This window comes from Balaenoptera ricei, chromosome 7, assembly GCF_028023285.1.
Source record: "Balaenoptera ricei isolate mBalRic1 chromosome 7, mBalRic1.hap2, whole genome shotgun sequence".
NCBI classification, from domain to species: Eukaryota; Metazoa; Chordata; class Mammalia; order Artiodactyla; family Balaenopteridae; genus Balaenoptera; species Balaenoptera ricei.
The window spans coordinates 80676314-80748402 of record NC_082645.1 but is presented as its reverse complement, the minus strand read 5'-3'; positions in this window follow the sequence as shown (position 1 = coordinate 80748402).

The window sequence follows — 72089 nt, the reverse complement described above, 5'->3', positions numbered from 1 at the left end:
GATCATGGTGTATGATCCTTTTAATGTGCTGTTGGATTCTGTTTGCTAGTATTTTGTTGAGGATTTTTGCATCTATGTTCATCAGTGATATTGGCCTGTAGTTTTCTTTCTTTGTGACATCTTTGTCTGGTTTTGGTATCAGGGTGATGGTGGCCTTGTAGAATGAGTTTGGGAGTGTTCCTCCCTCTGCAATATTTTGGAAGAGTTTGAGAAGGATAGGTGTTGGCTCTTCTCTAAATGTTTGATAGAATTCACCTGTGAAGCCATCTGGTCCTGGGCTTTTGTTTGTTGGAAGGTTTTTAATCACAGTTTCAATTTCAGTGCTGTGATTGGTCTGTTCATATTTTCTGTTTCTTCCTGGTTCAGTCTCGGCAGGTTGTGCATTTCTAAGAATCTGTCCATTTCTTCCAGGTTGTCCATTTTATTGGCATAGAGTTGCTTGTAGTAATCTCTCATGATCCTTTGTTTTTCTGCAGTGTCAGTGGTTACTTCTCCTTTTTCATTTCTAATTCTATTGATTTGAGTCTTCTCCCTTTTTCTCTTGATGAGTCTGGCTAATGGTTTATCAATTTTGTTTATCTTCTCAAAGAACCAGCTTTTAGTTTTATTGATCTTTGCTATTGTCTCCTTCTTTTCTTTTTCATTTATTTCTGATCTGACCTTTATGATTTCTTTCCTTCTGCTAGCTTTGGGGTTTTTTTCTTCTTCTTTCTCTAATTGCTTCAGGTGCAAGGTTAGGTTGTTTATTCGAGATGTTTCCTGTTTCTTGAGGTAGGCTTGTATTGCTATAAACTTCCCTCTTAGCACTGCTTTTGCTGCGTCCCATAGGTTTTGGGTCGTCATGTCGCCATTGTTATTTGTTTCTAGGTATTTTTTGATTTCCCCTTTGATTTCTTCAGTGATCACTTCGTTATTAAGTAGTGTATTGTGTAGCCTCCATGTGTTTGTATTTTTTACAGATCTTTTCCTGTAATTGATATCTAGTCTCATAGCGTTGTGGTCAGAAAAGATACTTGATACGATTTCAATTTTCTTAAATTTACCAAGGCTTGATTTGTGACCCAAGATATGATCTATCCTGGAGAATGTTCCATGAGCACTTGAGAAAAATGTGTATTCTGTTGTTTTTGGATAGAATGTTCTATAAATATCAATTAAGTCCATCTTGTTTAATGTATCATTTAAAGCTTGTGTTTCCTTATTTATTTTCATTTTGGATGATCTGTCCATTGGTGAAAGTGGGGTGTTAGTCTCCTACTATGATTGTGTTGCTGTCAATTTCCCCTTTTATGGCTGTTAGTATTTGCCTTATGTATTGAGGTTGAAGCCCTATATTTTCCAAATCGATATCTTAATCTATTAAACTTCTCAATGATTTTATTTTTACTTAACTTCTTTTATTATTTAAACTTTTGGTAGTTAAATTTTGTCTTCTGTACTAAATGGTTAGGCATTTGAGGTCAGTAATCATACCATACAGCACGTAACAAATAGTTGACATAGAGTATCTACTCACTGAGTACAATTATATTATTAAATAAATTAAAATATTTAATTTAAATATTAAATAATTTTTACATGTTCCAAGTGTTGATTTTCCTACTAGCTTTTATAAAAATTTAAAAAACATTTAGAATAGATACATGTATATGTATAACTGAATCACTTTGCTGTACACCTGAAACTAACACAACATTGTTAATCAAATGTACTCCAATATAAAATAAAAATTAAAAAAAAATAAAGTGCTGCAACACATAAATAAATAAATAAATAACATTTATGACAGATTAAGAAATAAAATACGTTATGTATACTGAACTTAATTCTATATTTCTGTGGCATTTCTCATCATCAGGTTAAACTTAAATCTCATGTAAGGCAGAAACTGGGGACATGGAATATATTTCTTCTCATCTACATGTACAATTAAGCATGGGTGAGGGGAGGGGTGGACGTCACCAAATTCTAACTCATTAGGTCAAACAGAGTTTGACATAATCAGAACTGGCACTCTGGCTTTTGCCATGAAGTTTTCTTGAAGAGAGTAGTTTTGTGACAGAGAGTTGAAGAAAAGTTTATCCTTCCTCCCATGAATGATTTCCAGTTGAAAGATTAGGGGTGAGTATGTAAGAAAACACTTCAGGGAAATTTAGGAATTGCTTATGAATCGAGAGAACTGATACCCACCTATCACTGGGGGTTTTCTGAGTGATAGACCCCACAAGCATGCTTGTTGCTGTTGGGTCCTGGAAGAAGAATGGAGAAATGGCTAAGTAGGATAGCTAGGGGAGGCTAGGAAATGTTTAGCAAACAGCTCTGGTGGTAAGGGAAGAGGACTTTTACATGTAGCAGTTGCTAAAATTTCCTTAGCATGAAAGTCTCACCATTGCTGATTTCAAGCTACTGATATGAAGCCAGTAAACAGGGAGATGGGAAGAGTTGCACATAATTGGCCCTTGGAAGCTGGTGTGAGCAGCTCCTGCACCCACTGGCTGGATGAGGGGTGAAAGTTTCACTTCAGATTTCCCCCGGAGATGATTTTCATGTGAGCCCAATTTCTGAGCTTCCTGTGTGCTGATAAATGCACCATGTGTTTAAACCTTCCTAAAATCTACATGACCATATGCCAATTCACCCTTCCTATACTTCTTGATATCATAGGAATACCAACACATATAAAACCTGGTGAAAATAGAAATGTAACTAATATACCAGGAAGACAAAAAATGTTTGAATAAAGAAGAAAGATTGAATGTATTCTGGCATTGCCTGAGATAATTATACATGAATATAATTAAATATTGAACTAAAGGATATATTATTTTAGAATTAACTAAGGTATATGAAAGTTTATCTCTGTAGCAGAATGAAAATGGAACATATAATATAAATTGATTATTATAGAAATAGTGTTAGTGTATATTATCTGATCTGTGACTAGGTATTACATATTATACAAGATATGTAGAACTAAAAATTCCATCCCAAATCATTTCAATCTGTCACAATTTTCATTCCTCTCGTGTTTCTCTCTCTCCCTTTTCTTTCTCTTCCAAGGTCCAATCAGTCTTTAAATCTGGTAACATCTTTCTTCCTTTCTCTCTCCTTAATCCCATTAATCCAATGTCTGTTCCCACTATTTGTTTATCGATGTCTAATTTTAACTGTTTCATTTGCAATTTCCATATTAAATTCTCACCTCATGCTGTCTATGCTATAGTCTATTTCCACATTAATTTACATAAAATACTTTTGTAAATATTAGCATTTTCTTATAGGATTCACATTCAACTGCAATTTGTACTGCAGCTTTATTGCCTGTCCCATCTCCAAGGTGCTCAACACTGAGCCAAACGGAAGCACTCACTACTCCCCCAACTACAGCACAGACTTTAACATCTTCTTACCTTAACTGAGCTATTCCCTCTTCCTTAAATACTCTCCCTTCAACTTATCTCCTTTGGAGCACATCTTCAATGTTATCAATATTTCATTATGGTTGGCTCAGTCAGTAGGGTTTAATTAAATATATCCTACTTATTCTGTGTACATTTTGTGATGCTAATCCAGAATTCCCTCTTTTTATTTTAGATGCTCTTTCATAGGTATCTGTCTGTTGGATGATGTGTCCTTATGGCAAGGAGGGGATATATTCATATTTGTATTTCTAATATTTATTACAGGACTGGAAAATGTAGCCAACAGAGAAATGTAAATGAAACTGATGTGAAGGGACGTGTATAGATGCTGAAAACTTTGCTGACTCATGTTTTTCATAGTAACTCCAAGGTAAGCCAGAATGGGGCTACTTTTTTAAAATGTTTAAGGAGTTATTCTAAGAAATTCTGAAAGATAAATGAAGTAGAGCTCACAATATAGAAGAGTTATTTCCCATAAATGATGGCTGATGGCTGTGAGTGTGCATAAAAGGCAATGGTTTACATGCTATCCTGACAATGCATATTGCAATAATACAGTTGATATTTTCAAGAATATATTAATTGCTTACTTGTTAAATATCTTCTGTGTTTAAGGGGACTTTCTGGGAATTTTAAAAGGTGTATGTCTATAAAAATGAATTTAATTTATTTAACATATTCGGGAACTATCACAAAAGCAAAACCTTGGAATTAGTGTACACAGTATTTGTTACATATCAATTAATATGTACTTAATATAAATAATACAATACAATTGCATATGTATTATGTGCAAGATACCGCTTCAAATGTTTTACATGGATTATGTTATTTTACAAAATGTTATTCCTGTTTTGTAAATGAGAAAGTGAAGGCATAGAGAGTTCAGGTGACTTGACTGTATATGTTTGTTGTGAAAATTATTATAAAATCCATGTACTTTTTACTTCGAAGAATATGCAGTCACTTAGATGTACTACCTCTTTAGGGAGTAGTGATTAAGAATTTTTTCCTTTGAATTCAGAAAACAGAAATCTTGATATCACATACATGATAAGATATGATTTTATAAGGTTCCAATAGTTACTTGTGTACTCTGGGAGAAAAACATTTTGCACAATGACTGTATATGCAAAGGATTCCATATATGGATGTCCAGTCAGAATTCACCAAACATGGGAAGGATTGAGGGAATTAGCTATTTTGTGGATTGTTCTAGTTGGCCAACACACCAAAATCTTTATTCAATCCATTTCCACTCATGGGGGATTAACACTCTCAAAGATTCAACTAGAATTTTTAATATGTTGACAGCAGTACAGTTTGAGCAGTAAGAGACAAGGAGGAAGCATGTTACGTTTCAGATGAATGTCAAAAGTGTCATTAGGAATTTTGTGTTCTCTGTTTTCCATCCAATGGCAGGAAGATTGTTCAGAACTTTGCAAGTGCTGCAAAGATTTTCTGGAAGAGGAGAACATGCAAAACCTCTAAGCAAAGACGTCCCCCTGTCAATTGTGCCTTTATTTGATTATTGTTTCTGTCCCACTGGACTAAGCTTCAGTAGGGTAGGGACAAAGCAGATTTGGTTCACCTTTATATTTGTCATTCCAAACACAGTGCCTGGAACATGGTAGTCATATGGTAAATCTTGACTGAAGCCAGTTAATTTATTAGCTTACTAATTAACTATTTTACTAATTAGTAACTAATTAACTACTCATACTGGTGAGGGAAGTAGAAGCTGCCTGGAAAATTCAGATGAGAAGTGAGTATGGTTCCCTCTTTGTTTGTATGAGGTTCATTCTAGATCCCTCTAAAGAAATAAGGCCCCAAATCTTAAACTCAGAAATTTGCAGTTCTAGAGTGAAGATTAGGAAATATCTACCTCTACCATATGAGTTATTTATGTGGGGTAGCTTGTGCTAGGATTTCCTAGAATTCACACTGTAAAGGAAGTACTCCCTCCTGAAGGATGCATTCAGAAGCGCTCAGAAAGAATGACCTGTCTTGGAGAGAAATAAATGTTAGGCATCTTGACAACAGCCAAGGCAATTATATCAGTGAACGGGGGCAATATTGCACTTTCTGAATTATTTTGAAGATATTTGGCATTTTCAGTCCCTTATGTTTGGACTGTTTGGAGGAGGAGAATGTCCTAGGGATGAGAAAAGGATGAAATGGAGTTCAAATAATCTAACTGGTAGGGGCACATCATAAAATTCACATTTGTGACCTCTTTCTTTCCCAAATATAATATAATATCCAGGGAAACTTTTTATCATGTTATACTGTAGAACAGTTCCATATGCAGTTTTCATGTTTATTAGGGCTTCTTTCAACAGTTCAGATGAAAAGAAGAAGAGGAAACAGGTCTTTTAAAAAAGGATTTTATTCGCCTAAGAACTATGATAAAAATTTACATATTGTTTTCATTAATTTAGAGATATCTCTTATTCACTGGTGTTTATGGAGTTGGAGAAATGCATAATGAGTTAGACCAGAAAGCATACTGGAGTTTTTATATTTAACTTTTATTTCAGTACTTGAAATCTAAACTCTAAATGAACATTATGCATACTATTAGAACTTAGTTTTAAATTTTTAGGGAGCTGATAATGTTTTTTCTAATCAGCAGACATGCAAAACATGTTGCATTTAGGTTTCTTGATTAAATACATTATTCAGGTAGTTAAGTCTTCACAAATATGTCACATGCATACTAAATATTAGGTACTAGGCTTTCAGATTGGAGTCACTTTCAAGTGACAGAATTTTAGCAAAGCTGGCGTTTTGTGAAATTAGATATTTGTAATTAATTGCCTTTGAAAATAATTTTGTTCAAAGTTTCATTTATTATTTTTATTATTATGAAAAGTGAAATATTTTATTTTTGATTTACCTCTTAAAACAAAATTACATATAAGCAAAGCAATTCCTCTATAACCAAGCCATGTAATTGTTGGGACTCAAATACTCCAGGCTCTAAAACATTTTATTAAAAAAGTACCATCAGAAAAATATTAAATTTTACAATTCATATCTAGATTATCCTCATAAACTAAAATATATAATGTAAAGTTTTAATTTAGTTTCAAAAGTGTGCATATGTGTTTTCATTATATCCCCAGGGAAGAAAAGAACAGTGCTTAGTATGTATATGTGTATACACATACACACACGTACACAAAAGATGCTGAAAAATCATTGTTGAATAAATAAATGAAGTATCAGCATTATCATGGAAAGTTTCAAGTAGAGTAATAGTGGTAAACTTTCAGATTTAGAAACCTAGCTGCACTACTTTCTAGAAATACCTTCATCAAGGTAACTAAATGCTGAATCTTGATTTCTGCATCAGAAAATAGAGATAATAAACACAGTGTTGTAATGAGGTCTAAATGAGATAATCTACATAGTAAGTATGCAATAAATATAAAGTATAGTTGTTAGTTCTTAAATTCAATTACTAGAATTAATGAGAATGTGACAGTGATTTGTGATGTTAATGAAGGTTATAGATCATAATAATTTAGCAATTTATTCAATTAGTTAAGTCTTTTAAGAGGCCCAGTCCTATGCCATTTGAAAAATCCAAAAGGAGCCAATTTTACCAACACCGTAGAAACATGCAAAAGCTGCTTAGTAGTTCCATTTGTAAATTATGGAAGATCTTAAAATCATAAACACGTTTTTAAAAGTTTTAATTAGTGAAGAATATTGGTGCTCATCACAGTCTTCTTGTTTTTATCATCTTTGAGCTTTTTCATGACATGTTCAATTTTGAACAAGAGATTACTTCCCTTTTAACCTTAACCTGTTCTCTGAGGTATGGTTACCAAATGTATGAGAAGACCTGAAAATCAATGAAGCTTTTTTTTTTTAACTGAATTAATTGTTTTTTGCCTACTAGAATTAAATTAGAAAATTTCTCATTACAAGTCTTTTAAAGAAAAAAAAATACAAGGACTTGTTTCAAATGCAAAAGTTCAATGTGCTTTCAGGAATTCTGTAGTATCTAATAGTCTTTACAAATGCTGTCCACAGCTGTGCAATATTGTAGCCACTAGTCATATGTGGCTTTTGAGAATTCAAAATATGTAATGAAGGAATTGAATTTTTAATTTAATTAATCTTAATGGATTTAATTTAAATTTAAATAGTAACATGTGGCTGGTGGCATTTGTAAGAAAACTTACATATTGTAAGTTCCACATGGTATACTGGAAATGCAGCTTTAAGTAAAGTACTACTATAACTAAGAAATAAAACAATTTACTTTTTTAATCTTATATTTTAAAAAAATGTATTAGAACAATTATCCTCCCCAGAGACTCTCTCTCTCATTTTCTTTCTTTCTGTATATCTATTGTTCTATCTGTCTATATACCGTACAACATTTTTCTCCTAGTGGTATACATATATAGTCCTACTTCAATGAGAGAAGAAAGTCAAGAAGATCAGCTAAATTTTAATTCACATACAAATTTTTTGTCTCCTTGCTTCTCCCACTGTCAGAGATAAGTAACAATTTACTTTCTTATTGAATGATAAATATAATCTGTATTGATCTAGTTTCAATTTGAACCCTCCATTTCATAAGATGTGGAACTTTGAAAATTTTTTATTTTCTATCTCAAAATTCACTGCAACATAATCTAATGATTCAAACATTTTAATCTATTGAGATTTAATCTATGCTTCACTAAGTAAATAGCAATGAATGTATTGATATTTGTAAGATTTCTTAGTTTTAATTTTTTGTTTGTTCCTTTGTTTATTATTTTAGCCACTGTAAATGAAATGTGTGTTGTTGTTGTTTTTTGTCCTAAGGTCTATTGATGTGATTTTCTCCCAAAAATATACATTCTGAAAAATACCCATGTTTAGAGTTTATATATTTTTGCCTTGTATAAATCATCTAAACCTACAGAAAAGAATGTCTTGATTAATAAAATGTCTCCCTAAGTATGATATAACATTTGAAACAATAATTTGACTTACACTTTTCTGACAGGTATTTTGGAAGGATTAAACCAATGGGAAGTACTAGCTTTATGGATAGTCTTGTGCTGGTGCAAAAGAAGTAGAAAAAAGGGAGGGGACTCTAAGAAAGGTTCGCATTTTAGTCATGACCAAGACCACTAAACTTTTCAAAACCTGCATTTTGTTAGGATGTTTCCTGGAGGTTAATCTCACTTTGCCTTCCTGTCCCTAAGACCTCACCCTCAAGAGCAGACTTTGAGAGAACTGCAGAACTTGGTCTTGTTCCGGGAGGGACCACAGCAGTGCATCTTTGGAAAGGAGAGGGGGGCCAAAACCATCTTTAGAGCCCAGATGCGTGACTGGAAAGTATCACACCATATGACCAGAGGCTGGAGAGTGGTGACATTAAGAATGCAACACAATGTATTTTCTTCATAACATCTAAATCATTAGGTCACTTCTCTTTCTTAATTAGCTTGCACTAAAAGTTTTTAGTTATTTTAACATATACAGATGGACATGATAGTCTGCAATTTAGACTACTGCAGAAACCATTCCACACACTCCTTTCGAAAATACAAAATTGCGAGTGTGAGTGTGTGTGCATATTCATGTGTATGTCTAATACAAAGTGATAAAATTACTAAGTTAGATGATCTGTGACAGACAGTGCTGTGGGGAAAGGGAATGGCAGTCTAAGTGAGGATCACTAAAAGGTTTGTGAAGGTTAGAAATTATATAAAATGTTAAGAAAAATGTTCTGAGAGGTTTGAGGTTATAGCCCACTAGTGAAGGGTATAGATCAGAGAGAGCTTTGAATCTCATAAGGAAATGGAATTTATTCTAATGGCAATTTATTCTATTTATTCTAAGGGTATAGATCAGAGAGATCTTTGAATCTCATAAGGAAATGAAATTTATTCTAATGGAATTTATTCTAATGGAATTTATTCTAATTTATTCTAATTATTCTAATTCTAAGAGGAAGAATTTATTGGCTTTTTATATTTGAGAGTGGTGTGATGGGATGTAGCTATGTTTGGAAAAGCAACCATGATAGCACTGTGCAAGATCACGTATGGCGAAAAGAGACTGAAAATAAGGTGAAAAGTTAGGAAAATATCTAATTACTGGATTAGGGAAGACGAGGTCCGAACTACAAAAATATAGGGAAAAAATCTAGTTCATTTCACAGGAAACATAGACTAGAGAAAAATATGAAAGGTACACTGAAAGTTAAACATATTTTTTAAATTTCTTACCCCTATGACTGAAAAGATGGAAGGAAACTTAAATATAGGATAGAAATAGAGAAGGAATTTTGATAAGAAAGGTAATCATTTGTGTTTTAGATTACTTGTGCCATCCCTTATAAGTCCAGAAAAGAGATGTCGTGATTGAGGAGAAAGGATAAGAACAGAAAGGTGTGTTTTAGAATTATTCATATGGAGATTATAATTAAGTATTTTAAGGTAGATCATGTTCCCTTGGAAGAAAACTTAACAAGCAAGGATGAATTTAAAATCTTGGAGGTTAAAGTAGCTCTGAACAATGGCCAGATTCAATTGTGCCCATTGATTAGGGGTGTTGAGATTGAGCAATGGGCTATAAAACTACTCATTTGGAGATGTTGTAAAGGCCATCAACAGGGGCAAGGGAGTAACTAGAGAATAAGAATGGGGAGGAAAATTGTGATCGAGGAGCCAAAGTCCTGTCTTAGAGATCAGTTGATGGCTGTGATAGTAAAGGTTCTAGCTAAACACGGCAGTGGGAGAAATGGAGAAAAATCTCTCCTTGTTGTCCTTGAATAATAAATGAACAGGTAAAGTTTCAGTAATCATTTGAGAAGGAATTTCTTAAAGTTGTGTCCTTAATAGATAACAGCAACTGACATTATAGGTTTATCCCCTAGTTATGGATATGTGAAAGAGAAGGTATTTTGTGAGAATTTTTTTCATTATACTGTATTAGAAAATTAGACACAGTTACAAGATGCCATGGTGTCAATATAAAGAAATCATGATTAAGCAAAAGAATGAGAGCCATAAATTTAAAGAATTATTGAAAGAAAATGCAAAAATTATATTTGTTGTTTAAGATTTCATTTTGTGTGTAACAGAGTTTTCTGAAGGAACCAGAGAAACTGGAATGTGGGTCTTCTCAATGCCCACATACAGGGAGAGATGGTTGATGGATGAAAAAGGCTCTCACCCAATTCTTTGGCAGTATATCAGTGTCCTAGTAGTTTAAAGACATACTCAGGAAAATGTGAAGACTTTACACTTTGCATTGACTGAAATTAAGTCTCTGCCATCCCACTGAAAGGGGGGCTTGGAATAAACATAAAAAAAGAAATGTTGAAAATTAAAGGATATTCTATTTCTTTTATTTCTTTCTTTGTGGGTTGAGATTTATGCCTTCTATATTAAACATAAGTGTTTTTGAGAGACTTCATATGAAACATATTCCTGAGTATCTCTCAGTAATTATAAAAAATGGTGAATATGACTACTAAGAACATGGTTCTGGTTTCCATTGCTTTCCTCTATTTGATTAATATCTGCTTCCTCTTCTCTACTTTTTTATGGTTTTGAGCGCAGAGATGAATTCATGATGTGGAAGTAAATTATTATAAGGGTCAGATTGTGTATTTCAACCTTAATTAAAATGATGTGGAATTCAGGGGCAATAAGTTTCAACTAGTAGTAAATGAGAAAATCTTGAGAAAAAAAGTTAAATAAAGCCGTTGAGAAGGAATTTTGTACTGCAAGGGCATGATATCCCTTTGTCTTTGGAGAAAAATAAGAATCAAGATTGGTGAATAGTTAGATGTCTGTTTCCAGACAATTTAAGTTAGAGCTATAGTTGCTCTGAACTTGGTCATCATAATGTCAAATTTTGTTCTAAGGCTGTTTAATAAAAAAGACAGTCCTCTTTTTGTAATATTCAATCCTCTTTTTATAAATCCATTTCTTAAAATGTTTATTATTTGAAATTACATTTGAAAAGATGTTTTTGATATAGTATTTGTGTTCAGTTAAAATTGAAGCTATATTTGTCAGAGGAAATTGTATTTGAAAACACTCATCAATCTCAGGATATTTAACTCACTAATTTTCACTTGACTCATCTTATTATCATTAAAACAACCAAGTAAAAACCCTGCCCATATATCCTTGAAGTTTAAGGGGAGGAATTATTTTCCTACATACATAAGTTGTGTGGATAAAATTAGATATTAGAAACATTATCAATCAAAACATAATGTAGAAAGTCCATTTTTCTTTAACAATTTTCTGAAAAATAAATACCTAAATTACTCAAAGATGCTTTAAAATAGCAAGGGTGTATAACTTGTCATATTCTATGCTGTCATATTTAATTATTAAAACTAAATGCTTTTGCAATAGACAGCTATTAAAAAGTTATTTTCTGGTAAAGATTTATGAAAAAACTACTGATGAGTAGTCATCTCCCATTTCTCATGGTAAAAATCAAATCTGCCATTTTTTTTCAAAATATCTTAATTCTGAATATTTCTCAATCCCCCTCCAAATGCTACTCTATTATAAACTACTACCATCGCTCTCCTGCTTTATTTTTTATACATCAACCTTTTAACTTGTTTTCTTCCTTTTACTTATTCTTCTTCCTCATTTATTTTCCACACAAGAAGGCAATTGGTCTTTTAAAAATCCAGCTCAAAATGCTGCAATAGCTTCACTTAGAGTGGAAACCAAAAATTTCTCATGACCTGAAGACTTTATATAATCCACTCCCCTCATCCCCCCACACCTCCACACCCCCCCAACCACACACACACACACACACACACACACACACACAAACAGATGCACTGGCTTTTCTTTTCTAATTTCAAGTCCTCAAGGATATTCCTGATCTGGAGCCTCCATGCTTGCTGTCCTATCTACCTAGAATGATCTTCCCCCGGATACTCACATACCCCTCTCCCTCACTTCATTCTTCTGTCTACTCTATTATCGCCAGTTCAAAAATATACCAACTATTGCATTTTTTTCTAATTGCTTCCACTACTTTTATTTTTATAATATTTCTCATTATATATATAAAATTAAATATAATATCACATTTTTTGGTTTATAGTTGGCTTCTTCCAGTAGAATATAAGGTTCATGGTAACAGAGATTTTGCTTGCCTTGCCTATGAATCACCACTGCCTAAAACAGTGCCTGGCACAAAATAGTTAACACATACTCTGTGCTGAATGAATGGGTAAATGAATGATGTCTGTACATTCAAACACTTACACCTATCAACCACAATTGTTGCTAATTATTTTTAAAAATATTTAAAAGTTCTTCTTGTGCTTTTTTCCCCATGAATCCTTTTTTTATGTGTCCTTTTGTTCTAAATAGAAGAAGTATTTATTTTCTGTTTATCGGTATATGTTATGAATGAGAGAAATTGAGTGATCTGATTGGCCATTAAAATTATGGACATAACCATGAGTTCAACCATCTAATTATTGAAATAGAGGCCCTCATTTTAAATAACCATGCACATACATATTTTTTAAGTATTGTATCACCTTACGTAAGTTAAGAGTGCATGTCTTTTTTTTTTTTATGCGTATGTTTGATTGATTGATTTTATTTATTTATTATTATTATTATTTTTTTTTGGCTGTGTTGGGTCTTCGTTTCTGTGCGATGGCTTTCTCTAGTTGCGGCAAGCGGGGGCCACTCTTCATCGCGGTGCGCGGGCCTCTCACTATCGCGGCCTCTCTTGTTGCAGAGCACAGGCTCCAGACGCGCAGGCTCAGTACTTGTGGCTCACGGGCCCAGTTGCTCCGTGGCATGTGGGATCTTCCCAGACCAGGGCTCGAACCCGTGTCCCCTGCATTGGCAGGCAGATTCTCAACCACTGTGCCACCAGGGAAGCCCCATGTCTTTTCATTTATATTGCCCCTTCATCTTTGGTGTGAGTTTACTAAAATTCACAGGTTGGTGGCTCATGCTCTTGAGTGAGGATAATGCTAGCCAATCAGATCACAGATTTCTCTGCCCATGAAGATTCCTCTTATTGTGAAGGATATCTGAGACAGTAGTCTTCGTTGGTGTTTTCAATTTGGGGGAGTCAACTGGTGCTTTGATTTTAATAAAAATCAGCTTTGATGGAAAAGAAAACGTCTTCTCGATGATCCTCTAGAACATCTTCTAGAACAAAAGGCATGTGAATAACACCTAATGGAAAACATATTATTGGTTATATGATATGCTATTTTCCGATATGGAAATTATTTTTGTCAGTAATTAAGGAATGGGCCATATATATATATATATATATATATGTGTGTGTGTGTGTGTGTGTGTATATGTATACATATGTATGTATTTCCATATATATGTATGTATATGGAAATATTTTAAATAGTCATTTATAGCCCTAAAAAGCTATTCAGGATTTATTTCATTTATGTAACCTTGATGTTTAGATATACCTAAATGTAGGAGTATTAAAACTGCATACAACTCTGTGTGAGATTTTTCAGTATTAAAATGTATGCTGTCTTATTCCTGGAAACTATTATTAATTGTGTGTGGAAAAGTGTGCAAGTTGTGCTTTTTGTGACACTTTTAAGTGTTCTGGTCTCACTGAGGCAATTCTATGACTAGACCTTTGAGTAGGAGATTGAAATTCAGATGACAAAAAGGAGCTAGACCCCCAATTTGTATTCAGGGGATCTGAGGCCTTAATTTTCAAAAAGAAGGCAGGATGGCTGAAATAGAAAAACCTGTGTGCTTGTTTTTAAAATAAAGATTCTCTAGCCTTACTGAGTCAGAATCTGCTTCCTAACAAGGTCCACAGGTGACTCCTGTGCACTTATATTTGAGATGCAGCACTTTAGGTGATTTTGATGCTCAGCCAAATGTAGAAAACACTGGATTCTAGAAGCTCCACAGTGCAGCATTAGGGACTGTGGGTAGAATAGCTGGAAGTGATTTTTCACAGAAGTAATTCTGAAATCCAACCATTGATTTCTGTCCCTTTTAAGTTAGAAGAGCTCCCTGCTCTGTCTCATTCCAAAGGATTTATCAAAGCAAAGCATGTAAAGCCGCTAAACCATGAACTGCTGTCCAACATAAGCATTCCTGAAGTGTATGCTCTTAGCAGACATGATCTGTTAATTTCTGCTTCTCAAAACTCTTACTATATCACTTTGTGAGTATTTAACTTATTTAATCTAATCATTATATATTCCTGTTTGCTACAGAATTTTCAATATTTCTTAAAACTGAAATTTTACAGTAGTGGAATTTTAAAAATTGAGTTATTGCAATTATTTAATGAGCAGTATCAATGTTTGACAGTCACTGCCAAATATAAAGTTGCCATTTGAAATTCCTCTTTAACCCTCCCAAAACTCCTAAAAATGCATTTCTCATTGACATAAAACCTACTTATCAGGAATATCTATGTGGAAAAACTGGGAACTCAATAAACAATATTAACCCAAAATATATTTCTTCATCTGTTGGTATAGTTTACTTTTAAGGGAAAATTCATCTGTGTACATATATATGGTGCCAAAGAGAAGATTTAGAATTTATTGAACAATACTATAAAGGTTATAGCATTAATGAAAATGTAATCTATAAACCTCAAAGGATTGGTGATTAGTACTTATATGCATATATACTAAAATTATAATTTTCTATTTCATAATTTGTCTCTTTTCAAAAGTGAAGATCTCTTACCTATGGAAATTCAAAACACTATGAAATTTTAGAGGAAACTTAGACACCCTCATATAACCAAAATTTGGGAAACAAATGCAATGGAGGGGGCACTAAAAACACAATTTTATTTTATTATTTCTCATAAATTAATTTAAAATTCAATATACACTTCATCACAGGTTCCAATAGATCTCAAAAATTAAATTGCTCAATTCATCATTAATGGTTCTGCAATATATCTAACTTTTATCCTCTGTCAAGAATCAAATGATTTGGGATTCATGAAAATAGAATTATTTAACATATTATATTAAATTATTAGTATTAAGATCTTTCTATACCCACTCACACATATTCACTCATACCACATACACAGGAACACTAAATATCTACCTTCTTGCCTTTTTTCCCCTGGAATTAGAGAGAGTTTAAGTCATGTAAAACTTGCTACAACATAGTAAATATATTTTACTGAATAATTCATTTGACAACTATGGCATTATTCTTAGAAGAATAGTGCATGATTTTTTTTTCTATCAATCCCAAGGGAAGTTGTTTATTCTTCTTGTCAGTTCCAGCTTTCTTTCAAAAATACATATTTGATTATCTCATTGCATGCAGGAAAATAAGTGCTATTTTTGTAGTTGTTAGAGAAAGAAGTGAGACACATGTGAGAAATCATGGCATCAGTATTAAGCTTTGAAGAAAGTACATGTCAAAAATTGTTCCGACTGGCCTTAGGGAGATGTAGATGGCAGCCTCCAGGGGTTTAATTGAGGAGAGTTTAATTAAGGGTCTATTTACAGAGGTGTGGGCAGAGTGAAAGAGAACAGGCAAGGGATGGCAAACTATCCAGAGGTTAGTTGCACAGGGAAGCTGGTGTCACCAGCTGAACTGAAGGGACAGAGGGAAGGGACAGTGTTATAGGAGACCAGAGAGACCGCAGAGCCTGGAATAAGCCTCCATCCTGCAGCTGTACCCACAGAACACAATGCTTTCCTGTCAATGGCAACATAGAGAAGGAATAAGCAGAAGGAATAGCTATTTCAACCTCTCTTTGCTCAGAGTTTTGGAAGTGCATGTTTACCTATGACCATCCCTGGGGTTGTTGGAGTACAATGTCATAATGTGTTCTCACTCTGTTTCTTCCTAATCTCCTGATAAGTGTAAATATTTTAATCCATAAAATCAGATAAAAATATAAATTTAGGTGAATTTCTTAAGGAATGAAAGCTAAGGAAAAAAAGAAAGAACAGCTTTGGATCAGGGAAGAAGCAAGAGAGAAAATTTATCTGTCTTGTTTCTGGGTAGTGTGACATGGTTTTCTGAGAAAATTCTTTGTATGTAAATAGGATAGATGCTCTTTGTTCTTTTATTTGGCTGGTAGTGCCTGCTCCCTCATCATCTGCTTTTCAGTCACACGCTAGTTTTTGTTGTTGTAGTTGTTAACTTTTTGTTTTGTGTGTGTGGGTTTTTTTTTTTTTTTAATATATTAGCACTCCTAGAGAAAACTCTTTTTTAAAAAATTTATTTATTTTATTTATTTATTTTTGGCTGCATTGGATCTTCGTTGCTGCGCGGCCCTTCTCTAGTTGTGGCGAGCGGGGCTAACTCTTTGTTGCGGTGCGTGGGCTTCTCATTGCGGTGGCTTCTCTTGTTGTGGAGCACGGACTCTAGGCACGCAGGCTTCAGTAGTTGTGGCGCACGGGCTCAGTTGCTCCGCAGCATGTGGGATCTTCCCAGACCAGGGCTCGAACCCGTGTCCACTGCAATGGTAGGCGGATTCTTAACCACTGTGCCACCAGGGAAGCCTGAAAACACTTTTTAAAGATAAACTCTAAAGTACAATTGGGTATTCTCTCAAACGCTCGACCAACTCTTCATTTTAGTCATCATTTTGCTGCCAATGCCCCACCACCCTTCACTCTGCATTTTGGATTTGTGTACAGACACCTCTCCCAAGGCTTAGGCATGGATTTCCGGGTCTTTGGGATTTGTGTCAAGCTGGGGTTAAAGACCTTTAAGAATTCTGGTCAATTTTTTTGTGGGTTTTATCTCCTTAAGATACAAACTCTCTGGAATTCCCTGGCAGTCCAGTGGTTAGAACTGGGTGCTTTCTGTGCCAAGGGCCTGGGTTCAATCCCTGGTCAGGGAACTAAGATCTCCCAAGCGTCACGGCCAAAAAAAAAAAGATACAAACTCTCATTCATTCACTTAGCAATTATTTAATGCTAAATAATTCTTCCTATCCAAAGAACTGAGGTGGGTACCTTGGAATACTGCAGTATTCCTGGGAATATTCAGATCTTTGGTCCTTTTATTCCTGCTTATACAGGGATGTAATTGAGTGAAGTTTATTCTTTTTTTTTTTTTTTTTTTTAATTCTTGTTTTTGTTTAGATTTACTAGTTCTTAGTACCAAAATTTAGGAAGCGCAATTATGAACACATGTCCATCAGAGCAAAAGAATGAGAATGATGGGAGTATGATTGTTGGAGGTAAGCATGTTTAGAGCCCAGAGTTAAGAAAATTTGAGTAAATACTATTAGTTTTTTTTTTTTTTTTAAGTATTTAAATAGTTTTTAGGTAAACCAATGATAAAAGTTTCTCAGGGGCAGAGGACAACCCTTGATTTTGTTTTTTTTATAAGCCACTGTTGCTTAGGGCTTGCTACTTCTCACAGATGAACTTCATGTTAGGTGATGCACAGAGTCTGAGAAGCCCCAATCCTTTTCCGATAAACTCCACTTTTGCAACAATAGAAAGCATGAGTGTCGTATGGGAGAAAAAAAAGCTGAATTGAATTTTCCCTTTTCTTTAACAAAAGAATCAATGAAGTGTTTTTTCATTTTTCTTTAAAACATAACTTTAAATATTATATTTTAATACTCTGCAAGGCAATTTTATCCTTTTCCTCTTATTCAGAAGAGTAACTTTATTTCTTTGTTGTTGTTTTTCTTTCTAAGCACATTCATTCTTCCAAGTTTTGTCCTAATATGGCTTACCTATTATTATAAGTGATTTGTATCAATCAGTTCAGTTATGCCAAACAAAAACACAATTATTGATTAAAATGAAATCATTATGTTCTGAAGTTTTTATACAAAGAATGCATGATTATTATGAAATTTATTTTGATATATAATATATAACATTTACTCTTCTTCTGGCACATAATTGAATATAAAAGTAAAACATATTCTATCTGTAATAAAACTAAATTAAAAAGGTAAGCACCTGCATTAAAACTGAATTTATAACAGTGGAAATAATCTATGTGCAGTTGCTACTTACTTTTTGCAGCAAATTTTTATAATTTTTTATAACCAAAATCTGAACTGTAGCTAAAATGAGGTGATTACTAATAAATCATAAAAATAAATCATTATATAAACATCTAAATAGTATCAGGACTGTTTATTTTTCTTTTTTATTTATTTGTCGGTTCTTTTGTTATTGTTTTGGTTTTTTGTTTTTTAAATATAACATTTTATTTATTTATTTATTTATTTATTTATTTATTTATTTATTTATTTATTTTTGGCTGTGTTGGGTCTTCGTTTCTGTGCGAGGGCTTTCTCTAGTTGTGGCAAGTGGGGGCCACTCTTCATCACGGTGCGCGGGCCTCTCATCATCGTGGCCTCTCTTGTTGCGGAGCATAGGCTCCAGACGCGCAGGCTCAGTAATTGTGGCTCACGGGCCTAGTTGCTCTGCGGCATGTGGGATCTTCCCAGACCAGGGCTTGAATCCACGTCCCCTGCATTAGCAGGCAAATTCTCAACCACTGCGCCACCAGGGAAGCCCCTATTGTTTTGTTTTTTTCAGCTTTTATAATACAATAATTCTTGTGATTTTTCTGACTCTAAAAATGTTAAACAATATAAAATAAATTTTCCAAACTAGTGTGATCAAAATAGTTCCTTTTCAACTTTATAATTTTATCTCCTTTTTCGTCTGATTTATTCTACTGCTTTCCTCAAAAAGAAAAGGAAAAGCCTGCTTTTTTTTTTTTCCTGTAGGAATTAGAATCCTAGAAATTTTTTTATTTTTTAAATTCTGGAAATGGTATAAAGCAACACAGACTAACAGTAGATAGCTTAGTTGTTAACCTGTCAGTCAAAACCTTGTTACACTAAACTGCAGTGTCAGATTTACATATAACAAACTTTCCTGTCAACCAAACACTTTTTAAAAAAGCCTTATATATTTCATCAGATTCAGTGGTGAGATGTCTGTCTGACTGACAGATGAGGCACACATAGTTCAGGGCAAAATATGTTACAGTTAAGTGTACTTCCCTTTAAGAAAATAAAATTCAGGTATGACCATGTTTTCAGTGGTTGTTAATGGATTCTTCACAGACACTTGCAGTAAATGCTATGCACAACTTTTGAAATTTCTTCACAGCTTAAAAACAAATAAATAAGTTTGATTTTTGTATATTAATCTTGTGTCTTGCAGCCTAGCTGGACTCACTTATTAGTTCTAGTGGCTTCTTTATAGATTTCTTTGCATTTTCTCTACAGACTGTTGTGTGATGTGTAAATAAAGACAGTTTTACTTCAAAAAACCCACAAATAATGTAGCCAAAGTTACCAGGATGCATGTAATAAGCAGCCCAGACAGGTTGCTTTATGATGAGTCCAATTATCAAAAAAATAACAGTAACTGTCAACCCTTGCTAACGTTCATATAACAGCTGTTGTACAATCGCATAGAAAGTACTTATGTTGGTATTTTTAATTTTTAATGCAAAGCTGAAATAATGACAAAATGCATGTGACATCGGCTAGTTATAAATTTCATGAAAATACAGTCCCTAAATGTTGAGGAATTTTTATTTCTGCCTGCATTTGCTAACATTTACTTAATGTCTTCCCATTTAAAAATCCCTTTAATTTAAAATTCTGACGGGAATTCCCTGGCAGTACAGTGGTTAGGACTGGGCGTTTTCACTGCCCGGGTTCAATCCCTGGTCTGGGAACTAAGATCCCACAAGCTGGGCGGCACGGCCAATAAATAAATATATAAAATTCTGAGGTTGTTTTGGTGAAATATCTTCATCCTTTCTTAGTTGGACCTACAAAGTAGGACCTGTCCGACTTTGAGCACCAAAAGGAAATCCTCGGTATCCTTCCCTCAACTTCTAGCCCTGAGACGTGGCCCATTTCTATTGCTTGTCATGCAATATGCATCCAAGACTGTGCACTACCATTATAAGAGATAGGATTGTCTTTATTATTTCAATACAAAAACATAGTTTATGAGTCTCCTATGAGACAAGTGGTGAGCTAAGGATAGAAAGTACAAAAATAAATTTTATGATACTCACTCTGCCAATTTCACAGTTCCTATTCTATGTATGAACTGGTTTCCTAAATTCCATAAATCTTAGGATTAGAAAAACAAAGAGTCAAGGGATTGTTTTTCATCTTTAGGTAAAAAAATAACAATAAGCTCTGACGATGCAGCAGCATCCTACAAAACTATTGGGATACTTTAAGAGAATGTATGACAAGCTTCACAGAAATCAGCTCAATGGCAAATAATAAAACAATACAGGTTTCAATGTGTAGGGTATTATTCTGATGAGTGAGACCAAAGTTATTTATAATTACTAAATGGTTACTATAGACTGAATATTTGTATCCTTTCAAAATTCATATGTTAAGTCCCAATTCCTAATGTGATTGTAATTTGGAGGCGGGGCCTTTGAGAGATGATTAGGTCATGAGGGTGACCTATTCACTATCACATTTCTTTATATTTAAGTGTGTCTCATTGCTTTCATATATTATGAGCTCATTGATATCAGAAACCATGTACTATCCATTCATATAATCTCAAAATAAAACATTTCATACATATCAAGAGTTCTAAAGCATATGTTCTCACAGAATAAATCTCATTCTACTGAATGATTTGCTAGATACTGTGACAGATGCTGAAAAGATATAATGCCTTAAATTTATTCACAAAGACTTCATAGACTACTGGGGAGATAAAATTAATATGTGAGGGAGTACTAAATACATAGTAGACAATAAAGGTACACTAAAATTATGTAATTCTAGTTATAAAGTCTATAGGGGATCATAAAGGTAAATCAATGAAGGATGGAGCATTAAGGATAATAGTAGCATAAATTTATTTAGAACTTATTATGTAACTAACAATGTGCCAAATACATTAAATGCATTATTTTGATGAAACTTTGTAATGATATTAAATTGTAAGTACTATTATTATTGCATTTTACAGATGCAGAAATTGAAGCTTGAAGTTTTTGTGAAATATAACATAGCTAGGTTGGGATGGATTTAGAACTTGAGCCAAGAATGCCTGATTTCCAAGACCCTATTCTTAACCGCAGTTTACTATTTTCCAAGAAGGCTTTGAAATAACACAGGAACTAAACCTCAAAATATGCAAGAGGAGAAAAATTTCTTAAAGAAAGGAAAAAACATTTTGGATAACAAAAAATGGTGTCATGAAAGACTGATTAGAGAAGTCAGGTTTGACTACACCAGAAAGTGCATGTAGTAGTTTTACAGTAAATGAGTTTATTTAGGTAGAAAGTAACCATATTTAAACCAGAGAATACTGACTGTCAAAAGGTTAAGTTCTTCTGTGTCTCTGTTTTGGGCTTTCCCATGCATAAAAGAAATAGCATCATGCAGTAAAATACTTTTGGCACTTTAGAAAATCTAGAGTCAAAATTATTTTGTTGTTATAAAACTCTAGATTTTGATCCTAGATCTGACACTACAGAGTCAGGATACCAATATTCCAGCCCCAGAATTTTGACCCAGAATAATAGAATCAAATATGGTATGTGGCAGAGATTATTAGTTGCAATCCTCATATTCATTCTTCCCTTTATCTTTAGTATGATAACTACAATTTTTACTCTTGCACTCTCTCCAACAACATATGCAGCTGAATGTGATGATGATATTACATTCTGACCTGTAAAATGCAAGGGAAAATGCTATGTTGGGCTTTAGGAAATTCTGGTAAAGAGAAGAGGGTATGTACTCTTCCCTTTTTTTCTTTCTGAAAATCTAACATGGTTGCTACTGCATCCAGCTTCTTATTCACCCGTGAGGTGACCTTAAGGAACAATAATATACTGAGAATAGAGCAGATGTGAGCTTGGGTCCTTCATGCCATTGGGCAGCTGCCATACTAGCCCTGGATAGCCTTCTTCTGAATTTTCTTACATGAAAAGTAATTCCCGTTTAACTTATTTAAGCTAGAGTTTGTATTTTGCTTGAAGCTAATCAAATACACCCTCATATGGAACTGAAGTAGAAGGTTCATGCAATTGAAATTTTGTTTATACAGGAAACGCTGCATAATGCAAGCTACTCCTTGGATAATTTTAGCATTACTATTATTTGCATGGTTAATGGTAAGATATTTTCATGATTATGTAGAAAATATGAAACTGAAAAATGTAGTTGCACTCAGAATGGTTCAGAGGCCTTTGAAAATTATCCTTATTTTGAAGATAATGGATAATGAAACTATGCACTGAGAGCTCTCCTTCCACTTTATGGTTATTTATATAAAAAAAAATACATCTGCTAATTGTTTGCTACCTTTGGTTTTCACTGTTGAATTTCTACATCAATTTTACTGATTATTTCTTTCCTGAAATATTTTACATTTGAAATTATTTTCTTTTGAGTCTTTTTTTATTGGCACCTGCAGCATTGAGATTTTTTCTAAACCTCAGACTCTAAATTAAGGCTAATTCACTTCATTGTTTGCAAGCAAAGCATCAGTCTTTATGAATCCAGAATTAAAATGATCTGGCTATTCTGAAAATATAGCATAAGTCCACTAAAATACTTTTATTAAAGCAGATGCCAGAATCCAAGTATATGCATATGTTGCCACATAATTTTGATTTGTTACCTTCCGTTTAAGTTGCAGATTGTGTATACATACAGCAGAATCTTTAAGCACATACAAAATCCTATTTGAATATTTTAGAAGACAGTACAAACTCATCAAAGATGATTGAGCTAGAGAAAACTGCCTAGATGTTGGTTTTCCACAGATGTACGGAGAATCATTAGTACTAGGTTATGATGAACTCAAAAACATTTCAACTTCTTTAAATATAAACATCACTAGTAATGGTATGCAAATTACAGTAATGGTGGTAAAAAGTTTTAGCGCCATCATAATATTCCATTTTAAAGTGAAAACATCTGTGAAATGCAGTAATTCATTTTCATCAACTGACTTTGCAGAGAGCATTTCTTTTCCATAGGAACATCTATTTTGTAAAGAGCAACAGCTGAAAAGCAAATAAAATTAATGATATCATATTCTATGTTCCTTGTTTCAGAGTTGTAACCATTTCGTTCTGGTTTTTTTTCAAGTCCCCGCTTTATAAGCAATAGAAAAAAATTTTCATATCACAATTACTATTGGCTTCCTGTTTGGGATGAGGCCCAGAGTAAAGGGACCAGAGCTCACTTTTCTCCTAGGCAATTATTGGTTAAAGAAAGGATAAAATTATCTGACATTATTACTCTACATAATAGTCATCAAGTTTTGATCCATGTATATTTTCATCAACGATTGCAAAGTCAGCACTCTATTTTACTTCTGACAACCAAAGAAGAAGCCTATTTTGAGCACTTTACTTTGCTGAAACATCTAAAGAAAACCACGCTGAGATGCATGTCTACCTATTCATAAGATGCAGGGACTGCATAAAGTTAATCTTATAATTATTGTGAGTGAGATGTTTTTGTATAGGCTTCATTCCTTTTTCTTCACAGACTGAGGTTTTTTTGCATATATGATTCCTTCCCCAAACCTTAGGAATCATTTTTGAAATAATATGGAATTCCATTAGCACACATTGTGACATTGTGAAAAGGTTTCTTTAGCCTGCCATGAGGAGGAGGTTAATGGGGGCAATTCGGTTTTTCCTTAATCCTGACAAAGAAAATTATTTGGAAGCTGCCACTCTAATATACTGTATCTTCATTAATAGAAGGAGCGAGTGAGAATACTAGTCACAGAAGTGACATTGTAAACAGTCATCCCTGATGACAGGACAGAGAGAGGATTCCTTCCAGGAGCACACTGTCCTGGCAGAGGTTGTAAATTTCACCTTTGTTAAGTGTTGTCTCTAATCTTCCAGGCAAGCTGACACAGGGATGCTTCCATTAGGATTGGAGAAGCAGAAAGATCCTATTTCCCTCTTTCTTGAGGGTAAAGATAACAATGGTAAAAATAAGTTCTAAGGAAACTCTTTTTGAAATCTGGTTTCCCAGAAATTTTTAGAAATCATGTTGAACTTTGAAATATACTATGGCTAACAATATAGTGTCCCAGGATTTCTTCCTTGTAAATGAGGAGACAAAAAGTTTCAGAACTGCTAGAATGTAATAGATTACATTCAGTCATAACATCTCCATGTCATTGGATAGTTTTAAATCAAAAAAATCATTATTTAAATGAAACATAGTGAAGTTTTTCAATAATTGTTGTTATTTTAATTTTAAAAAAGAGTTATCAGAGAAACAGAGAATATAGTGGTGGTTACCAGGAGCTGGGTGCAGGTTGGGGGAAATGAGATATTAGTCGAATGGTACAAACTTCCAGCTATAAAATTAACAAGTTCTGGGGATCTAATGTACAGGAGGGTGATTGTAGCTAATAATAGTATATTATATACTTGAAAGTTTATATACTTTTGAAGTATATAAGTATATATTATACTTAGTATATATTATAAAAAGTATATATTATAAAGTATATATTATATACTTGAAAGTTCTTAGGAGAGTAAATCTTAAATGTTCTCATCACAAAAAAGATGTGTTAGTTAATGCTGTGGTGGTAATCATTTTGCAATATATGTTTATCAAGTCAACGGTTGTACACCTTAAACTTACAACAACAATAAAAAAAAAAAGGAGCTAGTTTCAAGTTATATTCTTAGAGGCTGCTATGGTCTGAACGTTTGTGTCACCCCCAAAATTCATATGTTGAAATTCTAGCCCACAAGGTGATGGTAATAGGAGATGGAGCCTTTGGGAGGTGATTAGGTCATGAGGGCAGAATCTTCATGAACGAGATCTGTGTCCTTATAAAAGAGACCAGAGAAATCTCCATTGCTGTGAGGTTAAAGAAATGAAGACAGCCTTCTAGGTGGGGGTCCCTCAGGAGACACAGAATCTATATACTTAATCTTCAGGCACCATGGTCTTGATTTCCCAGCCTCAAGACTGTGAGAAATAAATGTTTGTTGTTTATAAGCCTCCGATTTTATGGTATTTTAGCAAGCTGAACAGACTAAGAGAAGGGCAAATTATCATTTAGAAAGAAAGTGGATGACTTTAAATATGCAGAGAGCATGTGGAAAAATAACAACTCCTTATCAAAACCTTGGACATATTGAAGGTCACATACACACAAGCCACAAATAAAAATCTCAATATCGGTGGATGTTACTGATTTTTAAAAATCTTCCATTTCTAAATTAATTTGTTGTATGCCATCCAGAAATAAAGATAAATATTCTAAGATGCGGGCAATTTCTAGAAATATACATATTTGCAATTCCCCTTATGTTCTTGTGTGCAAAAATAGTTTTGAGAGAATACAAGCAGGCTAACTAAAGTATTAAGAAAATTGTCTACATGGGCTCTGTTATTCATTTATTATGGTTAATTTGCTTTAAGCAAATTACAGTGAAAAGGTATTCACTAAAAATATTTACTTAATATAAATAAAAGTGATTAAATACTCTTTGGTACAATATGACACAATATTTAATTTTATCCAAATATTTTTGTAAAGTTTAGTTTTGTGTTGTCTTGCCTATTTGGCTGGTTAGATGAATTTGTAATTTAAAAAATTATTCTTTATTTCTAAATAAACTGCTTGTTAGAAATTAATGAACTGGATATAACTTCTGCTTCTACTATGAATCATTAACTACTATTGGAATTAGTGCCCCCCCATAAAGAAATAGCAAACTAGATAAAATATATGAAGTAAAGATTTGCCAAAATAGACAGAAGACACTACAGCAGTATGCAACTTGAGAAAAGAGACATGAATAAAATGGACACTACTCTTGCCCGTCTATGGCCTGAAGGTGGTTTCCAGGCCACAGCACAGGTAAGGAGAACTGAAACACAGCCCTGAGGTGTTAGCTGGGTTGACGAGAAAGAGATCAGAAATGAGGGATGCTTAGAATTTGCATGGCAAAGTAACAAAAGACAGTGCTACACAGTGAAAAAGTGCTAGAATTCTTCCAGAGGGCTTGCTGAAGATGTTGGCTGAGTATTGATGAGAACATGTGCAAGAGGAAACCCTCAAAGCTGGGCAAAGAACCATGAGAAGTAGCAGGATGAACAATTCTCAGAGATCAAAAAAGGCTAGGAATAACCTGTGTTCCTAAAGTGTAGAGATCTTGAAATGTAAGGGGCCCTGGGTAGACTCCTCAGGAATATAACTTTAGAATAAGGTTAAATTAGACTTGGAATAAAGGCTGCTCTGAAACCACTATTAAAACAAAAACAAAAACTTTAAAAGCAAGCCTCAAAAGGATCAAATACATCTGCAAGTAACTGAACTGAACTTGAATAAAACTTAATACTCTTTAAAGGGATACAACAAACTCCTGCAGCCAAAAATGTAAAATTCCAATATCTGGAATCCAATAAAAGAATTGTCAATGTGCAGAGAAGCAGGAAAATATGGCTGATGATCAGGAATAAAAATAATAGCAATTAATAGAAATAACCCAGAAATGGTGAGGATGATGAAATGAGTAGACATAATAAATCTCATAAATAGATTCAAAAACATAAAATAAAATATATACATGATTTGGAGATAAATGAGAGATATTAAGAAGACCAAGTGAAGTTCTAGAAATGTAAAATATAATCTCTGGGAAGAATACATTATATGATATTAAAAGAAGATTAAGAACTGCAGAAAAAAAGGACCAGTGAATTTAGAGAGATAGCAATAGGATTTATACAAAATGAAGGGTGACAAGAAGAAAACCAAATACAAATAAATATGGCTTCTATTATGAGTGGAATATCAATCAGTAAAGTATGCATGTAATTGGACTATTAGAAGGAGAAAAGGGAGAGGAAAAAATAGTAAATTACTTAAAGAAATAATGGTCAGAAATTTTCCAAATATGTTGAAATCTATATAACACAGACATAAGGAAGTCAACTAAATCTAAGAAGAGGAAAAATAAAGAAAATCATATCCAGGCATGTCTTAATCAAATGGCTGAAAAATACAGATAAAATATAATCTTAAAAATAGCCAGAGGTCAAAGAAATAAAAAAAGCTAAATATAATAGACATATTTTATGTTTAAATCTCTTTCAAGGATAATTGAGTGAATAATGAAATGTGTGGTTTATAACATGTGTAGAATGAAAATGCAAAATACTTGGAGGGGAAAATGTAAGTATATTCTGTATTTCTAATACTATACATGAAGTTGTGGGTAGACTAAAAAGTTACAGATATGTGTTATAAACCCTAGAGCAAACATTAAAAAAAAAAAACCTAAAAAGTCAATGGTGATGATGAAATTGATCATTAAAAAAAATCAATTAGGGACTTCCCTGGTGGCACAGTGGTTAAGAATCCACCTGCCAATACAGGGGACATGGGTTCGATCCCTGGTCCAGAAGATCCCACATGCTGCGGAGCAACTAAGCCCCTGCACCAAACTACTGAGCCTGTGCTGTAGAGCCCGCGAGCCACAACTACTGAGCCTGCACACCCTAGAGCCTGTGTGCTACAACTAGTGAGCCCATGTGCTGCAACTACTGAAGCCTGCACTCCTAGAGCCTGTACTTTGCAACAAGAGAAGCCACCAAACTGAGAAGCCTGTGCACCAAAACGAAGAGTAGCCCCCGCTCCCCACAACTAGAGGAAAACCCACGCGCAGCAACAAAGACCCAATGCAGCCACAAAAAAAAAATCAATTGATTCAAAACAGATCAAGGCAAGAGAAACAAGGAACAAAAATACGTGGAACAGGGGGGTGGAGTCAAGATGGCGTACTAGGAAGATGCGGAATTCGCGTCTCCTCACAACTAGGGCAACTACCAGGTACCAGTGGGGGACCACGGATACCTAAGGCTATGGGAGGAACCCCCAGCGACTGGGTATGGGGCGTGGGGTAGTGAAGGGGGAGGAGAAGTGGAGGCGGAACAGGACTGGTGCCCCTGAGGGGTGGCTGGGGGAGGGGAAGGGATCCAACGCCCGAAGGGGGAAATTGGGGAACCACTGGGAGAGCAGAGGATCAAAAGGGAGTGTGGCCAGGTTTCCCCTGCCCACTTGAGCCCCCAGGAACCTGCTGAGATCCTGTGCCTGATCCTCTGCCCACCGAGGCCCTCTCCAGTCAGTGGGTCCTGAGGCAGTGGGAGGGAGGGAATGGGAGCAAAAGTAAAGGCTGGACCTCTGGGACCAGCACCCCTGAGGGGTGGCTGGGGGAGGGGAAGAGTTCCTACACCCAGCAGGACCCACCCATGGTTAGGGGTCCAGCAGCAATGGGGGAGACCCTGGGGGAGACAGTGGGGGAGGGGCACAAAGGAATGGAAGGGAACAGAGTCAGTGCTTTCCATGTCCACTTAGGCACCAGGGAGCCTGTTGGGCTCCCCAGCCTAATCCTCTGCCTTCGGAGCCTCCCTCCTGCTGTGCAGAGCCCAAGCCCCACCCCTACACCCCCACCCAGGGCCCTACCTGTACGCTCGGAGAACCCTTCCAACGCGCTGGGCCTAAACCTCACCCACTCACCCTCACTCAAGGCCCTACCTCCAAACTCCAGAACTCCACATTCCGGCCCTCCTTTCAACATGCTGCCTCTCCCCTTCTGCGCAGGTCTTAAGCAGAGGACCTGCCCCATGCTTGAATGTTTCCCTGCTTAGGCCCCACCCCATGCTCAAACGTCACCCCCTCACCAACCTAGGACCCTCCCCTCCCAAAACCCCGCCCCTGCCTAAGTTCCACCCCCACCTAAACTCTGCCCCCATAGCCAAGACTTTCTTTTTTTTTTCTTTTCTTTTTTCCTCTTTTAGATTGGGGTTCTGTTTTACCTTGTTGATTCATTGTTGTTGATTATTTTATATTTTTATTTTTCCTAATAAATCTTTTATTTTTCTAATTTTATTTTACTCTTTAACTCTGTTAGTGATCTCCTTTTGTCTTGTTCCCCGCCCACCCCCTTTTTACTTTTTCTCTTTTTTCTATTGTGGTTTTGTTTTACCTTATTGCAGTTGTTTCAATTGCAGTTTTATTTTTCCTAATATATTTTTTATCTTCTAATTTTAGTTTGTTTTTTATTCTTTGATATTGTACTGCTCCTTTTTCCCTTTCTTTCTTATTGTTTTATTTTATTTTTTTTTTACCATGCCACGAATCTTGTGGGATCTTGGTTCCCAGGCTGGAGGTCAGGCTGAGCTCCTGTGGTGGGAGCTCCTAGTCCACACCAATGGACTAACAGAGAATCTCAGACCCCAGGGAATATCAATCAGAGTGAGGCCTCCCCGAGGTCCTCATATCAGCACAAAGACCCAGCTCTATCCAACTGCCTGCAAACTCCAGTGCTGGACATCTCAGGCCAAACAACCAGTAAGACAGGAATACAGCACCACCCATCACAAAAAAATAAAAAATAAAAATGAAAAGACAAAAAATTTTGTTACAGACAAAGGAGCAACGTAAAAACCTACAAGACCAAATAAATGAAGAAGAAATAGGCAACCTACCTGAAAAAGAATTCAGAGTAATGATAGTAAAGATGACCCAAAATCTTGGAAAAAGAACGGAGAAAATACAAGAAACATTTAACAAGGATCTAGAAGAACTAAAGAGCAAACAAACAGTGATGAACAACACAATTACTGAAATTAAAAATACTCTAGAAGGACTCAATGACAGAATAACTGAGGCAGAAGAATAGATAAGTGAGCTGGAAGATAAAATGGTGGAAATAACTGCCAGGGAGCAGAATAAAGAAAAAAGAATGAAAAGAATTGAGGACAGTTTCAGAGACCACTGGGACAACATTAAATGCACCAACATTTGAATTATAGGGGTACCAGAACAAGAAGAGAAAAAGGAAGGGTCTGAGAAAATATTTGAAGAGATTATAGTCGAAAACTTCCCTAACATGGGAAAGGAAATAGTCAAGTCCAGGAAGCACAGAGGGTAACATACGGATAAACCCAAGGAGAAACACACCAAGACACATATTAATCAAACTATCAAAAATTAAATACAAAGAAAAAATATTGAAAGCAACAAGGGAAAAGCAACAAATAACATACAAGGGATTCCCCAGAAAGTTAAATGCTGATTTTTCAGCAGAAATTCTGCAAGCCAGAAGGGAGTGGCAGGACATATTTAAAGTGATGAAAGGGAAAAACCTACAACCAAGATTACTCTACCCAGCAAAGATTTCATTCAGATTCAATGGAGAAATTAAAACCTTTACAGATAAGCAAAAGTTAAGAGAATTCAGCACCACCAAACCAGCTTTACAACAAATGCTAAAGAAACTTCTCTACACAAGAAACACAACAGAAGGAAAACACCTACAATCACAAACCCAAAACAATTAAGAAAATGCTAATAGGAGCGTACATATCGAAAATTACCTTTAATGTAAATGGCTTAAATGCTCCAACCAAAACACACAGACTGGCTGAATGGTACAAAACAAGACCCGTACATATGCTGTGTACAAGAGACCCACTTCAGACCTAGGGACACATACAGACTGTAAGGGGATGGAAAAAGATATTCCATGCAAAGGAAATCTAAAGAAAGCTGGAGTAGCAGTACTCATATCAGACAAAATAGACTTTAAAATAAAGACTATTACAAAAGACAAAGAAAGACACTACATAATGATCAAGGGAGCAATCCAAGAAGAAAATATAACAATTGTAAATATTTATGCACCCAACATAGGAACACCTCATTACATAAGGCAAATGCTAACAGCCATAAAAGGGGAAATCAACAGTAACACAATAATATTTGGGGACTTTAACACCCCACCTTCACCAATGGACAGATGAACCAAAATGAAAATAAATAAGGAAGCACAATCTTTAAATGACACATAAACAAGATGGACTTAATTGATGTTTGTAGGACATTCCATCCAAAAACAAGAGAATACACTTTGTTCTCAAGTGCTCATGGAACATTCTCCAGGATAGATCATATCTTGGGTCACAAATCAAGCCTTGGTAAATTTAAGAAAATTGAGATCATATCAAGTATGTTTTTGGACCACAACGCTATGAGACTAGATATCAATTACAGGGAAAAAATTGTAAAAAATACAAATACATGGAAGCTAAACAATATGCTACTAAATAACCAAGAGATCACTGAAGAAATCAAAGAAGAAATCAAAAAATACGGAGAAACAAATGACAATGAAAACACGACCCCCAAAATTCTATGGGATGCAGCAAAAGCAGTTCTAAGAGGGAAGTTTATAGCAATACAATCTTACCTCAAGAAACAAGAAACATCTCAAGTAAACAACCTAAACTTACACCTAAAGCAATTAGAGAAAGAAGAACAAAAAACCCCCAAAGTTAGCAGAAGGAAAGAAATTATAAAGATCAGATCAGAAATAAATGAAAAAGAAATGAAGGAAACAATAACAAAGATCAATAAAACTAAAAGGTGGTTCTTTTAGAAGATAACCAAAATTGATAAACCATTAGCCAGACTCATCAAGAAAAAAAGGGAGAAGACTCAAATCAACAGAATTAGAAATGAAAAAGGAGACGTAACAACTGACACTGCAGAAATACAAAGGATCATGAGAGATTACTACAAGCAACTATATGCCAATAAAATGGACCACCTGGAAGAAATGGACAAATTCTTAGAAATGCACAGCCTTCTGAGACTGAACCAGGAAGAAATAGAAAGTATAAACAGACCAATCACAAGCACTGAAATTAAAACTGTGATTAAAAATCTTCCAATAAACGAAAGCCCAGGACCAGATGGCCTCACAGCAAGTTCTATCGAACATTTAGAGAAGAGCTAAAACCTATCCTTCTCAAACTCTTCCAAAATATAGCAGATGGAGGAACACTCCCAAACTCATTCTACGAGGCCACCATCACCCTGATACCAAAACCAGACAAAGATGTCACACACAAAAAAAACTAAAGGCCAATATCTCTGATGAACATAGATGAAAAATCTTCAACAAAATACTAGTAAACAGAATCCAACAGCACATTAAAAGGATCATACACCATGATCAAGTGGGGTTTATCCAGGAATGCAAGGATTCTTCAATGTATGCAAATCAATCAATGTGATACATCATATTAACAAATTGAAGGATAAAACCATATGATCCTCTCAATAGATGCAGAAAAAGCTTTTGACAAAATTCAACACCCATTTATGGTAAAAACTCTCCAGAAAGTAGGCATAGAGGGAACCTACCTCAACATAATAAAGGCCATATATGACAAACCCACAGCCAACATCCTTCTCAATGGTGAAAAACTGAAAACATTTCCTCTAAGATCAGGAACAAGACAAGGCTGTCCACTCTCACCACTATTATTCAACATAGTTTTGGAAGTTTTAGCCACAGCAATCAGAGAAGAAAAAGGAATAAAAGGAATTCAAATCAGAAAAGTAAAGTTGTCACTGTTTGCAGATGACATGATACTATACATAGAGAATCCTAAAGACTCTACCAGAAAACTACTAGAGCTAATCAATGAAATGGGTAAAGTAGCAGGATACAAAATTAATGCACAGAAATCTCCTGCATTCCTATACACTAATGATGAAAAATCTGAAAGAGAAATTAAGGAAACACTCCCATTTACCATTGCAACAAAAAAAATTAAATACCTAGGAATAAGCCTACCTAAGGAGACAAAAGACCTGTATGCAGAAAACTATAAGACACTGATGAAAGAAATTAAAGATGAAAAAAAAAAATTAAAGATGATACAAACAGATGGAGAGATATACTATGTTCTTGGATTGGAAGAATCAACATTGTGAAAATGATTATACTATGCAAAGCAATCTACAAATTCAATGCAATCCCTATCAAACTACCACTGGCATTTTTCACAGAACTAGAATAAAAAATTTCACAATTTGTATGGAAACACAAAAGACCCCGAATAGCCATAACAATCTTGAGAAAGAAAAACAGCTGGAGGAATCAGGCTCCTGGACTTCAGACTATACTACAAATCTACAGCAATCAAGACAGTATGGTACTGGCACAAAAACAGAAATGTAGATCAATGGAAAAGGACAGAAAGCCCAGAGATAAACCCATGCACGAATGGTCACCTTATCTTTGATAAAGGAGGCAAGAGTATACAATGGAGAAAAGACAGCCTCTTCAATAAGTGGTGCTGGGAAAACTGTACAGCTACATGTAAAAGAATGAAATTAGAACACTTTCTAACACCATACACAAAAATAAACTCAAAATGGTTTAAAGACCTAAATGTAAGGCCAGACACTATCAAACTCTTAGAGGAAAACATAGGCAGAACACTCTATGACATAAATCACAGCAAGATCCTTTTTGACCCACCTCCTAGAGAAATGGAAATAAAAACAAAAATAAAGAAATGAGACCTCATGAAACTTAAAAGCTTTTGCACAGCAAAGGAAACCATAAACAAGACGAAAAGACAAGCCTCAGAATGGGAGAAAATATTTGCAAACGAAGCAACTGACAGAGGATTAATTTCCAAAATATACAAGCAGCTCAATATCAAAGAAACAAACAACCCAATCCAAAAATGGGCAGACGACCTAAATAGACATTTCTTCAAAGAAGATATACAGATTGCCAACAAACACATGAAAGGATGGTCAACATCACTAATCATTAGAGAAATGCAAATCAAAATTACAATGGGGTATCATCTCACACCAGTTAGAATGACCATCATCAAAAAATCTACAAACAATAAATGCTGGAGAGGGTTTGGGGAAAAATGAACCCCCCTGCACTGTAGGTGGGAATGTAAATTGATGCAGCCACTATGGAGAACAGTATGGAGGTTCCTTAAAAAACTAAAAATAGAACTACCATATGACCCAGCAATCCCACTACTGGGCATATACCCTGAGAAAACCATAATTCAAAAAGCATCATGTACCACAATGTTCATTGCAGCACTATTTACAATAACCAGGACATGGAAGCAACCTAAGTGTCCATCAACAGATGAATGGATAAAGAAGATGTGGCACATATATACAATGGAATAGTACTCAGGCATAAAATGAAACAAAATTGAATTACTTGCAGTGAGGTGGATGTACCTAGAGTCTGTCATACAGAGTGAAGTAAGTCAGAAAGAGAAAAACAAATACTGTATGCTAAACATATGTGTGGAATCTAAAAAACCAAAAACAAAAACAAAAGTTCTGAAGAATTTAGGGGCAGGACAGGAATAAAGACACAGACATAGATAATGGACTTGAGCACACGGGGAGGGGGAAGGTAAGCTGGGATGAAATAAGAGAGTAGCACTGACATATATACACTACCAAATGTAAAATAGCTAGTTGGAAGCAGCTGCATGGCACAGGGAGATCAGCTCATGCTTTGCAACCACCTAGAGATATGGGATAAGGAGGGTGGGAGGGAAACGCAAGGCGGGGGCGTGGAAATGGGGATATATGTATGCATATAGCTGATTCACTTTGTTATAAAGCAGAAACTAACACTCCATTGTAAAGCAATTACACTCCAATGAAGAGGTTAAAAAAAATACATGGAACAAGTAAAAAACAAATACCAAGACTGTAGATTTAAACCTAATCATTCAATAATCACACTAAATGGTATTATATTTATATAAACATGCAAATGAAAAGCTAAAGATCATCTGAGAGATTTTAAATGCAGTATCCAACTGTACTGTCTACAGAAGAGTTGAAATTTTATAACATGACAAAGATGAATTAAAAGATAAAAAACACTAAGTTCAATCTTAATCTAAAGAAAGCTGAAGTTGATATATTAATATCAGAGAAAGTGACCTTTAGAACATGGATTAATAGGGATGAAGAAGTATATTACACAATGAAAAGAGGGCTAATTTATCAAGAAGACAATCCTAAACATGTATGAGTGTAATAACAGAGATCAAAATACACCAAGGAAACCTGACATCACTGAAAATAAAACATAAATAAATCCACAGTGTAGTTAGAGTTATGAATACTCCTTTCTTAGTAGTTGGTAGAACAAGTAAACAAAAAGTCAGTTAAGACTGTGAAAGACTTCAAGAACAGTAAAAACCAACTTGACCTAACTGACATTTAGGATTCTTGTAGTATACTCCAGTTGACATTCTTTTCAAGCATATGTGAAACTATTACAAAGATAAACCATATTCTGGACCATAAAGTAAGCCTCAATATACTTCAAAGGATTGAAATCATAGAGGGCATTATGTCTGATCACAATGGAATTAAACTACAAATCAATAATAATTATCTGGAAAATCCCCCAAATAATTAAAAGTAAAAGATGTACTTTTTATTTTAAAAAAATCTCAAGAGATTTTAGAGATATAATTAGAACAACAATTACGAAAAACCATCATATCAAAATCTGTGAAGCACACCTAAAGCATTGCTTTAAAAGATAAAGATAACTATGTAAACTGCTTATATTAGGAAAGAAGAAAGGCTTGAAACCAATTACCAAAGGAACTTAAAGAAAAACAAATTGAGCAACAAAATAAACAACATAGTATTGATTGTAACACAAAGTACAAATTAAATGTATGAGTCCATCCTGATATAAATAAATGATTGCCTGAAAATATTAGAACAAAATAAAGAGAGAAAGAATAAAAATAGAGAATAAAGAATAAAAAGAGAGCAAGAGAAAAGTTTTTCTTAGAGTAGATTGCCAAATAATATATCTAGATAAATTTCTTTCCCAGGAGATAAGCTCTATCACTCATCCCACTCCCCACCTCACCTGAGCGTTGGCTGGACTAAGTGATTCACTTCCAAAGAATAGAGTATGGAAAAGGAAAGGATAGTAACTTTGAAGTGAATAGACCTAGCACATACACCTTAACACTACCTTACCTTACATGATAAAGGGTAACATCATTGGTGATACCATGTTGATATTTTTGTATCCCTCTTATATTATATGATGAAGAGGGCACTTTCCCTCTGTGATCTTCTTCCTGAAAACCTATAACCCCTGTCTAAACATTAAAAAGATCATCAGAGAAACGCAAAGAAATCATCAGAGATTTTTTACAAAATAAAAGACTAAACTGTCTTCAATAGAGTCAAGATCATGGAAAACAAGGGAAGACCAAGAAACTGTCACAGATCTGAGGAGACTAAATTATGACTAAATGCAACATGATATACTGGATTGGATCCTGGAAAAGAGAAATGATGTTACTTGTGAAACTGGTGAAACCCAAAAAATGTTTGTTGTTTAGTTAATAGTAATGAACTACTGTTGATCTCAAGTTTTGGCAAACGTACCACAATGATATAAGATCTTAACATTAGGGGAAGCTGAAGCAAGAGTGTAGAGGAAGAGTCTGCACTGTCCTTGCAACTTTTCTGTAAATCTAAAATTATTCTAAAAAAAAGTTTATTTTAAGAAAGAAAGCTATTGGGGTATATTAATATTATCAGAGATATTAAGCTCATTTCTCATTTATAAAGGAGACATTTGATCCAGAGAACATAACAATCCTAATTGTTCTTGCACTTAATAATAGAGTTTAAAATACCTGGAGCAAAACTTGTTAAAACTGAAAAATGAAACAGACAAATTCATAATTTTATTCAAATATTGAATAATTCTAGCTTAATAATTGATAAAACAAGTAGATTAAAAAATCAATCAGGATATAGAAGACCTGAATAACTATCAAACAAATTTACTAATGAATAAATCACTTTTGAGATTCTTAGACCAACACCTTGCACCTTGATGGGAAAACAGAAAAGGCTGAAGATGCAGACAGCTAACTTCTTATAGAAAAGTTGGGAGAGTGCTGTTATGAGAGTTATGAGAATGTTATGGCATTTGACTTTACAATAACACCAGAGAGAATTTGATATAGTTCCCATGAAATTTAGGTTACAAAGGAGCCTAATATATCCAATTTATGTCTAAAAAGCATTCAGGAAAGAGCATGGCTGAAGTGGCCTTATTAGTGGGGTAAAGTCCTGGAACAAGAGTGTGTGGCTTCATTTCTGAGGATTAGAAGTGGACCCTGCAAATAGGGATCAGACTGAATTTTTTTTTAAAGAATCCCATCCAAGGGTGAGAGGTGACATCAGCAGAAAGAAGCTGAAAGTTACTACTGTGTATAGAATCAGAGGTGGAAATGGTCTGAATTAAGCAACCAGATGAAAAACAAAGCCCAAGGTACACTGTGCTTGGGGACTTTCCAGTGGGGAAATGTTTAGGAAAATTGTGAGCTCACCCTTGTTGGTTTCCAACCTGGAGAGTTCCCAGGTGAAATATAAAACCAGCTTGAGTAAACAAAGGGCAAGGAGAGACCAAAGAAAAAAGGCAAATCCCTCCAGATTGTCAGATGGCTGGTGTAATAAGCAAGGTAACTTATATACTAGGCTTGTCTTGGGTGGCCACAAGATGAATAGATCTCCGTACCCACCTGCCAGAATCCTGAGTTAACATAGAGGCCTTAAAAGGGTTCAGTCATGTATTTAGTCCAGATGGTCTCAACAACACTTTACTTTCTTCAAGGCTTTGTCCTTGAAACAGCTCCAGCCATGGTAACAGTGGGCAGAATGTACATTCCAAGGACAGGGTAGAAGGTAAGGAGTCTCTGATTGCCTGGGTCCAGCTAGCAGGTCGAGTGGTGGCCATGTCCTCTTGATAACCTCCTCTAGCAACCCCATAGGAGAAAGCATTAGCTTTAGATACCATCTATGCTCAGAGGGAGTCAACACCAGACCATAATAGGATCAATCAAGGAAATTGTTCTTGCTTCTTAATTCTTCACTGATCCACCCATCTTTCCTCTGATCACAAAATTATTACTTTAGTCATTCATTTTACCCCTCTTGATACCAGAAATCAAGAAAAATTATATAAACTTTGAACAAAATGCAAATGCCACCACTGCCCACAAATTCAGCATTGAACTCCATGCTTCTTATGTTTACAAGAATAAAATAGCTTTGATCAACTCTGAAAAATATTACCTTTAATCTCTCTTCTTTTTAAAATTTATTTATTTATTTATATTTGGCTGCATTGGGTCTTTGTTGCAGTGCGCGGGCTTCTCATTGTGGTGGCTTCTCTTGTGGAGCACGGGCTCTAGGTGCGCGGGCTTCAGTAGTTGTGGCACGTGGGCTTCAGTAGTTGTGGCACGTGGGCTTCAGTAGTTGTGGCTCACGGGCTCTAGAACACAGGCTCAGTAGTTGTGGAGCACAGGCTTAGCTGCTCCGCAGCATGTGAGATCTTCCCAGACCAGGGATTGAACCTGGGTCCCCTGCATTGGCAGGCAGATTCTTAACCACTGTGTCACCAGGGAAGTCCCGCCTTTAATCTCTTGAGAGATAAAAAATATGGTGAAAAAAATGATGAAAATGCAAAATCAAGGAAGTATCCAAATCATCTTTCAGGACAAGAAGGAACAGACTTTGATGACTAGAAAAAAGTAAACCATGAAATTGATGAAACTTTAGCTGTGAGGAAATTCACTTGACATACGTTACTCGCAAGGCTAGTTCTGTTCTCCTCCATCAGATTCCAGGAGAGGGCAGAAGCTCCACGCAAGTGTCAGAGGTTTGTGGTTGTCTTGGACAAAGAAAGAGGCTGGTAGGTTGTTCAAATTACTTTCATACTTGCCTGGCTCTCAACAGCCACCTCTCTGCTTCCTGTTAACCTGTCACCCTCACTTCCACACCCAGCTCACAGCAGAGAAAAAGTAACAAGGGTAGTGTGAGTGGTGAGGACCTAGCCCAGCTGGTAGAGTTTCTTCAAAAGGAGATTTGTGGGCCAGGCCAAAAGAAGTACATTCTGAGTAAAAACTGAAAGAGTAAGTTAAGAATGTAGCTTTGCCAAAAACAAATCATGATGCTCTTGGTTTTTCCTATACTGCCTTTAATGTAAATAAATAAATAAAACTAAAAAAATAAACAAAGCTAGAGGAGAACATTTGAATTATTTTCTGTTTATTCAACAGAATATGAAATTACAAAATAGTTAACATAGGAAGAAGCAAACAATATACATACAACCAACAATTTTAGGATAAAAATATTCTAAGATTATATCAAGTGTAATAGTGTAATAAATTATAATAATGTTTAATATATTTTGTGTTTTGTTGATGCTTAAAGTGTTTTCCAGCTTTTAAAAAGTGTGTAATTTGGTTTTAATTTATTTTTTATTTTAAATGAATTTCACTCATGCAGTTAATTTTGTCCATAATTTCTTATTATTTCTCTTGAAAGAGTTCCCCGAATTATATAATCTTATCGTCCAATATATCTAGATTTTAATGGAAAGAAGGATGAATTATCATACATGTAGGAAAAAATGAGAGTCATTTATTACTAGAATTATAAACATTAGTACCTAATAAAAATAACACCCATATTTGGGTATTGCCCTCTGAAAGATCACCTATATGAAGAGGTGAAATTCATAAAATACTTGTATAATTACGTAGCAAACTTGTTTAAGATGAGGCTCCATAGTTGAGGAACAGAGTATATTTACAATAAACACACTTGGACATGATTATAATGAAAGCTAGCAGTTAGAATAGTTTTCCCACAACCATGCATTAGAAATTTTGAAAAAAGTTTATATATATATATATATGTGTGTGTGTGTGTGTGTGTGTGTAAGAATATATGTGTAAGAAGGGTATATATATACACACACACCCTTATGCATACATATATACATGTATATATGCATATCTGTCTGCTTTTACCTCAGGATCTCTGCTCTTGCTCTTCCTATCTGCTCTGCTTTAAAATCTTTACAGTAAATCTTTGCATAGGTGGCCCCTTCATATTATTCAGGTGTCAATTCACTTCTTAGCTTTTCTTATTACACAATCTAAAGACAGTGTGTTTCACCCAAGTCATTGTTATCCTTCTTTCACTGCTTAATCTTGCTCTCAAAATTCCTCCTTATCTAAAAATACCTTTTTTTTCTTTTTTCTTATTTATTATCTACCTCTCATTCTATATATATGGATGGTCTTATACATAGACAGTAACTACTTGTGATTATTCAAATTTAAATATAAATTAAATAAAATTTAAAGTGTATTTCCTTGTCACATTACCCACATTAAGAAGAAATTTAAAGAAAAATGATGCAGATGAACTTATTTGCAAAGCAGAAATAGAGACACAGATATAGAGAACAGACGTATGGATACTAGGAGGAGGAAAGGGGGGTGGGATGAATTGGCAGATTAGGACTGACATATATACACTACTATGTATAAAACAGATAACTAATGAGAACCTACTGTATAGCACAGGGAACTCTACTCAGTGCTCCATGGTGACCCAAATGGGAAGGAAATCCAAAAAAGAGGAGATATATGTATACATATAGCTGATCCACTTTACTGTACAGCAGAAACAAACACAACATTGTAAAGCAACTATACTCCAATAAAAATTAATTAAAAATAAATAAAATAAAAGAAGAAATTTAAGACCTTTCTTTTTTTTTTTTTTTTTTTTTTTTTTTCAAGAGCAGGTAATATACAAGCTGGCTTTTTATTTTTATTTATTTAAACACTATTTTATTTATTTATGGCTGTGTTGGGTCTTCGTTTCTGTGCGAGGGCTTTCTCTAGTTGTGGCAAGTGGGGGCCACTCTTCATCGCGGTGCGCGGGGCCTCTCGTTATCGCAGCCTCTCCAGAGGCGCAGGCTCAGTAATTGTGGCTCACGGGCCTAGTTGCTCCGCGGCATGTGGGATCCTCCCAGACCAGGGCTCGAACCCGTGTCCCCTGCATTGGCAGGCAGATTCTCAACCACTGCGCCACCAGGGAAGCCCCGGAAATTTAAGACCTTTCTACCTCAATATCTAAATGTGGCTAGTGGGTACCATATTGAACAGACTATTTCTATCATTGCAGAAAGTTCTATTGGAGAGTGCTGCTCTATCTCATGTCAGCTTGAAGAGATGAAATATTTCCAATTATTTCACTGTCATATGTAGAGTCTAAAAGAGTTCCAGACACACAGAAAGTATTCCATTAGTATTTGTTGAATAGATTAAGTAAATCCAGCACATTTCAGCTTCCTCCAAGAGCAAGAAACTGAACTATTTTGCAAATGAGCAAACAGCAAAAGAGCACAAGAACAATTAAAGATATTGATAATATTGCAGATCGTAGGTAAACATTTAAATTTCAGAGAAGTAATCTGTCATTCTTTTACTCTCCTTCACTCTCTTTTTTCCCCTCAAACAAACGTATGTAAGAAAACAGGAGGCAGTTATAGAAAATTTCTGTTTTATATTCCCTAAAAGATATAAGAAGATGCTCTATCCATAAAAATAGAGAAAGCAGTTATGGAGAAAAATCGATTTAAAATAAAGAGTAATTACATGTAAATGGAAAACTTGATTGGTAAATGCAGTCCTTGATTGAAGCAGTAAACAGTAGACTGATTAGTACAGAAAACTGAGGAACAAAAGTAGAACATGTTAGCTAGGACTCAAAAAAAAAAATAACTCAGGAAGTTAAACTTGAATAAGTGAAGACCATTTCTAGGAGTTTCTATCTATATATAAGAAGCAGACAGATGATAGAATGGAACAGAGGTGATAATTTAAAATGTTAAATACCAATAGAAAGAAACTATCTTGAAGGAAGAGATGAGTCTTCAGATAGAGTCCTAGATAGAAATTAATTAAAGGAGATAAGTTATTTTTTAAAAAACTAAGTTTCAAAGAAAGATGTAAAATCATTCTAAAGCTTTGTGAGGAGGGAAGACTATTCCCTTCTTCCCTTCTAGGTTCTTTGGCTAGCCTAATAATTAAATTGACATAAGACAGATTAACAGGAGGAAAAAAAAACATATTTAATTTTGTACATACAGGAACCCCAAAGATATGGGGCTTTTGGACAGTCAGGCAACTGAGGTTTATATGCCATCCTGTTACGGAGAATGGTGTAGGGGTCTGGGACTTTAAAGGAGAGGAAGACATTTCACAGGAAGAGGTGAAGAGCAAATATTTCGTAAACAGATGTTTATCATGACATGGGGAGAAGTCTTTCTGATGTAAAAAATGTCATCTTTGGTAATAGCTCTCTTCCTGGCACAGGCTCCCTATCTAAATTTCTTCTAGCCAGTTTAGGGGGGAAATAATAAGCTCTTCCTGGGTCTATTGGGCCTTGGCTGTCTTCTGCTCAAAATAATCCGTGAGCTGAAGTGGCATATACTGTGGAGGCCTGACCTGAACCCCATCAGCTTACACCCAGAGTACTCTAACGCAACCCACCCAAAAAAAGACTTTTTATACAAAGAAATTTGAGACTTTTTGCCACAGTAAATGAGCAAATAGAGAGGATATTAAAGAGGTGAATGGTGAGAATTATGGAAAGAGATTCTATATGCACCCTATTACATTTAATTTACAAGAACAATATAAAATGAGTTTTGGCCTCCACCCAATCTGAGACTTCTAAATAAAGTGGGATCATCAATCACTGGCAGTAGCACAGATTCCAGTCTTACTGGAGCATTAGGGAATGGGTAGATATTTATGGAACCATGTCTCTGATGTCTGTCTAATTTCTGATTGTTCAAGAAGTGTAAGGAAATTAAGTTCCTTGATCATTTTATCAAAAAGCAGCCTCCTGGATTTTTTTCAGAACTGGTTTTAATGTTTCTTTCCGCTCAACTTTTGTATACAAATATTGGGCATATATAACAAGACTGATAGCTGCCATAGTCAATGGATTGTGGTATTAAACCCTATAGGTGGAGTATCAAATATTTAATTTATGAATTTGTACTACCTTATAACATTCATGAACCTTCAGGGCATCTGGGTAGCAAGATCAATTGTTTTATATCCCAATTAGATAATAGACAAGAAAGAGATAAGGAGATAAATACATCAAACAACAACAAACAAAAACAACAACAGAAATTTTCCTACCACCTCTTTTATCATTAAAAAAAAATGCATTATTAATCTTCTTTAAGAAGGAGTCCAGAGGCAGGGTGATTAACTTGATGACTGAACTCTTTTATCATGGATCCAGGATCTTTCTGTCCTGCCTCTATCAGCTTTGACCTCAGGCTACCCCCTTTTAAAGTACTAAAATTCCTGCTGCAGCTTCAGGCATCATTTGCTGACACAGTAGCATTCATTGAGAAAAAAGAGACTATTTTCCTGTGTGTGTCCCTTTTTATGAGGGACCTTCTTCAAAAGCACCCAGCAAGTGTCCTCTTTTATCTATTTGATTGGAATTGCTTCACTTTCTAATTGCTAAAGCTATCATTAGCAAGGAGAATGAGATGGCCGGGATTGACTTTAACCTCTGAGCTGGAAATAGAGTTACTCAAAGTCTGTAAAAGTCTGTGGTTTAGTTAAAGAGGAAGAAGAGGAAAGTCGGTGTTGAATAGGCAACTAACAGTGCTGCTATACTATCCAAACCCTGAAACTAGTTTACAATAATAAGTGGCATCTGTAGCAAAAGCTGCCTAGGCCAGTGGAGTGTCTTGCAAATCTTTTGGATTTTTGCACAGTAACTGCTGGTATGGTCTCATCTCTGCCAGTTGGGTGTTGATAAACAATAGAGAGGTCATAGTTGTTTTGGCCTTCTCTGAGTATAACAACATATGGCAGCACCACAGGGCATGGAGGACAGGAGATTGCTATTTATAGCCTCTAGTAGAGAAACAGATAGTATTGCCTGCAACTGGTAGGTCTCTGGAGTTGAGGTAGCCTTTGTTTTTCTGACAGGTGAACCCACAAGGTGCAGAACCAACCCAAAGTTTCCATGAGACTTAGATCTAGTTACGCTCACTAGACGCAGTAGTAAAATTTGAAATTGAAATAGATAGATGGTTGGAGAGCAGAAGTTAATTTTTGTTCAAAGAGGATTGTACACCTAGCAAAACAATGGTTGAATTGTATAGGAGAGAAATTGGAGTGAAGATGTTTCTTGTTACAAGAACAAGTCAATAAAATTATTGACTAAAATATTATGTATGTACATGTGTTTATATATGTGTGTGTGTGTGTGTATGCGTCTATGTTTGTATATGTATGTGCATGTATACTTATTCATATATCTTTTATATGAGTCAAAGAGCAGTTCAAGGTCATGTTGTCCTTCAGTTTGGTATCTCTAAACCCCAGTACAGTTCTGTAGCTGCAGGCCTGGTTAATAATATGCTCCAGTGTATAAAAACCAGCACGTGTCTTCCTTTTGTGAGAGCATTCGCCTGTAGTCATCACATGCATCATTTTATACACACAGTACAAAGAAAAAATATACTATTTATTTGAAGACATTGTAAGCTGTAAGATTTTACATTTTAGTTAGAATTTTTTTAAGTTATGCCAAAACACTTTTTAAAAAATTTAGTTGAATTTTGCAGTATAATATGAAATAACAGGTCTTATCAATTTACAAGACAAAAGACTAAATTGTTGGGAAGTTCTGCTTGCCTTCAAAAACAATTAATTCAAGTAATGTTGCACCTATCTGCCATTATAGAATAAAATGAAAACTTCATTTTCAAAATTTAACTGTATTATGTTCCCTAATGTCTGTTAGGGAGAAAGAAATTTTTCTTTACCCTTCTAGGTTTTTCTGGCTGGACTAAAAATTAAATTATATGAGACAGATTAACAGTAGAAAATCAAACTAAAATTTAATAACATGTATACATGGGGAAGACCCAGCAAAACTAAGTAACTTGCCAAAAGGGCTGAAACCCTCACCTTAAATACCATCTTCAGCTAAAAACAAAAGAGGATGTTGGGCGTGGGGGTTGTGGGTAGTGGTTATAAAGGCTTGCTGGGTCTTACAGAGACATTGGGACACAGAGTAGACTCTGATCCCTAGGCCCTGCCTAGAGTTTCCCCCAGCACACCTACCCCTTATTCTTTGCTGATATCCCTGGTGATAGCTTTATGCTGGGAACAGGGCCTCTATCTAAATTCTTTTAGCAGTTTGGGGTCAGGTCAAAGTTTCTTCCTCAGTCTTTTGGGTCGTGATTGTTTTCAGCTTAAAATAATCCTCATGCCAAAGAAATACTTTGGGGTGGCAAGTTTTGCTCCCCTACATAACCAACAGTAATAAAAGAGTAACTATGAGGGTCAGAAAATGTGCTTTTGATTTCTATCCACTGTATCTTTTTTCTATTTTGTATGCAAAAAAGTAAAATAGTTAGATGCTATGTTTGATCCTTTACCCTTAGATCCTTTATACACTTTGCAAAGGTGTTGTGAAAACAAGAAGTTGTTTGGGAACGACTTGGGACCTTTAATTATTATCACGAGGAGAAAATATAAAATGATTATTCTGAATCATTTATTTATATTCCACTAAAAGACACTGAAGAGAGTAGAAAAGATGGCAATCTACAAAAAAATGGTACACTGTTTAGTATATACACACTAAATAAATAGAAGTCATTTGGCAAAAGTATCATTGAATTAACTGAGGCTTTAATCACTATTGGTTTCTGGTAAATGAAAAAAAATATTAAAAATGCATCAAACAGAACATTTAAGAGAAATAAAAAGGAAATTCATCTGAATTTATACAAATAACTTTAATATAATACATGCTTAACATATTATGTATATTGTGTTATATTTACAATTACAATAATTTGGGTGTCTTGTGTAGCAAAAACAATTTGAATTACAATCTCTAAGGAATAAAACAACTAAGAATATTGTGAAAAATAAATTGAACAAATATGATTATTTGTTTGGTCCATTTATCATGTTAGTTTACACAAACTATTTATAGTTTATAAGAACTACTAAATACTAAATATCAGTATTGCTAGGTATTCTGTGTTGAAATAGTCATATGCTCTATATTTTTATTATGCTCTATAAATTTTTTTAAAAAATCACATACCGACTATACTGAACTTTTCAACTGCAGAAGAGTATACAGATGTAATGACACTGAGTTATGATATATAATAAGCCAGAATAATGGGGAAAAATCTTGTTATTAATGTAGGTTTCTAAAAATGTGCTTAATGTAACAATTTTTAACTGTGTTTCCAAATTAGCAAAATGTTATTAGAATGATTTTCATGCCATCTCAACATTTTTTTTAAATTAATTAATTAATTTATTTATTTTTTGGCTGTGTTGGGTCTTCATTTCTGTGCGAGGGCTTTCTCTAGTTGTGGCAAGTGGGGGCCACTCTTCATCGCGGTGCGCGGGCCTCTCACTATCGCGGCCTCTCTTGTTGCGGAGCACAAGCTCCAGACAGCGCAGGGTCAGTAGTTGTGGCTCACGGGCCCAGTTGCTCCGCGGCATGTGGGATCTTCCCAGACCAGGGCTTGAACCTGTGTCCCCTGCATTGGCAGGCAGACTCTCAACCACTGCACCACCAGGGAAGCCCCATCTCAACATTTTTTAACTTTAATGATAAGTCAACACATATTTGTTAAATAACTGTGTATTCAAAACTAAAATTTGAATATGTAAGCAGTATAATTTGTGGGACAAAATTGTTAAAAGTGCAGCTATACAATTCATTCACTCTTTTTATCTGGAAGAGTGAGAATAGTGCTCCAGGGAAAGAAAGAATTCTGGAGACCAGTCTTGTCTTCTTAAAAACATACTGACCATCTGTCATGGCTGACCATCTAGAAAAAAAAAAAATCTGGCAGAAAAATGCTCATCAATGGACTACTTACAGCATATAGGATTACTTATGGTAAAAATAGTCGGAATCTATGGTTTATGGTGAATGGCTCCCTGGAAAATGTCACACAAATTATGTAAAAGTCTAAGTATAAAACGACATTTATAGTTAGATTCATTCATGTGAATGAGGTGACTGCACATCTCTCTTAAAAACATCAGCCTAGGCCTAATGCATCTGATGTGAAAGAATAGAACCTGGAAACCAATCTGAGGATCTGGACTTCTCCTTGCCTCTTGATTTTATTAGCGGTCTTGGTAAGAGCTCTGATTGTCTCTGTCCTTTGTGGTATCTTACTTTGATCTCAGGCATTTATTGTGTACTTTGGGTTGAAAAGAACAAAATGTGTATGCAACATTAATATACCACTATCTGAAAATAGTTAGTCTGCTCAAAATATCATTTGTTTAAATTCCAAAGTGCGGTTCTAAAATTTTTTATTTTAACTTAACATCATATGTAAATTAGACAACACAGTATTGTGGGTAAAGTGAAGATTGTGGTATTAGACAGGTTGAATTCAAATTTAGCTTTCTCACTTAAAAGAAAGTCATCCACTTTGGCTTCACTTTTTATTTTGGTAAAATGGAAATATCATCAGAATCTCATGTGTTTGTTCTAAGATTTTGATAGCATATCATATGTAAAGCACATAAAATAATGTTATAAATATATTATTCGATTTTAATTTGTTATCTAAGAATGTTATCAGAGTAACCTGAATTTTTTTGCTTTTCATAATTATTTCATGAATATTAGTTAAGAAAGTTGGCTTTTCAAAACATTTGCATATATATATTTATGTGTAATATATAGTCAATTTTTTGTGCAACCATTAATTTCGCATCAATTCTTTGTGTCATATAGTAAGAATTCAAATACAGTTTGTTTTTTTCTTTATACCTACATTTGTATTTGTTGTGTTTTCATGCTATTTTAAGTGCATGTTTATTAGGGACCATAGAAAGTTAACGGTATACAAGAAGTCATGTTTCCCTTCTCTTTCATAGTATAGATTTTTTGCTAAAAAGCAGATGCCCATACAAGAAATACATTTTCCAGAGCTTTTAGCATGTAAGAGGAGCCATGTAACTAATTATTACTAATGGAAAAGAGGCAGAGCCCCTCCTCATAGGGGCAGAGCCCCTCTGTCCCCTCAGAGCCATAGTTGTAAAGATGATATGCCTTTCCCACTGTCTTTTGCTATGGCCTGACTAGAAGCAGAAAACTCCAATGCCCTTTCATGTTACAGAGTTGCAAAATGGGAGAAATCAGGTACCCAGTATCACAGCATGGAATGCCGAACACCAAACCCTTGCAGTGAACCATTACACATGGTTAGAATCAACTTTATCTTTCTCCTATTGTGTTATTCTGTGGTATCATATCTGTTTTTATTCTGATAAGCCTCTGACATTTGCTAGGTTATCTGTTATAGCAGTTTGCATCATAGACAATGGTACATACTGAAACTCTATTAGAGTGAAGTAAGACTCTTTGTCTCTTCCAATTGAATTTGCATTTGCTGTGGTGGCCATACAAATGCATCATACAGCTGGGATTGGAGTTGAAGGATGCTTGAAAAAGGGATTCAGAAAGTAAGGCCAGATGAGTCAAAAATACACTGTGAATAACTTGGCTCATTGGAGGGACTCCTCTTGGCCTTATTTACCAAGAGTGTCAAGTGGACATGGACCTTTTCCCACAGATCCAGCACTACCACCAATCTACCAAGCTCGATATATTCTTTTGCATTTTCAGGGACATCCAATCTCAATATCTAAGTTTTATGTCCAATAACGTATCCAGATTTAGACCACTCAAATCAGACATAATAAGAAGACCATTGAGCCATCATAACAATACCTCTTCTGTTCATATCCAGCACTTTGCTAGAGAGATTTACCCATAAAAGGAACAAGTTCTTTGTCTCAATTCCACTTCTGCAATTAACCAGTGCATCCACAGTATGGAAAAAATGACCCCCATAGATAAAAATTGACTGAAAGAAAAGCTATACACATTGTTCAGATAATCAATGTTTACTTATCTAAAGACATAGAAGAAAGTCCGCCCCAGTGGTAAACCAGCAATCATGTAGTTGATGATGATAATTTTTTGATTAATGAGGGTCATATTTCAACATTTGCAAGCATAGCTGTCTTTCCTATGTGGGAACGGTACTGCATGAAACTTGTTTGGGACACCTATAGGAGTCCACTAAAGAACCCGTAAGAATATCTCATAGCATGACAACAGGCATTCAAAAGCTAAGAGGAATCAACAAACAGCATAATATAAGTAAAAGGCCTTGCATCCTTTCCTTCCATCTTTCTTCCTTAAGTATTTCTGCAAAAGAAGAAATTTGAGTAAGGGAAGAAGATAAGAAGGATGGAGTGAGAGAGAGTACTAGAGCCCCTAATAAGTAAGGGAGGGTATGGAGCTAGAGGAATGAGAGAACAGACATTAACTCACTGCTTCACTGCTGGTCTTCAGAATTCTCCAGGTGGCTTAAACTGCTGCTGCTGCTGGTAGTGTGGTCATTGAAATGGATTACAGATTAATACTGTGATTTGAAGTTTTCACATTCAGTTTTGGGAATTAAAATGAGACTGCTCATACCTGAAAGTAAATGGGCTCTGTTCCAAATGTCTACCATGTTCATGGTAGAAAGATGTGACAAGAAAAGGGAAAGGCTATACTATGAACACAAATTGAAATCATTTTCTGTTTGAGATCTGTTAAGTACAGTCCATTAAATAAACCAGTAAAAATTATTTTTTCTTTATGTACATTGTCTAGTAATATCTTTTGCTCATTTATTTGTTGGGATTTCTATGCATGAAATACAAAACATAACAAAATGATCCACTAATTCTATATGAAGTAGTTAAAATAGTTTAGACATTGTAGAAATACACAAATATTTATATTTGTTAAGCTCTTAAAAAGCTCAGTATATTAAGGAAATGCAACAAAATAAAACTTTCCATCTACATGTACTGTAACATGTAAAAATTAAATACAAGTTCATTAGGTTTGTGTAAGAATTTGAAGATTCTTTTCATTATTTTAAAAGATTTACAATTTTCTATTCTCTTTTTTAATAAAATTGCTTAAATTAGCTAAAAATTAAAAGTGCTTGACTTTTAGAAGAGTTATATAGTATTATGAATTATCTAACTGAATCTAAAATTGCTTTGTTTCACACTTCCTGAAGGCCAATTCAAGTATTAAAAGTCTCATTGATAAAACTTGAATTTGATACTTTTTGTTGTTGTTGTTTTGTTTTTTTTATACTGCAGGTTCTTATTAGGCATCAATTTTATACACATCAGTGTATACATGTCAATCCCAATCGCCCAATTCAGCACACCACCATCCCCACCTCACCGCAGTTTTCCCCCCTTGGTGTCCATATGTCCATTCTCTACATCTGTGTCTCAACTTCTGCCCTGCAAACTGGCTTATCTGTACCATTTTTCTAGGTTCCACATACATGCATTAATATACGATATTTGTTTTTCTCTTTCTGACTTACTTCACTCTGTATGACAGTCTCTAGATCCATCCACGTCTCAACAAATGACTCAATTTCGTTCCTTTTTATGGCTGAGTAATATTCCATTGTATATACGTACCACACCTTCTTTATCCATTCGTCTGTTGATGGGCATTTAGGTTGCTTCCATGACCTGGCTATTGTAAATAGTGCTGCAATGAACATTCGGGTGCATGTGTCTTTTTGAATTACGGTTTTCTCTGGGTATATGCCCAGTAGCGGGATTGCTGGGTCATATGGTAATTCTATTTTTAGTTTTTTAAGGAACCTCCATATTGTTCTCCATAGTGGCTGTATCAATTTACATTCCCACCAACAGTGCAAGAGGTTTCCCTTTTCTCCACACCCTCTCCAGCATTTGTTGTTTGTAGATTTTCTGATGATGCCCATTCTAACAGGAGTGAGGTGATACCTCATTGTAGTTTTGATTTGCATTTCTCTAATAATTAGTGATGTTGAGCATCTTTTCATGTGCTTCGTGGCCGTCTGTATGTCTTCTTTGGAGAAATGTCTATTTAGGTCTTCTGCCCATTTTTGGATTGGGGTGTTTGTTTCTTTGATATTGAGCTGAATGAGCTGTTTATATATTTTGGAGATTAATCCTTTGTCCGTTGATTCATTTGCAAATATTTTCTCCCATTCTGAGGGTTGTCTTTTCGTCTTGTTTATGGTTTCCTTTGCTATGCAAAAGCTTTGAAGTTTCATTAGGTCCCACTTGTTTATTTTTGTTTTTATTTCCATTACTCTAGAAGGTGGATCAAAAAAGATCTTGCTGTGATTTATGTCAAAGAGTGTTCTTCCTATGTTTTCCTCTAAGAGTTTTATAGTGTCCAGTCTTATATTTAGGTCTCTAATCCATTTTGAGTTTATTTTTGTGTATGGTGTTAGGGAGTATTCTAATTTCATTCTTTTACATGTACCTGTCCAGTTTTCCCAGCACCACTTATTGAAGAGACTGTCTTTTCTCCATTGTATATCTTTGCCTCCTTTGTCATAGATTAGTTGACCATAGGTGCGTGGGTTAATCTCTGGGCTTTCTATCTTGTTCCATTGATCTATGTTTCTGTTTTTGTGCCAGTACCATATTGTCTTGATTACTGTAGCTTTGTAGTATAGTCTGAAGTCAGGGAGTCTGATTCCTCCAGCTCCATTTTTTTTCCTCAAGACTGCTTTGGCTATTCGGGGTCTTTTGTGTCTCCATACAAATTTTAAGATGATTTGTTCTAGCTCCGTAAAAAATGTCATTGGTAATTTGATAGGGATTGCATTGAATCTGTAGATTGCTTTGGGTAGTATACTCATTTTCACAATGTTGATTCTTCCAATCCAAGAACATGGTATATCTCTCCATCTGTTGGTATCATCTTTAATTTCTTTCATGAGTGTCCTATAGTTTTCTGCATACAGGTCTTTTGTCTCCCTAGGTAGGTTTATTCCTAGGTATTTTATTCTTTTTGTTGCAATGGTAAATGGGAGTGTTTCCATAATTTCTCTTTCAGATTTTTCATCATTAGTGTATAGGAATGCAAGAGGTTTCTGTGCATTAATTTTGTATCCTGCAACTTTACCATATTCATTAATTAGCTCTAGCAGTTTTCTGGTGGCAGTTTTAGGATTCTCTATGTATAGTATCATGTCATCCGCAAACAGTGACAGTTTTACTTCTTCTTTTCCAATTTGTATTCCTTTTATTTCTTTTTCTTCTCTGATTGCTGTGGCTAGGACTTCCAGAACTATGTTGAATAATAGTGGTGAGAGTGGACATCCTTGTCTTGTTCCTGATCTTAGAGGAAATGCTTTCAGTTTTTCACCATTGAGAATGATGTTTGCTGTGGGTTTGTCATATATGGCCTTTATTATGTTGAGGTAGGTTCCCTCTATGCCCACTTTCTGGAGAGTTTTTATCATAAATGGGTGTTGAATTTTGTCAAAAGCTTTCTCTGCATCTATTGAGATGATCATATGGTTTTTATTCTTTAATTTGTTAATATGGTGTATCACATTGATTGATTTGCGTATATTGAAGAATCCTTGCATCCCTGGGATAAATCCCACTTGATCGTGGTGTATGATCCTTTTAATGTGTTGTTGGATTCTGTTTGCTAGTATTTTGTTGAGGATTTTTGCATCTATATTCATCAGTGATATTGGTCTGTAATTTTCTTTTTTTGTAGTGTCTTTGTCTGGTTTTGGTATCAGGGTGATGGTGGCCTCATAGAATGAGTTTGGGAGTTTTCCTTCCTCTGCAATTTTTTGGAAGAGTTTGAGAAGGATGGGTGTTAGCTCTTCTCTAAATGTTTGATAGAATTCACCTGTGAAGCCATCTGGTCCTGGATTTTTGTTTGTTGGAAGATTTTTAATCACAGTTTCAATTTCATTACTTGTGATTGGTCTGTTCATATTTTCTGTTTCTTCCTGGTTCAGTCTTGGAAGGTTATACCTTTCTAAGAATTTGTCCATTTCTTCCAGGTTGTCCATTTTATTGGCATAAAGTTGCTTGTAGTAGTCTCTTAGGATGCTTTGTATTTCTGTGGTGTCTGTTGTAACTTCTCCTTTTTCATTTCTGATTTTATTGATTTGAGTCCTCTCCCTCTTTTTCTTGATGAGTCTGGCTAATGGCTTATCAATTTTGTTTATCTTCTCAAAGAACCAACTTTTAGTTTTATTGATCTTTGCTATTGTTTTCTTTGTTTCTATTTCATTTATTTCTGCTCTGATCTTTATGATTTCTTTCCTTCTGCTAACTTTGGGTTTTGTTTGTTCTTCTTTCTCTAGTTTCTTTAGGTGTAAGGTTAGATTGTTTACTTGAGATTTTTCTTGTTTCTTTAGGTAGGCTTGTATAGCTATAAACTTCCCTCTTAGAACCGCTTTTGCTGCATCCCATAGGTTTTGGGTCGTCGTGTTTTCATTGTCATTTGTCTCTAGGTATTTTTTGATTCCCTCTTTGATTTCTTCAGTGATCTCTTGGTTATTTAGTAACGTATTGTTTAGCCTCCATGTGTTTGTCTTTTTTACGTTTTTTTCCCTGTAATTCATTTCTAATCTCATAGCGTTGTGGTCAGAAAAGATGCTTGATATGATTTCAATTTTCTTAAATTTACTGAGGCTTGATTTGTGACCCAAGATGTGATCTATCCTGGAGAATGTTCCGTGCGCACTTGAGAAGAACGTGTAATCTGCTGTTTTTGGATGGAATGTCCTATATATATCAATTAAATCTATCTGGTCTATTGTGTCATTTAAAGCTTCTGTTTCCTTATTTATTTTCATTTTGGATGATCTGTCCATTGGTGTAAGTGAGGTGTTAAAATCCCCCACTATTATTGTGTTACTGTCGATTTCCTCTTTTATAGCTGTTAGCAGTTGCCTTATGTATTGAGGTGCTCCTATGTTGGGTGCATATATATTTATAATTGTTATATCTTCTTCTTGGATTGATCCCTGGATCATTATGTAGTGTCCTTCCTTGTCTCTTGTAACATTCTTTATTTTAAAGTCTATTTTATCTGATATGAGTATAGCTACTCCAGCTTTCTTTTGATTTCCATTTGCATGGAATATCTTTTTGCATCCCCTCACTTTCAGTCTGAATGTGTCCCTAGGTCTAAAGTGGGTCTCTTGTAGACAGCATATATATGGGTCTTGTTTTTGTATCCATTCAGCCAGTCTATGTCTTTTGGTTGGGGCATTTAATCCATTCACGTTTAAGGTAATTATCGATATGTATGTTCCTATGACCATTTTCTTAATTGTTTTGGGTTTGTTTTTGGAGGTCCTTTTCTTCTCTTGTGTTTCCCACTTAGAGAAGTTCCTTTAGCGTTTGTTGTAGAGCTGGTTTGGTGGTGCTGAATTCTCTTAGCTTTTGCTTGTCTGTAAAGCTTTTGATTTGTCCATCAAATCTAAATGAGATCCTTGCCGGGTAGAGTAATCTTGGTTGTAGGTTCTTCCCTTTCATCACTTTAAGTATATCATGCCACTCCCTTCTGGCTTGCAGAGTTTCTGCTGAGAAATCAGCTGTTAACCTTATGGGAGTTCCCTTGTATGTTATTTGTCGTTTTTCCCTTGCTGCTTTCAATAATTTTTCTTTGTCTTTAATTTTTGCCACTTTGATTACTATGTGTCTCGGCGTGTTTCTCCTTGGGTTTATCCTGTATGGGACTCTCTGTGCTTCCTGGACTTGGGTGGCTATTTCCTTTCCCATGTTAGGGAAGTTTTCGACTATAATCTCTTCAAATATTTTCTCTGGTCCTTTCTCTCTCTCTTCTCCTTCTGGGACCCCTATAATGCGAATGTTGTTGCATTTAATGTTGTCCCAGAGGTCTCTTAGGCTGTCTTCATTTCTTTTCATTCTTTTTTCTTTAGTCTGTTCCGCAGCAGTGAATTCCACCATTCTGTCTTCCAGGTCACTTATCCGTTCTTCTGCCTCAGTTATTCTGCTATTGATTCCTTCTAGTGTAGTTTTCATTTCAGTTATTGTATTGGTCATCTCTGTTTGTTTGTTCTTTAATTCTTCTAGGTCTTTGTTAATCATTTCTTGCATCTTCTCAATCTTTGCCTCCATTCTTATTCCGAGGTCCTGGATCATCTTCACTATCATTATTCTGAATTCTTTTTCTGGAAGGTTGCCTATCTCCACTTCATTTAGTTGTTTTTCTGGGGTTTTTTCTTGTTCCTTCATCTGGTACATAGCCCTCTGCCTTTTCATCTTCTCTATCTTTCTGTAACTGTGGTTTTTGGTCCACAGGCTGCAGGATTGTAGTTTTTCTTGCTTCTGTTGTCTGCCCTCTGGTGGTTGAGGCTATCTAAGAGGCTTGATGGGAGGCTCTGGTGGTGGGTAGAGCTGACTGTTGCTGTGGCAGTCAGAGCTCAGTAAAACCTTAATCCACTTGACTGTTGATGGGTGGGGCTGGGTTCCCTCCCTGTTGCTGTGGCGGTCAGAGCTCAGTAAAACCTTAATCCACTTGACTATTGATGGGTGGGGCTGGGTTCCCTCCCTGTTGGTTGTTTTGCCTGAGGCAACCCAACACTGGAGCCTACCCGTGCTCTTTGGTGGGGTTAATGGCAGACTCTGGGAGGGCTCACGCCAAGGAGAACTTCCCAGAACCTCTGCTGCCAGTGTCCTTATCCCCACGGTGAAACAGAGCCACCACTCGCCTCTGCAGGAGACCACCCCCAACACCAGCAGGTAGGTCTGGTTCAGTCTCCCCCAGGGTCACTGCTCCTTCCCCTGGGTCCCGATGCACACATTACTTTGTGTGTGCCCTCCAAGAGTGGGGTCTCTGTTTCCCCCAGTCCTGTCGAAGTCCTGCAATCAATTCCCACTAGGCTTCAAAGTCTGATTCTCTAGGAATTCCTCCTCCCGTTGCCAGACCCCCAGGTTGGGAAGCCTGACGTGGGGCTCAGAACCTTCACTCCAGTGGGTGGACTTCTGTGGTATAAGTGTTCGCCAGTCTGTGAGTCACCCACCCAGCAGTTATGGGATTTGATTTTACTCTGATTGCGCCCCTCCTACCGTCTCACTGTGGCTTCTCCTCTGTCCTTGGATGTGGGGTATCCTCCTTGGTGAAGTCCAGGGTCTTCCTGTCAATGATTGTCCAGCAGCCAGTTGTGATTCTGGTGCTCTCGCAAGTGGGAGTGAGAGCACGTCCTTCTACTCTGCCATCTTGGTTAATCAAATCGGCCAGATACTTTTTAATATACTTTAAGTTTCTTGATTCCTAAAAGAATATATATTTGACAAATTTTCTGCAAGAAAGTAGAAAAAGTAACTGATTTAAAGTACTACTTGGACAGAACTATCTATATTATCCCAACGTATTTTGACATTCTTTAGCTCACTACTTCTGAGTGACATCAGGCTCTTAGGAATCAGTACAAATGGGGTGAGAAATCATTACTCTCTAAGAATGTCCTTTCTTTGCAAACTAAAAGTATATGTTATAAGGAAACATTTGACTGCTGCACTTAAAACAAGTGAAATACAGTTAATTGATACACAGTAGATATTTTGAGAAGTCAGTGATCATAACTGTTTTGTACATTCTTACTTAAAATAATTTCTAAGTTAAATGGTATATATATATATATAAGACATATATATATATTCACATATATATTATTAAATATCCCAAATGCTGGCAAACCATTTTGTTGCAAATTTGCATGTTATACTTAATGACAATTCTTGTTTTTAAAAATTGATTCATTTCAATAGCACCATCTAAATACTGCCTGAGGGCATTAAGAAGGAAATGAATTACACAGGTCCACTTTGTGCCTGGAAATAGACCAGAAATTTCTGAATAAAATTCAGAGGCTATACAGTTTCATGGACTAAGTTATTGACCTAAACAGTAAAACTCTCTATCTAGTTTTACGTACTTGTTGCACTGGGATCATCTTTCAGGCCTACAAAAAAATAATGTTTCACTGGTGAACTCAACTCTATCTGATTATCATTCCTATTCATTAAAAAATATGTACATATTTGTCTCTCTTTCAAAAAAGTCAATAGAATTATGCTTTTTGCTATGCTTTCATCATAAAATTAGCTTTAGTATCTGTATCAGTTTAACAAAATCAACTTAGCTCAGATATTTAATATATCACTTCTCCAACTAATATATAACTATTAATCTCTGTCATGTTTCACACGTGTACTCCATTTACATACATTAGAACACTATTGTAACTTCACTTTTACCAGTAAATCTTGCAAAAAAATTGAGACTTCATGATATGCAAATTCTATGATGTCCTTATTCTTCATTTCATCAAATGCGCGTATCTTATTTTTCATTGTTTTAAGTGTTAAACCAAATTAATTATTACAGCATAGAAGATATCATTGGAGATCATGAAGCATTATTTTGGGTGACATTATCAAATGTGAATTCTTCACCATGCTTTATTTGTAGGTACCGTGAAGCAGAAAGGAAAATGAAAAGACATATCCTTCAACAAGTACAGAGCAAATAAAAAGTTATAATGTGTGCTAAATTATGCTTAAAATACTATTTTCTTCTTTTTTTTAGAAGATACTTTGAGCACTCCAAGAAAAATGATAAAATATAATAATGCTAGTTGTGGTCTTGTGTCTTAGTAAAGTGATCATAGAAGTGGTAGCGTTCATGAGGAATCCAGCTGGAACGGAGAAATGAACTTCACTTAGAACAGTGCCTGTGGAAATGAATGGTTACTTGAAAGAACTGTAGTTTTTTCAGGAATTGCAATTACTACCATGTTACTGGAGTTTAGTATGGAAACAGAAGGGTGAGTGTGACAGACAAAGATGAGGCATGCACAGAGGGTTATGAAGTAAACCTTCATTTTGAAAACCATTAACAAATAGACTAAACCTTTGTTTGAGTTGCAAACTGTGGTGTATCTAATTTACAATCTTTTAAAGTCTTGCTTTGCCTTATATTGATCCCTTAGGGAGGCTCGATGGCCAAATGACCAGACTAAAACTTTCAGCACCATTTGGATAGGTGAATTGCCAGGAACAGTCTAAAACTGAAAGCTGACATAAAGCAGAAGCTATTTCTGTTGAAACTTGCTTTGTGTAGTCCTTATATGGCACTACATAATATCAGCACTAAATATTCCAACTGCCTCTGCTAATGTAATCACTTATGTTAGAATATTCTCTCTGATTATTGCCCAGTTTAGCTTATTATATGTCCATTCACACACTGTGCTTCCTTTTGAGAATAGAAGTTTCTGTGTCAGTCTTGTGTCCTGCATTTGCTCTTTATTTTCCATCTTTTAAATTTCTGATCTGATTTCATAAACAGGCATATCAAAGGTTTTTATATTTCTATGCAAAGCATTTGTTACATCCACAAGTCCTTCACTATTCACTATTATTAAGTTAAATTTCTACATTGATATATGCATATTGGCTTTTTCTAAATATTTTATAGCCTATTTTGTGAAATGAGCTACAACTGAAAGTGAATACATTTATTTCATTTCTCTGTATCGGTGTTCTCAAACTTGAATGTGTATCAGAATGTCTAGAGGAACCTGTTAAACATGCATCTGTTTAGGCCCACTTCCAGATACCCTGTTTTATTAGTTGTAGGATCAGGCCTAGGAATCTGTAACTATATCAGGCACTTCAAGTGATTCTGTTACATGAGGTCAATAGCAGGCTGTACTTTAAGAAATCTATAGATTTTAGGTAATGATGCTTCAGAAAGAAAAAAGGCATAGGTTTATTCGGTTTGTTTTTAGAAATCATTATATAAGGTTGGCTAATTGTTAAATAATACAGATAAATAAAATAATTCTCTATAAGACAATAGATTTTATATTTGGTAGTTTATAAGATACAAATTATAATGTTTTTTTAAGTGATAAGTAGCTCTTCTACAGTGCTCTGGGTGACAATACATATTTATGAATGAATAATGGTTGTATAAATGTGTTTGTACTGAGGGGAAAATTGAAAATAATTAGCTTTAATTAGAAGCTGAATTAGAAACTGATTTGGGTAGGGGAGTGACAGTTTAAGCTATGTGTAGTTTTATTGTTGTTGTTGTCATTGCTGTTTTTGAAGTCCTGAAACTCCCAGATGGAGATCTACTAAATGCATATTATCATGGTTATTATTAGCATTGCTATTTTAGATGACATGACATGTATGATAAGCTGAACTGTGATCCCAGAAACATGGATTCACCCTATATTTTTCTCTTCTAAAATTAACTGTATTCATTTTATTAAAATGGCACAGAAATGGAGATTTATCGTATAATTATAAGGAAACTATAAGGCACAAATCGCTGTTTTAGAACAAGAATTGACTTGTTTTACAGTTTAATATCCCTCTGACTATCTCCTGCTGATTGCTCACATTATTAACTGCATTTTTCCTGCGGGGGGTTTTGTATCCATCAGGGTTTAGGCAGAAAAACAGACACAATTTTACATTTTTAAAAGAGTGAAAATGTAATACAGGCAATTGATTACACAGTCTTGGAAAAGCTGAGCACACACTTGACATCAGCAAGAGCAGGAAGCCATTAGGCCAGCCCTCTCCCTGGATGAAGAGCAAGGAGGACACAGTGCTCCTGGAGGCCAGGGCCTGGGTCTCGTGGGGAGGAAGGAAGCAGGGTGCGCTCCGCTCTACAGCCAGACCCTGGAGAGACACTGCCCAGGCAAGAGAGGAGTGGGGAGAAAAACCCTGGCTTTGCCCAGGTTCCACCCTCTCATCTTGCTACATGCCTTTGTTGAAAGTAAACAGACAGTGTCTGAGAAAGGGACCAGCTACCCTGAGAGGTACAGCAGACGAAGGAGAACAAGAAGGTCCGGGATATGCACAATGTCCCAGGGCGCTTACACTTTCCCTCTGCGCAGACGCCTCTGATTCTGCTCTGACTCTTCTGTAAAGAAAGGCTCATGTTTCGAATGACATAGAGGAACAGTTCTTTCCACCTTGAAGACAATATTTTTCTAAGAAATTAAAAAATAATAGTCTATGAGCTGAGTACTTAATGTTCTTTCTCCTTAATGATACAACATTAAGCAGAATCATCAGATCACTTCAACAAGAAAGTCCAGGTGACCTAGTTATACTCACAAGATATTTCTGTTCTGTTGCCTACAGATAATAAGTAGATAAAATGATAGGTTTTCTTAAAGCCATTCAGAGAAGTTAAGGAATATGAAGTTTTCTTAAATTCTCTTTGGAACTCAGTGTAAAGGATAAACAAAGCTGGGCACTAGTTTAAGTAGCGAGGATATCCTACACTGATGGTGGGAACGTAAATTGGTGCAGCCACTATGGAAAACAGTATGGAGGTTCCTCAAAAAACTCAAAATAGAGTTGCCATATGATCCAGCAATTCCACTCCTGGGCATATATCCAGAGAAAACTATAAGTCAAAAAGATACATGCACCCCAATATTCATTACAGTGCTATTTACAATAGCCGAGACATGGAAGCAACTTAAATGTCCATTGACAGATGAATGGGTAAAGAAGATTTGGTATATATATACAATGGTATATTACTAAGCCATAAAGAATGAAATAATGCCATGTGCAGCAACATGGATGACCTAGAGATTATCATACTAAGTGAAGGAAGTCAGAAAGAGAAAGACAAATACCATATGATATCACTTATATGTGGAATCTAAAATATGACACAAATGAACTTATTTATGAAACAGAAACAGACTCACATACATAGAAAATAAACCTATGGTTACCAAAGGGGCAAGGGAGTGTGGGAGGGATAAATTAGGAGTTTGGAATTAGCAGATACAAACTACTATATATAAAATAGATAAAAAACTAGCTATAGCACAGGGAAGTATATTTAGTACCCTGTAATAAACCATAATGGAAAAGAATATGAAAAAGAATATGTGTATATATATGTATAACTGAATCGCTTTGCTATACACCAGAAACTAACATAACATTGTAAATCAACTATACTTCAATAAAAAAAATGTAGCGAGGATAGATTTTATTCAATAACTTTTGCAACAGGGAACAGGATCCAGCATGCACAAAAATCAATTTTGCTGAAACAAAAGGCTAGAGACTTTTTAAAGGCTGAAATGTGTGAAGGGAAAGGCATTGAGGTGTATTAAGGGGATTGGTCCATGTAATAGACTAAACCATCTGGGTTTGTTAATTGGCACTCATCCAAAGAAGAGAACAAACTTCCAATATTTAGGACAGGAGGCAGTCCTGTTAAGTTAGAGCAAGGCTCCCACTAATTCAGGCCTTTATCCTCCACAGGGACTGGGGGAGAGAGGGAGAGCTATCTCTCTGAATGTTCACATTTCAAAACACTGTTCTCAAGTCCTTGGGGAAACAGTTAGTGGTGGTAGATTTACATCTCAAAGGGCAGTGAAAGGATTTATAATTACTAGCTTTCTAAAGTAACTGCTCTAAGAAGGGGTTCAGAGCCTATCTGCCTATCACCAGATTTTGGCTGGAACAAATGGTAAATCCTCCTGACAGGTATTTTAAGGAGACCTGGGGTCATTCTAAGGATATGAAAGAAATCTTGCTAGAGTTTGGTCATGTCTTTAGTGCAGTGGTCTGGACAAAGTTGAGAGATTTGCAGTTCTCACCAGCTCTTTGGTAATCACACTTGGATGGTTTTCAATGGTTTTAAATTGCTCTGTAAGTTCTCTGCCCTCACACCCCGAGAATTTTGAGCTAATCTCCATCATAGTACATATTAGATGGTTTAGTAATATGTATTTGGAATATCAGAATCTCCACCTATACAAAGTAGACATTCAGAGAGTAGCATCTGTATTTCATTCACTTTTCTAATCTCACTGTTTAGCTTGGGAGCAAGTATAAATAATAAATTTTAAACTGTATTAAGACTTATTGCATGCACCAAGCACTCTGATAAGTATGGCAGTTGTCTCATATTACTTAATCTTCCCAGTGGTCTTATTCAGGAAGGGCCAGGGTTTGTCAAGGATAGTTGGCATTGGAAAATGGAAAATTCAAAGTTAAAGAAAATCCACTTAAATTGAAAGCAACATTTCATATTTAATGTTAAAAATCTATTGGGAATTTATCTTGAAAATAAAAATAATTGCCAGTGAAAATGTTTATTTTGCCTTTCATTTAATGAAAGGTTGGTTGTAATTGCCACTATGCTAATTCCCAAACTGAATAATATTTGGCACGATCTTTAGAGTAGTATACAACAAAACATGACATTCATTACCTCATTTTACTTTCACAGTATAATTACAAAAAAAAAATTCCTGTAAGAAATGTTTAAGGGCTTTATCAATTTTGGCAAACAAGAATGTATGTTTTCTTGAAACATACATTCTTGTATATTTTATAACTTTCTTTGTAGATTTTCTATTCTTCGTTGCTATTTGTCCAACTCTGTCAGACCTTTATTTTCAATTACGTTACTTTTAATCCTAACGTTTCGGTAACACAAATTTCATCAGAATTCATCACAAATTCCTATATTTTAACTACTTTTCTTAATAACTCTATAATTGATTCATGTTATATTTCTATTTTATTTTGTATTTTAGACATCTTCAGATCAGCAAGGGTCTGTTAGCTAAGTTGATCATATATCCTGGTTTGCCTGGGAGAGTCTTGGTTAATGTTCAGGGATAATTTTAATGGAGCACCCTTTCATCTCAAAAGTGTCATGACTTAGATCATTGATTGCATACGTGCATTAATAATAGCCACCCTCAGAGAACACTTATTAAGCACAAGCATGCTTCTAATGGTCACGTAAGTAGACCTGTATTAACACTCACAACAACTCTGCAAGGTAAGTACTACTGGTATTTTCATTCTACAAGTAAGGATACTGAGACAGAGTTATCTTAAGTATCCTGCCTAGATGATACAGTTAATACACATATCGCCTCTTATCTAAACCCAGGTGGTACAGCTCCAGGGCTAATGCTCTTAACCAAATTCACAATTTACTGTTCTCTTTGCCCCAAACGACATTTTATTTTATTTATTTATTTATTTTTAAGGGAATGCTATTTATTTATTTATTTAATTATTTATGGCTGTGTTGGGTCTCCGTTTCTGTGCGAGGGCTTTCTCCAGTTGCGGCAAGCGGGGGCCACTCTTCATCGCGATGCGCGGGCCTCTCACTATCACGGCCTCTCTCGTTGCGGAGCACAGGCTCCAGACGCGCAGGCTCAGCAATCGTGGCTCACGGGCCCACAAACGACATTTTATTGATGAGCATGTCTAAATGCTAACATGAACAGCAACAAAAAAAGATGATCACAGTTCAAAATATTTGTGGTTTATTTTCAAACTGGTAACATTACTTTTCTATAAAAAGTGTAATTTATAAAGAAACCTATATTATTACATTATTACTACAGATTATAAATCACAGTCTCGGAGAAACTAAATCTCTTGTCTCATTCAGCAGGTGAGCATGTAGATGAGCTGAAATAGGAGCCCAGGACACATGGCTTTAGAGCTGACTCCCTTTTACACTGGCTCTGCCTTAGTGCCCCAATATTGACAAGAGAAGTCTTCAAATGTTTGTTGCAACAATGAATAAATAAGTATTCAATATATTTAGGAAAGTTTTATAATTTATCTCCAAAAATATTATAGAAAATGTAGCTAGAAACTTGAGTACAAAATAAATATATGGTCATAAACTGGGAATGATTTCTATAAAATAAATTTCAAACTGGGTTAATGCTTAATGTACTGTGATGGTGTGTTAAGACTTTATCTGGAACAAAGTTTTGCTACAAAAAAGGAAAGGTTAAAACTACTAATGTACTATTTAAAATGCCATGTACAAAAGAGGGCTATAATATATAAATTGGAATGTCACACACACACAAATAGAAAAATAATGAAAAGATTTTACCTCTAATAAATAGTTAATTTGGTTTATAGATGGCATAATTTTGAAGATTAATTAATTTTATACCAAAGAAAATTTGATAGATATTTTATTTCCTATACAGTGATAAAAGGTCAAACATATTTAGAATTATTTTCATTTTTATGAATTATTCTGATCTCTTCAAAGAGTATCTAAGACTCAGATAAAAATATCTTTGTTTTAAAATCATGTATTATTGATCTTTGTAAAGATTTATAGGTTTTTGAAAATAACTTTTTTGTATTTTTGAAAAACAATCATGCATCCAATAAGATAACATAGAACTTGGTGCAAAATCCACAGTGTTAATGATATGGTTTAAGAAATAGTGTTTATTGAGAGTGCTTACAAGGCACAGGTAAGAAAGAAAGGACCAGATCCTGCAATCCTTCCATCAGCTTGCAAGGTACCTGCTGTGACCAGGCCCTATCAAACATTCAGGGGGCCTGTGTGCCACACAACAGACCACCATGCTGTTTCTTTCATTTTAAAGTGTGAAAATACTTTTTTACTTGAAGAACTATTTGAGAACCATGCCGTTTAGTTTAGATATATGCTATTTGAATGACCTAGTGCTTAAAGTACCTGAAGAAATTGGAGTCTTTGGTAAATTGCTGTGCCCTCCTATAGGGGTGAGGAAGCCACCCTGACCCAAGGGAGGCTGAGTTCACTCGCAGCCCCCTTCAGCTGGGAGAAAGAAGACACTGCTCCCAGTTAGCACAGGGAATTCAGACTGAGCAAATGCGGCCACTTCTGGACAAGTTTATTCATTAGGCAACGTAAACATTGGTGAGCCTAGTAAAAGAGAAGCTCTGGAAATATTACCTAAACATCCATAAATGCTTCCTTTAATCAGACGTTCAGACTCTTCCAGCTCGTGCGTGTGTGTGTGTGTGTGTGTGTGTGTGTGTGTGTGCCTTTTCTTATCAGGGTTACCATGAGTGATATGAAAGTGGAATAAACAAAATTCAGAAAAGCTTGCAATTTTGCCGTAAGATGCAACCAAATTAAAAAGAGGTACATTTTATTTGTTATTTTCCTAGTGATATGCTAAAGCTTCATAGGTACCCTTTGGCCCCCCAAAAATTTCTCTACGTTGAATGAAGCACAAATTAAGCCTGAGCTGATAAATCCATTGTTCTGTTTTCTAGTTTCAAAATAGCTTTATGAAATATGTGAGGAATAAATGTTGCTGTAAGAAATCAATGTTTCTGCGTGTTTGTTGTCCTAGAAATATTTAGGTAGGCATTTTATCACTATTTTAATAAAAATCCAGGAATATTTTAAAAATTATAGTGACAACAGTAATTTATGGGTGTGTTTAAGAACAAGTGCATATGCTACAAAAGATCAAAATAAGATTCAGAGAGTTTATGGGAGAATTGTCCTTGACTAAAGAATTGCATACCTGATTATTTTACTTGAGCTGTGATACCTCTGACCCAAAAAATGTGTTTTGAGAAAACATATCAAATTTATTAGGAAGAGAAAATGTTTAAAACATGTAGAATTAAATATTCCTGTTTTACAAAGTAAATTTTTTAAGACATTGCTAATATTTTAGCTTGTGTAAAAGGAAGTTGTAATATAAATCTTTTCTGCCAAACATACAGGATTTGTTTCTTACGTCAACAAATTTAATCTATACATAAATCGAGGTAACTTTCAGTTTCTATAAACGAAATTTAACTAACTAAATAAATAAAATCAGGGATGCTTAGTAAGGTGACATTTTTATTTAGTTCTGTGTTGATGAAAAAGTCTGTCGTTGCTGGTGCAGCTACACATACATATCTCAACGTGCTAGACAATAATTACCTAGTCTATCCTCTAATTATTTGGGGAAATACTTGTAATGTTCTGAGAAAAAATAGTGCATCAATTTACAGTATCAATAAAGAGGCAGACTATTGCTTTTTAAAAGCTCACAAAACGCACATACGTCTTTTAGCAGCAAAATGCAATTACGACAAATTTTTATCATTATATCAGAGCATTGTAAAATTTCATGAATGAGAATTATCAGAGCACTCTTTGGGATACCATGACAGAATTAATGCCAGAATGATCAATTTAACTGATTGTATAATTACTAACAGAAAATCAAAACAGTAACATGCATGTGCTTTTCGATACTGAGATGATGTTTTGCTCCTTCAAAATGCTACCATGCAAACCAATTGAAAGTAATGTTAATTTAACTGATTTATCATAAAATTTATATCCTATTTAAATTTTGATTTGAATGTAAGATGTGGAAGATTTCTGTGAGTACAGAAATCTAAGTAACGGTAAAATATAATTAGCATTAGAAGTTTTAATGTTTTACAAAATTGTAAAGTGAAGAATGATCTATATCAGTAACCAAGCACCTTCACTTTACAGGTTTGTAGAAGGAAAGCCAGCCAGTGGTTACCCATAATATGTTAAGGAGTTACCAAGTCTTCTCTTAATAATCTTTTTTGTTTTAGTACTATAACTCCAGATTGTTTGATGGTAGTAATTTGAAACAACTGCTTTAAAAAAAAAAATCAGAACAGTCCGTAGTGCTCAAAATAAATGCTAAATTTAGTTCATAGGAAACCTTTAGCACTTTAAAAAATACACAGAAAATCATATGGTCCAACCTTGTAATGTTTTTTAAAATCCTATTATGGCTTCTTTAATATACATTTTAAAACTTGGTTTATTAGACAGCTAGTACCTTAGCTGATCACACCCGAGTAAAAAAACCCTACTCCAAATTACCCCATAATATAGCAGGAGCAACAGCAACAACGAATGTGACCAAGGAAAATAGAATTTCTTCAGACAAATTTTCAGGCTTTTCCTCACTAATTCTGCACCTCCGTCTCCTCGCTTGTCTCCTTGGTGCCCCCTTCTATATTACTAACTTGGGTTGTGTTGTTCTGATCTTCGGTTTTGGTGATATGTTCAGATGATATGTCTCTTTACCCAATCCCCTTGAACTCAGATGCCCACCGAATAATATCGCATTGTTTTTGTTTGTTTTAACACCAAAGGGGACACCCTGCATGCCAGAGCCGGGGGTCTGCTCCGGGTGGATGGAGGGTGGGGATTCCCGGAAAGGCCAACAAGGCGCAATTGGAAACCGAAGTGTGTGCTGCGTGCTTCAGGAGCGTGCAGGTCCTTTTGGAGGGAGATGGGGAGAGGACGGGCTGCGACGCGCTGAGTGTCAGGGTGGCTCATAGAATGGCGGTATCGGGCCCAAGGAGCTGTAGCTGCAACCACTCTCCAGAGGAAGTCTGATCTCGCGGGATCTCGCAGGATCTCGCGGGATCTCTCGGGATCTCGAGGGATCTACGGGACCAGCAGTGCAGTCCTGGGATGAAAAATGCTAGGGTGTTGGAGGCCGCCGGTCCGGAAGGCGTCTGGCTCACGCCACCTGTCACACAAATCCCAATCCTCATGTAATCCTGGCCGGGGTACAGGTAAACATCTACCTTGTTTTCTTTATCCATTCACACTCAAAGGACATTTAGGTGGTTTTCATATCTCAGTTATTATGAATAATGCTGCACCAAAGAACATGGGAGTGCAGATATTTCTTTGAGATCCTGATTTCAGTTAGATATTTGTTTGGTTGTTTTATAATCAGTGGTGGACTGAACATAATAAAAAATTAGGGAAATTAAGTTATTCCTCCCTAAAGGTGTGAAACACCCAGATTTCAATGGTCAGTAGGCCAAAAAAAAAAAAAAAGTCATCTACTTTTACCCTAGTTAGTAGAGCTTGTTTAATGACAAGAGTCATTGTCTTATCTCACTGTCAAGGGTATAAAATGCAACCCTATTTTTAATTCATCCTTATTTTCACGGCTAGTAATGAGTCATTTGAACAATAAATATTTATTAACATTTATAAACATATGTTTGAAAATAAACACTCCTGGGGTATAATACAGTTCAATTAAATGCAGTATCAGTGGTTTCGACGTGTGATGGGTTAGCTTTCAAAGTTATGACCCTTATGAAAAAACATGCTTCCTTTTTTGTTTATCTTTAAAAAATGCTAATACAAGCTGTTTGTGACTATACAATTCCCAGTATAATTTTGTAAGCCTTCATGGATGCATACAGTAAAGAGGAAAGTCAGAGATTATCAGTCATCAACTTAGGATTTTTTGATTTGGTCTTGACTATTCTCAAGAATCAATATTGGCAAAGTTTTTTTCCTAAATTGAAGCACCTTTATTCCTTCAAAGATTTGGGATATATGATAATTTTTTAATCCAGTATTAATGAAATATATTTAGCTTCTGCAAAGTAAAGGAAGAAAAATGAAAAGTAACAAAACTCTGTGTGTGTGTGTGTGTGTGTGTGTGTGTGTGTAACGCATCTGTTTAAAAAGTAAGATAAGCTAGTTGATGAGTAGCTTACTTCAATATCATCATCATATGCATATTTTGCTACTTCCCTCTGTAAGGGATATTCTCCTAGAATAATATACATTCAAAGACATAAAAATGAACACATGCATACTGTTTTTATATCAGATAAGATATTCATGCTACGATTTCCCCTTCTATTCCTAATAAATTAGTCATTGAATTCAGACTTTTTCTTGAAAAGTTAGTCATACAATTAAAAGCATGACTGTACATTTTTTTGGGTAAACTTTAAAATTCTAGTTCTAAGAGTTTTATACCTATGAAGGCCACATGAAACGTGCAATTCAGTTACTGTGGTGTCAAGAGAAGTCTAAACATTTTTATTCTCTTTGTTCAAAATTGAAATGTCTAAAGCCACAACACCTACATTTTTATTATACTAGTTATCCGCTTATTACTTAAAATATATCTAAATAAATTAATTTGATAGATAATATAATTATCAAAGACAAATTAAAGTCTTCACTAGTATGTCGAGTTTACATAATGGTCTAGAAATATGATTTTTATTTTTAATATCACAATATGGTTCTGCTGTTAAAATAAGCACTCTGCTTTTATATTAATGATGTTCTAATTTAAAAGCTTCATTTTACCTAATATTTTTTCCTTTTTTTCTGCTGGTAACATTAACAAATGTACTATTGTTCCCGTAAAATTTAATATTTAAAATGTAGTTAACTTTCACCAGATTTTCTGCAAGAAACACTCAAGACTAACAGATCAATTTAGATTGAAATACTTAAAAGTGCTCAGGCTTTAAAAAAGTGCAAACAGTAAAAAGATTTTCAATCTGTATTAATTTAAAATCACTCTTTACCTGTGGAATTTCTCAGAGCTGTCATACCTTAGCATGTCAGATTTGCTTTACCAGTAACTTCCATTTACTTATAGCAGCGTAGATTTTTGGTAAATATATAAATAACAATGATTTTCAGGGATCTGATTCTGTTTGCTTTAAAATAGTTACAGATGGTAATAAAAGGCCCACTAGAGTGCATTAGGGTTGTTTAATGTGTTTTGGAAAATGATATCCAAAGTACAGACCCCTATTAGCTTACTGCAAAGTGATACCAACACCCTGATGCCCTGTGGTTACCCACAAATAGAACCCTGGGGGAAGCATAGAGCCTGTTTTCCACCCATGCCAACTCCTTACAAGATTCTACCTTCAGGACTGAGTTATGGGAATTTTGGCCCAGTCATAGTCCTATTACCTTGGTGTTTCTGAGTAAATACATTAGTTTTTGACTAGAAGGAAACAGCGAGTCTTTTATTTAAAAAGTGGCAACTGAAAAAAAAAAAACCAACAAAAAACAAAGAAAAACTCCAAAACTCTACTTAATGCACTATGGTGACCTAAATGGGAAGGAAATCCAAAAAAAAGGGGATATATGTATATTTACAGCTGATTCATTTTGCTATACAGTAGAAGCTAACACAACACTGTAAAACAACTATACTCCAATAAAAATTAGTTAAAAAAAAAGTGGCAACCAGCTGGTTTTATCTTTACTCTCCCTGGAGTTTGGGTTTGTAAGTCAACAACTATCTCTTATTTTTGTTGCCTAAGAAAATTTGTGCTATTGATACTTTTCTGTTCTTGTGCATAAACATTCATATTAACATCAAATTATGAAAAGAATGGACATTTTCAAGCTAATTACCTGTTATTTCCCTAAAGCACATTGAAAGACAATAATTTCGTCTTTTCTGTAGGTATATTGTTTAAAAGTACTCAAGGAATTTGATATATATCATATTGGGGGGAAAAAAGGTAAACCAAAGTATTTTTTTTTTTTAGCCTCTATCTATTGCTTCTAAATAAACAATAGATTGAGTGGAAGTAAAGAAAAGAGCTCTGAACAGGAACCAAGGTCTGACCTGGGAAACATTGTGATCTTTCACAGGCAAACTGATAAATTCCCTAGATTAAGAGGAGCATCTGAAAGCTTAGACAGGAGGATGACCTTTTAAGTTTTCTTTCAATTCTAAGAGTCTACAATGTTCTGTATAAAACTTGAGCCTAAAGAGTGGTTGAGAATAAACTATGGCAGATGATCCTGTCATGGACTCTTCAAGGAATTGGAGCCATCCATTTGTGAAGGTGATGGAGTATGTAAAGAAAATACAAGGTCAGCAGGCAACCAATGGGTCATTCAAGGCCAGGGCACATGTCTGTTTTTTTCTTTTCTAGCAGGCTGGTGTCCTCATTAAAAGTATAAGAGAGAAAGTAGGGATGTGTTTTGAGCCCGGACTAGGAAAGAAGGCTGCCATTTCTGCAGCATTCTTTTGGCTAAAGCAAGTCACAAGGCTAGCCCAACTCAAGAGATGAAGAAAAGTTTGTTGGTTGAAGCTGCAAAGTCACATTGAAAAGGCAAAGAATAAAAAGGAATTTCTATTAAATCAACCCAACATCTATGTTAGAGAGTATACTTTATTATATTATTTGTTCACTTTACTTTCCATATTTCATTGATTCCTTTTGGATCTCCCACCTTCACGTTTAAAAAATTCTTGACAAAATTCTAGACCACAGTTAAAGAGACTCTTTGGTAAATTTTAAAAGGCTTCATATTCCAGATAATGTTTTACCTAAGTTTAAAGCATTTAAAAATATTTTTAAACATTTTGAAAATATGTGTCCATTTTATTCTATAATATAGCATTTATATTAAATCTGTCATCAATCTGATGTTTGTTCTTTTGTGTTTGACCTGCTTTTTTATTCTACATTTGACCTTTTTGGGGTTTGTTGCTAATGGTTTATTTTTCTGTTTCCATACCTAATTGTGAGGTTTTGTTTTGTTTTCCTTATTTATTTGTCTCTTGACTCTCTGCAACCCATCAATCTGATAATTTGTATCTCTTTAATTCTAGGTGACAGCCAGCCATTATTTATTCAACTGTTTCTCCTCATATATTGTTTTTTTTCCTCTCCATCTGGAACTCATGTAAGTATTGAACACTACTTTTGTCTTCCATAGATATTACATTTTGTTTTATGTTTTCCACATCTTTATCAATTTTAGGTGGCTTTTGGAATATAACATTTACCGATTTTTTTAGTTCTCTATTTCATTCTTTGTGTTTCATTTGTTGTTCAAGCCAAACATTGTTTTCAGTTGGTTCTTTATAATGGCTTCCCTTTGCTTAAGCTTCCAATATTGTTTTTGTGTTTGTTTTTTCCCCCCGTCTAAGGATATTTATTTTGCATATTTTGAGTTCTTGTTCTGGGAGATTTTTCTTCTGATTCCTCTAAGTTGTTTAGTTTATTATGAGATTTAGTTTTATTCATTTATTTTTTTCTAGTGCTTGCATTCCTCAAAGATTTCATGCTTTCTTGTTAGTTCATATCACCTGAAAATTATGACACGCTGTGCCAGTGGGGTTTGGACCCCACTGGTGAATTAAGGAGGGTGAATTCCTCAGAGTTAGATAAACTTTCATGTTGCAGTCTGGGTTTATCTTTTCTGATCTTAGGAAGCCTCCCATTACTTAACCCACGTCCTGCTCTTTTCCAAGGACTACCTCCTATTGAGCTAATCTATCCTACTGGGGTAGCAAAGGAAATAGCAGCATCAATAATGGCAAGCTGAACTGCACTTGT